This window comes from Oreochromis niloticus, linkage group LG11, assembly GCF_001858045.2.
Source record: "Oreochromis niloticus isolate F11D_XX linkage group LG11, O_niloticus_UMD_NMBU, whole genome shotgun sequence".
NCBI classification, from domain to species: Eukaryota; Metazoa; Chordata; class Actinopteri; order Cichliformes; family Cichlidae; genus Oreochromis; species Oreochromis niloticus.
This window is the reverse complement of record NC_031976.2, coordinates 32009809-32081897: the sequence shown is the minus strand read 5'-3', so window position 1 is coordinate 32081897 and position 72089 is coordinate 32009809. Positions and strand designations below refer to the sequence as shown.

At 38.0% G+C, this 72089-nt stretch overlaps 4 protein-coding genes and 1 long non-coding RNA gene across 8 annotated transcripts in view; 3 read left to right on the top strand and 2 right to left on the bottom strand.

Annotated features, from left to right (window-relative positions):
• Positions 1-5697, bottom strand: part of LOC112848273 (C-type lection lectoxin-Enh3-like) — a 17589-nt gene extending 11892 nt beyond the window's left edge. Inside the window, exon 1 of the mRNA XM_025911844.1 lies at positions 5243-5697. Coding sequence (XP_025767629.1) covers positions 5243-5615 — 373 coding nt within the window. The 5' untranslated portion in view covers positions 5616-5697. The remainder of the gene's footprint in view (positions 1-5242) is intronic.
• Positions 5698-29573: 23876 nt separating this feature from the next.
• pkdc (protein kinase-like domain containing) lies at positions 29574-33015 on the top strand. The gene is made up of 3 exons (XM_005455130.4): positions 29574-29760; positions 29839-30223; positions 31743-33015. The coding sequence occupies exons 2-3, from the start codon at positions 29853-29855 to the stop codon at positions 32332-32334; spliced, it is 963 nt and encodes a 320-aa protein (XP_005455187.1). The 5' UTR covers positions 29574-29760; positions 29839-29852; the 3' UTR covers positions 32335-33015.
• Positions 33016-34190: 1175 nt separating this feature from the next.
• herpud2 (HERPUD family member 2) lies at positions 34191-45558 on the top strand. 2 transcript variants are annotated; one of them, XM_005455131.4, is made up of 9 exons: positions 34191-34325; positions 35348-35719; positions 37795-37872; positions 39680-39781; positions 40098-40261; positions 40934-41059; positions 41233-41562; positions 41848-41953; positions 44708-45558. In XM_005455131.4, exons 2-9 carry the CDS (start codon positions 35573-35575, stop codon positions 44897-44899), a joined length of 1245 nt encoding a protein of 414 aa, XP_005455188.1. In that variant the 5' UTR covers positions 34191-34325; positions 35348-35572; the 3' UTR covers positions 44900-45558. The 2 variants fall into 2 exon arrangements, with proteins under 2 accessions (XP_005455188.1, XP_019220565.1); XM_019365020.2 differs by lacking the exon at positions 40934-41059.
• Positions 45559-50485: 4927 nt separating this feature from the next.
• On the top strand, positions 50486-54508 carry LOC102076706 (uncharacterized). The gene is made up of 3 exons (XR_266580.3): positions 50486-50524; positions 51381-51478; positions 54003-54508. It is a non-coding gene; the product is annotated as an uncharacterized LOC102076706 (long non-coding RNA).
• On the bottom strand, positions 54335-69281 carry tbx20 (T-box transcription factor 20). Of its 3 annotated transcripts, XM_025911585.1 has the most exons (9): positions 69002-69281; positions 68747-68908; positions 67558-67795; positions 66463-66627; positions 65287-65395; positions 63179-63337; positions 62082-62158; positions 59908-60023; positions 54335-59031 (listed from the first exon to the last, which is right to left on the bottom strand). In XM_025911585.1, exons 2-9 carry the CDS (start codon positions 68874-68876, stop codon positions 58703-58705), a joined length of 1323 nt encoding a protein of 440 aa, XP_025767370.1. In that variant the 5' UTR covers positions 68877-68908; positions 69002-69281; the 3' UTR covers positions 54335-58702. The 3 variants fall into 3 exon arrangements, with proteins under 3 accessions (XP_025767370.1, XP_005455189.1, XP_003450305.1); XM_005455132.4 differs by having other exon boundaries at positions 68747-69281; XM_003450257.5 differs by having other exon boundaries at positions 59908-60020; positions 68747-69280.
• Between the last annotated feature and the right edge of the window lie 2808 nt (positions 69282-72089).

Here is a 72089-nt window from a genome sequence, read left to right as displayed (position 1 = left end):
GTAACAATTATCTGAAAAACAAAGAGAAACAAGTTACATTTAGTTTTACAAATTCAATTGACTGTAATATTCTTCTCTTTGTTTTTTTTACTGTGTTTTATTGTAGCTCTTATGCTCCTTAAGTGTAATTCCATCAAACATATATGGTTACTGTAAATTTCTGGCTTCATGTACCTTCATATACTTTTCGAAATACTGTATATATTTTTAAAAAAATAGTATGTTGGCCCAGTTTCAGAATCTTTTTTCACACATCTCACAAATACTAAAGATAAATGCCTGAATTTTGGGAGGATAACAGACAGTAGAGAAGCCACAACATGGCCTGGGAGGAAAAAAAACTGCTAATAGAATAATAATGTATACTTTATTGATCCCTGTGGAGAAATGACTTCTTCTGTATTTGACCCATTCACTCAGTGAAGCAGTGGGCATCCACTAAACAGGCGCCCAGCACCTGGGCCTTACTCAGTTTCTGTCTAATTTCTCAGAGTTTTTGTCTGATTTAGGGCTCAGCTCAGAAAAAAATAATTATTGTGGATAATTTTAACACCCACATGGATACTAAAAATTACAGTATCAACATGGCATTTAATCTATTATTAGACTCAATTGGCTGTCTCAGAATACACCACCTTTATCACACTATATGGCATAGAAACTGAAGATTTAACGGAAAACCCTCTCCTAATTACATTTAAATTTACAATAATGGATTACACAGAAGTGGGGAATAGATTTCAACGCAGGAGATGTCTTTCTGAAGGTGCTGTATTTACGTTTAAGGATATAATTTTTATGCCTTGTGCCAACACAGAGCCACAAAGGTTGATTATCTTGTTAATAATTTTCTTCTTCACTATGTAAAACTCTAGATACTGTAGCTCGTATGAAAAAGAAAGCCTCAAATAAGATGTACTTGACTCTTTGGTATCATTTTCAAACGTGCACTTTAAAACTGAAACACGTAAGCTGGAGAGGAAATGGTGTCTTACTAATTCAGAAGAACATCATTTAGCCTGAAAAAATAATTTGCTGCTTCATAAGAAAGCCCTCCGTAAAGCTAGAACATCTTACTATTCATCACTGAAGAAAATAAGAACAACCCTAGGTTTCTCTTCAGCATTGTAGCCAGGCTGACAAAAAGTCAGAGCTCCATTGAGCCAAACATTTCTTTAATGTTAACCACTAATGACTTCATGTATTTCTTCACAAATCACAATAAATATCAATGCTACTTTCAGTACCATTGATATTTATTTAGAGTCTTTTTCTCCCATTGATCTTTCTGAGTTAACTTCAGTAATTACTTCCTCCAAACCAGCAATCTGTCTTTTAGACCCCATTTCTACAAGACTGCTCAAAGAAGTCTTATATTTAATTAATGCTTCGATCTTAAATATGATCAACCTATCTCTATTAATCAGCTATGTACCACAGGCCTTCAAGCTGGCAGTAGTTAAAAAATTACAGCCATCTCTTGACCCAGCTGTCTTAGCTAATTATAGGCCAGTCTCTACCCTTCCTTTTATTTAAGAAAATTCTTGAAACAGTAGTTGCAAAACAGCTAACTAACCTGCAGAGGAATGGCTGATTTCAAGAGTTTCAGTCAGGATTCAGAGCCCATCACAGCACAGAAACACAGTTTTATTGAAGGTTACAAATGATCTTATAATGGCCTCTGACAGTGGACTCATCTCTGTGCTTGTCCTGCTAGACCTCAGTGCAGCGTTCGATACTGTCGACCATAATATTTTATTACAGCCATTATAGAATGCTGTAGGTATTAAAGGTCCTGCCCTGTCATGGTTTGTATCATATCAATCTAATAGACTCCAATTAGTTCATGTAAATGGAGAGTGCTCTTGACACACTAAGGTTCAATTATGGAGTTCCACAGGGTTCAGTGCTAGGACCAATTCTGTTTACATTATACATCCTTCCCCTAGGCAGTATCATCAGAAGACATAGCATACATTTTCACTGCTATTCAGATGACACCCAGCTCTATCTATCAGTGAAGCCAGATAACACACACCAGTGAGTTAAAAATAAAAATGAGGTTATTGTACTTGGTCCCAAAAGTCTTAGAAATATGGTATCTAACCAGATACTTACTCTGGATATCATGACCTTACCTCCAGGAACACAGTGAGGAATCTTGGAGTTATTTTTGAGCAGGATATGTCCCTCAATATATATATATATGTATATATATACATATATATATATATATATATATATATATATATAGGTCAGCTTTCTTCCATTTGCACAACATGTCCAAAATTAGAAATATCCTGTATCAGAGTGACGCTGAAAAACTAGAAGCCTGCAGTCCGAGAGTGAAAGGTTCTAATGGGGTAACACAGTACTATAAGATCAGCCTGATTATTCAAGACCTTCTATGTGAGGAGCAGGATTTCAAATTCGAATCTCGAAGAGAAGCCAATATAGGAGAAATATGCTCTTTCTTTCTGGTCCCTTTGTTTAATACATGCATTGAAGGACATATCCTAGTCAAAAATGAATCCAAAATTCCTCACGGTGTTAACCCTAGAACACTATCGCCGGGTGATTTACACCCGGGAAAATACATTTACATGATTTCTCTCTCCTGCAGCTGTTTGCGTGTCGAGGAGCCTGTGCCTTCACCAGGGAAGTCTCAAATTTCCCAGGAATGGGTGGACCAAAGACCAGCTTTCCAGAGTCATTATTTTGTTTTAGGAGGGTTTTTTTTCATTTTGTTAGACATGGCACAGTTGAAAGTAAAAGAAGACCACTCTAATTTGTCATGTGTTGTCATATTTTGATATATTTGATTACTTTTTATTGGTTATATTATATCGGGTAAAAATCACCCGGCATTAGTGATTGTGTTACTATTTATAGCGATAGTGTTCTAGGGTTAATGGAGGCCAGGGTGATGTCATCTAGAGTAAGCATCTAGCTAGAGACTGCATTTCTAAGATTTTTAGGGCCGAGTACAATATCCTCAGTTTTATCTGAATGTAGAAGGTTTTAGGTCATCCAGCTCTATATGTGGTTAAGACATTATTGAAGAACAGAAATGGCTTAGTGTTTTTGGCTGGCTTCATGGATAGATAAAATTGTTTGTCATCTGCATAGCAGTGAAAATGTATGCTATGCCTTCTAATGATACTACCTAAGGGAAGCATGTGCAATGTAAACACAGTTGGTCTTATGGAACCCTGTGGAACTCCATAATTAACCTTAGTGTGTAAAGAGTACTCTTCATTTACATGAACTGATTTGAGTCTATTAGATTGATATTATTCAAACCCCTGTAGCGCTGTACCTATAATACCTACAGCAAGCTCTAATCACTGTAACAAAATGTTATGTTCAATAGTATTGACCAGTACCTGCACTAACAGGACAAGAACAGTGATTAGTCCTCTGTCAGAGGCCATAAGAAGATCATTTATAACCTTCACTAAAGCTGTATTTGTGATGTGATTAGCTCTGAAACCTGACTGAAACCATTCCTCTGCAGAGGACCTACCTAAGACAGCTGAGTCAAGTGATGGCTTTGTAAATAACGGTTTAAGTACTGCAAGCTTGAAGGCCTGTGGTACCTATCATTTAGCAAAGATAGGCTGATCATATTTTACTCACTGCCACGCCATCATCACACAGATCTAGCAATTCCTACCTGTTGTTAAGACGTAAGCTGTTGCAGTATTCTCCAAAACAATAGGTGTCACCACTAAGACAATATAGAAGAATATAATAGAATAGAATAGATTCTAATAGAATAGAATAGAATTCATCTTTATTGTCATTGCACACATCACAAGTATAAGTCAGCGAAATGCATGTCATACTCGCTGATACGAACAAGAAGAAGTCACAACCGGAAGCTTTTTTTTTTTTGCATTCTTTCTTTCCACAAACTCAAGTTTTCCAACAGTTGCGACATCTCACTCTTTTATTCTGTATGTCCCTGAATTTCTGTGATGGAGGTATAAACGGGCATGATCTGACACAAGTTAAAAAAAATCAAGAGGTGCATGACTGGGCAACACACAATAAAAACTGTGTCGCACAACACAGGATGTGATGTGATACATGAGACACCCATGACACAAGCGACGTGGCGAACATAAAAACAGCCTTAGGTGGAACCGGACTGAAAAACTGTTGAGCCGAGTCGTACTGCCTTGAATTGCAACGATCTAATCCAAGCAAGTGCTAGATGTTGTTTTCTCAAAAACACTGCAAAACACTCATACATGCACACATAAGGACAGAAAAAAGATACACAAATATATATATATATATATATGTATGGAGAGAGAGAGAGAGAGTGTATAACTTTTCATTATCATAGTGTACTTTTTCTAACACATAGTTTCTCACAAAAAAGGCAAAAAACTAAACAAAAGAAGAAATCACCAGATGCAAGCCACACAATATACCCCTGAGTAAGAGTTAAGTAGTTAAACAATTTTAATTCGAAACCACACAGGGTCGTTGGCAAATGTCTGTAATCTCGCTTTGCTGTTACACGCCAACCTTTGGGATGTTTACAGTTATTGGAAAACTCAGGATTCAAATACAGGATTCAGGAAAACTTACTACTGTTTATTAAATGGATTAATAAAGAAAATGGAAAATATTCTAATTTTATAAAACTGTGTCTATACTATATTCACACTGCTCTATGCTAGTCTGTTAAAGTACAGTGATCATCCATATTAATCAGTTCCCCTGATTTTTCTCTCTTCATTCACTTCTTCAAGGCTCCTTGGTAAAAACTCTTCCATCAGCTTGTTTTCTCCATGTTAGACGAAAAACAGCAGTCCTGTTATTACTCCTTAGCTTCTGGCTCATCTGTTACACAGAAAATACTCATGTTTCCATTTACCATAGCAAAGCCATGAAGGTCCTAATGTCATACACTACTTATTTCATGTCACAATCTAAATAAAAATATATATGATATACTCAAAGATCTGTATCAGTTACTTGCTCCAAGATGTCTGCTTGCACCGAAGGATTATTCAGATCCAACATTGAGTCCTGTGGGCTGATCCTCAGCTTAATGAAACTCAGCTTGTTCCCTAATATAAACACATGTAAACAGAGTTAGTCTGGATCATATTTGCAAGATTTTCCATCATTTTAAACATTTCTGTCACTTAGAAAGACACAGATAATGTTTGCTATTTGAAATATCAATGATATACTAGATGATTTAGTAAAGAGTTTCACTCACTGCAGTCACAGACGAATGGATGTGTTTCTGTACATGCCCTGTCTCCCCATTTACCAGAGTTCTCCTTCAACATAGCAACACAGTTTTGGGTGCCACTAGTCCAGACAGTCTCGGCTGGGTTCCAGAATCTAAATGAGGAGTCAGTCTGGTCTGACCACTCCCAGGGGTCTCTGAAGAGGCCAACATACACTTCACTGCCACTGGCTACTTCCTGGACTATCTGGTACTCGGCATCATTCCTCAGACTGGTCAGGTCTGTGTAGTTTGTTCTGCAGTAATCCCGAGCAGCAGTCCAAACCATGCTTTGTGTGTTAAGGATGTACTGATCTGCACCTTGTTTTGTCGCTACAAAGTAAAGTAAAATTAGCTTCATTGACTTTTCATTTCCACAAAAAAGTTAAAACATTTGCTATGTAGCATTGGTCCTCAGGTTTCAGCCAAGAGTGTGCAGTGTGTCCTGTAGTATTCCCGAGAATCAAAGCAAGACAGTTTTTATGTATTGACAAGCTCGTGATCTACACCGTTTGTTCTTAAAATAAAGAAACAATTTTTTAAAACTACATTTTAAACCTATCTACAGAGATTGCAGTACAAACCAAAGAATGATAATTAAAGTTTGAAAATAAAATGTGCCATTACATGTAATGAATACCAGTTTGAGTGTTTAGAATGAGCTGCTTTTCATTTTATTATTACTTATTGTTAAACACTGATTCTTTTGTCTATTTGATTGACTACTACCAAATGTCATAGACACATTCTAACAGATAACCATGAATTCAGGTTTCGCTGGGTGGCAGGCAAGGTAAGGACACAAGTGCAGGACTCAGAGATGAGGCTGAACTTAAACAGCAGCTTTATTGCTGAAACTCAGTGACCAGGAAACACCAGGCAACACTAAGACTCTAGAAGACAGCAAACACAGCCAGGGAAACAACAACAATGGGAAATGTGGGCTTGACACTGGGACTGGGGGGAAAAAAGACATGGATACACACAGCCTGGGGAGACAAAACAAAGAAATCACACAAACAACATGAGATGCTGAAGACAGAAAACAGACGGGACACATGAAAGCAGGCAACAACCAAAAACCTAGAAATAGTAAACTCAAATGCACTAGGAAATACAAAACTACAGACGAACTAACCTCTTAAATTCAAAAGAATGAGTCACAAAACCATCACAGACTCAAAAACTGTGCCAAAGACCCAGACCCATGAGATCATTACTTTCCTTAATGATGAACTCCTTTTTGAATGAATTATGCCATATCATTTGATTGAAATATTCCTGTTTTTTCGTGACTATAATTCTGTTAATAATAATAATTCTGTTTTTATTGATATAAACTTTTATGATTTATTTATTCATATATTTTATTATGTATTGATCAGTGGCAATATTTACACTGAATTGGAAAATGGCTGTAATTGCAGTATTGTAAGATGGTGTTCTTACTCCCCCTCCTCAGTTCAGTGACTGTTTGTTTTTCACATAAAGACTGAAGTCACTTGGATGAGTGATGAAATGTTTCACCCACTGTAAGCACTACACTCAGATGAACAGAACCAACTTTCTGAATGAATGAATGCCTCACCACATAACACATCCAACGTGTCTAATGACTGTTTTTGTGCTTGTATCATATCAGTATGTAAAAGAAAGACTCACCATCAAAGCAAACTGAATATTTTAGATAGTCACAGCCATACATATTTAGGTTCCCGTTGCTGGAAACTGCACAGTTGTTACCAGTTACTGAGCTCCACAACAAATAATTTCTTTCTCCTTCTTTGTAGAACTCGTCATCTGCCAGAGACCAGTGCCACCTGAGGGTCGTGCCTTTTGAAAGCCCAATCCACACAGCATCATCATATTTATCTTTGACAGCTTCGAGGACAATTTCCATCTCTCTCATGTCATTAATAGTGGCCAAGTCGAAACATTGCTCCCTGCAGATGCTCTGTGCTTCAGTCCAGGTTTTTGGTGTTTGAAAGAAGACAAACTGGGGCTGGAGGCTATGTGAAAATTGCAAAGACAGGCCTGTGGAACAAAAATACACTAAATACTTAATGACAAGACATCGTAAAACCCACTGCTGTCAGCAGTTAGATCTATAAAAATCACAAAAAAATGATACATGTGCAAACTTTGTTTACTCAGAATGTAATTAAAAATGTTCACTTTGTCAAAATTTTAGCAACATGTATACCACTGAAAACTCAATCTAAGACAAGAATAAACTGGATTTATTTTTACAGAACTTTTGAGCACTACAGATCTGCTTAACAGACAGTTTATGTCAGGAGACCTGGGTCGTCAACTCAGAGTTTTGTGTTTATTGGGTCTTTGAGTTTGTGTGCTTCATTATGTACTCTGTGTGTCTAGTTTTGTAGTCTAGTTTGCTTATACTTGTAGTTTATTTATCGAGTACTGTTGTTTAGTTCTCAGTTTGGCTACAGTTCCCTCCTGTATTCTTGTCTGTCGTCTGTCCGGGTCTGGTCTCCGTGAGTGTGTTTCTGTCATTTCCTGTTTTACTTTGGTAGTTTTCCTGTCTGTGTGCATCATGTTCTGTTTTGCTTTTTCCCCATTCTCATCTGATTATGGCCAGCTGTGTTTCCCTCCTAATCCTAATTCCCTCGTTTACCTTTCATATTTAGTGTCTGTGTGTTAATTTGCTCGGCATCGAGATCTACCCTCATCCCACACTGTGTGTTCCGTTTGCCAGCCTGCCTGTTTACTTCATTGGTATTTTCAGTTTAGTTATTTTATGTTCAGCAATAAAGCTGTTTTGACTGCACTATTTTGTCTCCGTGAGTCTACACTTTGGGTCCTATCTATCCTATCTATGACAGTTTAACTTAGATGGTTCAAGCAATATGTTAAACATAAAACAAGAAAAATGTAATTATCAGAACATTTCAGATATTGGCAATATATTTACATGATTAGATATTATGTTATTATCCAAGTAATATCATTACTGACAGTCACCTCTTTCCAGCAGTGTCTTGTGTTAAAGGAGACAATTTAAAGTGACGCACACTATGTTTTCCACAACTGTAAGGAAAACATATTACAATTGCCCTAATTATTTTAATTTCATCTAAATCCATATTAAACCAAAAATAAATTGTGTGCTTCTTGTTTTTTTTCACTGCCGTGGAAGTGGAGTAAATGGGGGAACTACTGACTGAAAGACCTTTAAAGAGCTGGCTACCAGTAGGTGGCATAAAAGTAAGGTTGTCTTAAAGTAAGCTGAAAATATTATTTTAAATATAAATAGAGAACTAGATGTCGTTAGTTATACTTTCAGTTAATACTGATATAATTTGGCTAATGTTAAAGTATTCACCCAAAAATTTAAACACTCCAGTTTCAACAGTTTAGGTGAGGGGGTTGGAGGTGGACTCAGAATATACCTATCCACCCCAAGTGAATTTGTAGCTGTTTATTTCTAATGATAGATATTAAATATTCCACTGTGTTCCAATATGTTATTTTTGGATAGAAAAAGTGGGATGTCCTTGTCCTTGCAATTTTTTAATCGGTTCAAACATTTAAGTCATGCATGAGTTGGAAGCAAGACAATAAAAAAAAAAAGTCCTTAGTTGAGCTGTACACCTAAAAATATGGATGCAGTGATTTGTCAGGTTGAGGGATGCATTCTGCAAAGATGATATTTGCCAAATAACTTTAACTACTAACTACAATCACTATAATTACCGGATTCTTTAAGTCTCTCCCTTTCTTTTTCTAGATGCCCAGGTTTTTTAGCTTTCACAAGGCAAGATTTTCACAGAGCTTAATGTCAGATGTTGGAATTTATTGGAATGGTCTCAGATGTTGTGATTTGCAGCCTGAGTCAGTTTGGTATATAATAAAATCACATAAAAATTAGCGCTGTCAGCGTTAATCTCGTTAAAATGACGTTAACGCCATAACCACATTACAGCAATCTCCGTTAGCGAGTTAGCGCGGATCGCCCTGTGCGTGGGACTGCACGGCGCTAACTCCTCAACGAGCTAACGCACCGGGCGATCTGCGCTAACTCGCTAATGGAGATTTGTCGGTTAATGCTGTTATGGCGTTAACTTCATTTGAACGAGACTAACGCTGACAGCACTAATAAAAATACTTTAATGCATTTTTTTAAAATGTGCTTTAATATGAGAGAATATTGAGACCCACAAGTTGAAGACTGAATTTCCAAAAAGGAGACATTTTAACGTTCTACATCAATTTAAGGCATTTTTTTAAAGGCCAAATTTATTTGAGTATCTCACTTTTAGAGTTACATTTTAAGTTTAAAGTGCTGTCCTGCTATTAGAATGTTTTTACAGGTTAAAGTCACAATTTTACAGTATTTAATGAACATACTGTAAATGAATATACAACAAAAGCACTTGAAGAAAGACTACAAGAAGTGCCATAAACAATAACAGTAGAAGTACCACAAAGGATGTTACAGTAATAGTGTAAATGGATAATACAGGAAAAGTGCTGCACAAGCCATTACAGTAAAAATACAGTGAATGAGATCACAGTAGAAGTATTGTGAAAGATATTACAATAATGCTGTAAATGGAAAAACACTAAAGATACTGTAAAGGAAAGTAAAACAATATTGTAAATAAAAATACAGTAAGATCACTGAATTTTTTATTTACATAAATTTACTGGAATCCAGCTGCTAACTAGTTGCTGTTTATTTTACATCAACCTCTGTACAGTGTAACCACCATGGTATTTCTTGGATATTAACAGGTTATTATGTGGTACATGGTTACATGGTACGTAGGTTTGTTCGTACATTCTTGTTTCTGCCTTGTTATCCTACTATTACCACTTTATTATTGAGCTTTAATAGAAAATGCTAAAAACAAAAGAAAGAAAGAAAGAAAGAAAGAAAGAAAAAAAGCTGTTTTTACTGAAATGCACTCTACACTAAGCTAAAGATGTTTGAAAGGCTGACAAAACTTTTAACATTATTTTACAACACTGACCTGACAGCAGCAGAAGATGTATGATCCCCGCCATAGCTGCTATTCTTCTGACAAGAGTTCTGCTGAAGGTTTCTGTTATATGTATATATGTTTGCACTAGACACTACACTGTTGGTGTTGTTTTGTATTTCTGATTCTGATCATGTAAATGTTTCTCATCTAGAATGCAAAACAACCCCGTTCTTTGGTTAATTTAATGTCAAGGTAATTACAGCATTGTACAGGGTGGAGTCTTTGCTGATGGCAATGCTCCTCAACACGTTCTCACTCCCTAAGCGTAATATTTTATGCTATGTGACAAATCGTCAACATTTTACGCTTTTGGGTACCCAATACGCTCTGTGCTCCTAGTTCACCAAAAATATATTTTTCTTTCTCTCACTGAAGGGTTTTTTAAATACCATACACTACTATACTAATACTATACTACATGCTAACATGTTATGCAGTAAATTTTCAATTTTCCAAACAACTATGATTCCCAGATGGTGTTCATGCAGCAGGATTTATAATACAAAGGTTCATACTATAAAATCAGAATCAGGATAATTTATTAATCCCTAAGGAAATTATGTGGTTATAGTTACTCAGTAGAATAGACTAACAGAAACAGTAACAGACTGAACTAAATTAAATAATGCAATATATTACAAAGTTTACAAAATATAATAAATTGCTCTAATATATACAAATAGCTCAATTATAAATACCCAGAATATTACATATACATTAGATATATGTGATGCATTTTACTCTAAACTGTAAACTATGAAACTTTGTTATTTGCACTGTAGAGCATGTGCAAAAGGGTGTAACTATTGCACTGTGTACATTAGATGGAGGAGTTGTACGGGGAGACAGCCACAGGTAGGAATGATTTCCTGTGTTGTTGAATTTGATTGTTGATATCTTAATTGCCATATGGTATTGGTATTGATATAGATATAGTGTACATGAATGGCAAATGTGAATTTGAAATGTCTAGCTATCTGCACTACTAACACTGCCAATAATCATTTTGAAAAGCTATTTTGACATTTATTATTGGCAGTCTATACATTTTACAGATAGCTAGACATTACAATTCCTGCCATAGTTGCCATTATCCTGAAAAGTGTTCTGCTGAGGTTTCTGTCATTTTCTCTGCACTAGATACTTTTTGGGGCAATCGTGGCTCAAGAGTTGGGAGTTCGCCTTGTAATCGGAAGGTTGCCGGTTCGAGCCCCGGCTTGGACAGTCTCGGTCGTTGTGTCCTTGGGCAACACACTTACTGAGGGCCCGGTGGCGCAAGTGTCCGGCAGCCTCGCCTCTGTCAGTGCGCCCCAGGCTGTGGCTACAATGTAGCTTGCCATCACCAGTGGATGACTGGTTGTGTAAAGCGCTTTGGGGTCCTTAGGGACTAGAAAAGCGCTATACAAATACAGGCCGTTTACCATTTATTAGTTATGCACTTTTGCTTTTCAGGTCCTGATCATGTAAATGTTACTCATACAGAAAGTAAAACAACCTTGTTCTTTGTTTAATGTAATGTCAAGGTAATTGCAGTGTCCCCATCAGTGACTAAGAGTGGAGCTTTTTTTCACTGATGGGTGTTCACAAAGAGATCACAAAAATTAGTGTTCACTAATTTTCTTCCCTCACTGGAGAATTTTATGAAGACTATATATTACTATACTATATAATAATACTAATAACATTCTATGTGGAAATATGTTAATTTAGTAAATAATTTTACATTGTCAGTACAAAAGTGTGATTCCTAGATGGTGTTTTTTTAGCAGAATGGCATACTATAAAATCAGGTGCATAGTATTTCTGAATGCAAAATGACATCAATTAATAACTTTAATTATTTGAAAAGTTTCAGTATTTTCAGACTGCAGATCACTTGGAGCAGAAATAGGACCCAAATGCAAATGAGGCAGGAGGACAGGAATTAGTTAACATAAGCAAGCCGAGGCTGATACAAAACAAGAAAAACCAAAATGCAACAGAAAACCTAAATTGGAAAATACAAAAAACAAAAAACAAAACATGAAACCTGACAGACATTCCAACAAGGGACAAGGGCAGAGTGAGACAATATATACACAAGCAGGTGACTGGAGGACAGCTGGGAAACACAGCAGGATCAAATTGGATATAACGTAATACACGAGAAACTGGACTATACAAATAAAACTGGAAACATGACAGACACACCCATATGGAAAAGATATATATAAATCTTATAAAGTTTGTATCTTTCTTGTGTGAAACTTGTGTGAAAAGCATACAAGAGTGAAAAAAGATATAAGATCCTTTGAAAAATTGTATAAATGAAACTTGTATGTTTTGGATACTTACTAAAACATTATATGAAAGTAATGAGAAAGTGGCCACTTTCATGAGTAAATCATATAAGCCTTATATGATTCACTATATGAAGTAGGCCACATCTTATGCAAGTCTTTATAAGTTTTTACTATTTCTTTTCCATATGGGCAGAAATCAAAACTCAAAGCAATTAATAATTTACAAAAATCAACACTTTAAACACAAAACCATGGGTGCAAGACCTAGACCATGACAAAAAAAACTATTAATTTTATGTGTTCAATTCCTAATAACCATCAATATTATTTGAACCTACAAAGTAACAAATAGTACCTGGATGTGTCCAGTGTCCCTTGTCCTTTTCTCCTTGTTTCTTCTTTCTGTATCTTCTTCTTTTTACCCCTTCTACTGTACCTGTTCCTGTTGCATTCAGGAGTGAGGGTCATAGGAAGTAACCTTAGTAAGAGTGCTGAAGAATCCTATGGCAGGTTGCAAATTTGTGCATGTCCACATCAATTAATGTCATGTTTTTCTTAAAAGTGACCCAAAAAACAACCAATTCAAATGAATAATACAGCCGAAATAACTTTATGTACAGTGCAATTTGAAGACAAAGCAGAAAAAATATAGGCTATAGAATTATATAGGCTGACGGTGTATGATGGATCTCAGGGGAGAGGGAAAACACTAGTTAGAGAATGATTAAGAATGAACCCTTCAGTTTGTCAATTTAACGAACGGAGATATTGTGTGAATATATTACAGTAGTGTCTGTGAAGGTTCTCAGTCATCCAGGTCATCGTAGTCTAAGGAGCTTGGAAAGAAAAGTGTCTCGACTTCTTAGGTTGCTTGAAGCCGTTTCACCTCTCATCCGAGAAGCTTCTTAAGCTTCCAAGCTCCTTAGTATTACATTAGTCCAGTCTAGATTTAATAAATGCATGAACTAGTTTTTCAGCATCACCATGAGACAGCATCCTTCTAATTTTAGAGATATTGTGCACTGGTACTTCTCAAGCTTCTCATGGTCCTTCTTCCTGATATTGCTATCACTTGGTATAGCCACATCTATCACTATGGCCCTCTTCCTCTGCTTGTCCACCACTACTATGTTCGGTTGACTAGCCATTACCAGTTTGTCTGTCTATATCTGGAAGTCCCACGACAAGCAAAGAGATGAGTCCACTGTCACAGGCCATAATTAATCCATTATTATAATAAGCCATTATTTGTAACCTACACTAAAGCAATTTCTGTACTGTGATGAGTGTGGTGGTAAAGCATCAGAGGGTTAAAGAAGTTTGTTGAGAGGCGAAAACAGGATCCTGTTGTTAACCTCATAAGAACTGAAAATATCTGAGTAAAAATTTGTTTGGCCTGATTGGTGGGATCTTTATACTGTAGAACATGACATTTATAGATTTCTGCATTTATTTCTACGCTCTAGTTGTCAAGCTTTTGCCTTCAGTGCTGGGAGATCAGAGGTACACCATGTAGCAGAACGAGCAAAGGAAACAGTGGGTTTATGTCATGGTCCCTGTGCCTCTCCAGCTTGCTCATGTTGGCCACAAGTTTGTTTTGTTTTCTCTCCTGCTTGCCTGGGTGGAGCTCATTGTGGGCTCTCACCCTTGGCCCATGCGCCGGCGGTGATTACTACAGCTGTTGTTGATCAGGCAGCGTCCCCCTGGCCTATTTAACGCTGCGGCATGGAGTAGTCGGCGCTGGAACGTTGAACCTCCCATGTTCGTGCTCTCAGCTCTCTTTCTGAAAGAAACTCTCTCGTTGCTGTGTGGCATATTAATCTAACAGGCTGTCAAACATGCCCTACCTCCATCCTGATTGGAGGATAACTGCACTGCCAATACTCATGGACATTACACCTTATTTATAAATCGTATTTCTGTTTATACTTCAATGCAACCAACACCTATACCTCTTTAAACTGTATTTATTATAACCTTATTTAGTATAGTTCCAACAGCACCTCCCCCCCCATGTGCAATATCACTGATCACACTGCACCTCTCAATGCACCTGCTAGTTAGATGGCATGTATGTGTATGTATATAGATGTAAGCGTGTATGTGGAAATATGTGTGTGTATGTATGTACGGATGCATATATGTATATATACATATGTGTATGCATGTGCATGTATGTTTGCAGGTGTATGTATAACTTGTACATATCTTTCTTGTGTAAATGTAAATTTGTCTGTTATTGTGTAAATACTTGCGCTATTGTGTACTCCACACACATGGAGAGATGCCAAACTGCCTTTCACTGTTCTTGTAACAGTGACAATAAAAAGCTATTCTATTCTAATCGGACTCTTTGTGTTTAGATCTCCCCGGAACTGGTGGCAGACCCAGACCTGTGATCGCTGTGTGTGTGTTGGAGTGAGAGTGGCCTTGGAGAAGCGAGTGAGCGTGAGAAGAGGAGTGGCGAAGTTTGGGCTGAGTGGAGAGCGAGTGTGGATTCCTTCCCCTGGAGCCCTGAACCCCTGCCCCATTCACTGTATATACACATCACTGTGGTTTCCCTTCTTTGTTAATAAATTGTCAACCTTTTGTTTGCCAGAACGCAGTCTGCTCTTGGATCCATCTGTTAGCCTTGACAGTTTATACAGGAGCCAGAGAATCTAGGAAATAAAGTAAACAAATATTATAATATAACACCAAATCATCAGGAGTAGAATAGAAGTCTGTAATCTGAATATTATCCAATCTGGTGGTGAGAATGCCCATATCAATGTTTTTGATGTTGCGGAACGAGATGAGATGGGTTGGCTTGGTTGAAGAGCAGCAGAGAGTGAGGTTAAATGAAAGGAGGATTGAGAGAGTTTTGGTTCTCCTTGTTGTTGCGGAACTGTTACTTTCAATGAGGAATGGGACCGTGGCACAGAAGCTACACACCATACATGTTGTCGTCTCCAGAGATCACCTGATCGGCGTGATGTTGGCCGGCTTGTCGACCAGTCCTGCGGATGTATCGGCTGAAATCTAGAGAAAAACACAATGTGGATGCAGAGAGGATGTAAATCAAATAATTCAAAGCCAGAAAAGGCCTGAGATATTTATTTTATGTATAATGAATACAAAATAGCAAATTAAACAAGTATAATCAAATTAGCATAAATAATTAAAACAGTAAAAAAAAAAAAAGGAACAGAGAAACACATCTTCAAATATTAAATTATTTTCTTCTTAGGTGAGATATGGGGTGATGCCCCACCCCCAACCACTTCAGCTCTTCAACAAGAAGGAATTAGTACTGTGACAGATTTACCTAATGTGTTTTGAAAATGATCTCTCAAGGATCATTACTTTTCTAATGGCTCTCGCTTGCTCTCCTTTTCATATCTCATTATCTTGATTCAAATCTTTCAGGAGCTAAAGACATTTGTTTAATTCTTTGGCCAAATGCAAATCAGTGTCATGCTCAGGACATAATTCTCAAGGATATATTCAGAACATTTTTTGCCAAATGTGACTTGTGGGACTCCCCCAGTTGCTCATTTTCAGCTCTCAATCACTGTGGCTCTGAAAACCAATCCAGCTCACAGTATTTTCAAACTTTCTTTTTGCCAAAGACCAGTTACATAACAAGTCAGCTAGCTAAGGAAAACCACTGAGGGCTGCAACACTAATTTAATTTCAAACTCAATTTTGACAAATTTGGCTTCCCACAGTTAAATGAACCTGACTGTGCGCTATTGTTTGCATTGCAGACATGGAAACCGACAGCTGGAGACTTAAGAGCGGAGTAGTCATTCCTGTAATGTAAATATTTTGCAGACAAATTGGAAAAGTCACAAAAATCATGTACAGTACATTAAAACATACATATACAATGAAAATCAAATGTTTGGTACAGCAGAAGACAAGTCAATAAAGATCATCCCAGGAAGTGTATCATCATCCATGCTTTGGAAGTTCTTTGTCTTTAGCCAAGATTGCTGGAAAGTTGTGTCCGTGCCTCACAGCAACACAACTAACTTATTAAACTGCCTGAAAACACACAAAGACAATATAAACAGTACAATGGTTTGCTAATGTGAAACTTCCATCATCAATTTAATGATCATAAATGTGAGCATCTATAATGCATTTTCACATCCATCCAGATGAAAAGATGTACTTAAATCATCTTTGCGAACGCATTCCATCAGGCCTAGGACAATTGTCAGTAAAGACAACAAGAATTAAGGCTTTTGGAAAATGGACAGCTTGCAGTACAAAACATATGTTGTCTTCTTGCACAGTTACAAACTGTGCAAACTGATAATACCTACGCTGTGTGGTGAAAAGCTGGTCTGATTTTGTGATAAATTTTGGTACAGTTTTATAAAATAGTTTTTTTATTTTGATGCACAGGTTTGTACAAATGTGAAGATGTGGAAGCAGAATATGACAGCTCCCTCCTTGTGTTTCATTCCTTCTCTCCCCTGTCTGTCATTTGCATCTGTGTCTGTTTTTATTCTCACTTCAGTGTAGAGCTGTGGATCTCAGTCTGCATCACAGTGGGTTTCCTGTTTTATTTTGACAGCCTCGCATCCTGTATTCAGTGTGTTCAGTTTTGCTTCCTCCTGTCTCGTCATGCCTAATTTGTTTCTGCTGTGTTGCCCATGTGTTTCCATTTCCCTCGTCACCCATCTTTGTATATATTATGTGAGTTTTGCTTTGTTTGTTGTCGGGTCCAGATATTAATTTTCAAGTCTTCCATTTGTAGGTTTCATGCTCCCCAGTGTTTAGTTTTACCTTTCTCAGTTTAGTCCTAGTTTTGCCTCAGTGTCCTCCTGCCTTTTGTTTTGTATTGCTCACCAGTCTTTAAGAAACGACTCAGTTTTAGTTAAGTCAAGTTTTGTATACACATGTCTGCTTCTGGGTCCACACTACGACCTCCACACAGTCGGTGACAGATATACCAGAACCTTATGACAACTTTAATTATTCTCAAAGACAGAAAGAACAAACACACAAATGTTTTTAAGATGTTTGGACAGTTGTTTCATTCCTCAGATTGTTCAGGTCTGTGTGGTTGGTTCTGCAGTAGATCTGAGCTTCTTGTTGTTGTTGAAAATGGAATTCATCCCTGTTGCTGGTGTGTAGCTGCAATGCTGTCTTTTACCAGTAGTAGCTTCATTTTATTTTCATAGCTAATAATATTATGGTGTAAGTTATCGTGATTTTGATTGGAAATACTGGGGATTGATGAAAAATATAAATTATCATGGCTGAAAAAAATTGTGCAAAATTTAAAAGAATAGCAAAAAAGCAACAAAACTGACTGAGAACCTGAAATTGTTATGAAAATCACAACACCTTTGTGTTTTTAAATGACTCTGACTGACTGATCAGTTTGACTGATTCTTCCTCAAGCAAAAAAATAACGTCTACTGGAAGATGTGTATCATATGCCTTTTTTTTGCCTCCTCTGGAAGGGGGAATTTTAAATTCTAAATATGCCACACTCTTACTAGTCAAAACAAGCTGTTTGTCTGGCATAATGACAGGGAATTGTATAACATTTCTTGTCTTCCAGAGACCAGTGCCACCCATTGGCTGTCTCTTTTGAAAGGCCTAACCACACAGCATCATTATATTTGCCATTAACAACATCAAGAATGATTTTCATCTCTTTCATGTAGTTAGTTGTAGCCAGGTCAAAGTAGCTCTATGCCTCGTACCGGGTTTTTGGAGTTATGGCTTAAAGTTATTAGTCCTGGGCAATACATGAAGACAGAAAACACACTAGTGTGAAAGAAAAGAATTAGTATAGTGTTATAACAATATTGCTATTTTTAAATTGTTGAAATGTTATACATAAATTAATTAAATTGGATGTGGTAAAACCTATACCTCAGTGGTTTAGTGTACATGGTAAAACTGTGCTGCAAGAAGCACAGCACTTGTATATGAATGGATAATTAACTCAAAAATAGGGATTTTCTGCACATTCACAAATGCAAAACAAATTTCTTAAAAAGTCTATAGTATGTATTTTAATTATTTATATTTTTTTACTAAAAGGATTATTTTGTAAAAACTAAATGTAACATAAATAGAATTAAATATTACTATAGATATCTTAAATGTAACTGTGGATGGTACACATAGTTTAAATTATGGATATCTGCAATACATATCCACTCTAGCTTTGAAATATTAAAATGGTGTGCAGAAAATACACACTGAAAAATCTATTTTTTCAGCTGTTTTTGTGTAAATATATTTTAATTGAAAGTAAAGTTCAAATTCTGTCACAAACACAATTCAGACGTTTACACACAAATGCATGTTTAGAAAATACATGCTTGATGGTTCAACTAATGATCCTGTTACAGTTGAGACTTTTAGCTGTTTTTTTTTTTTAAACTCTAAACTGTGTACAGGTATGAGTTAATTATTAGTACATTTTTTGAACCAATGAACTGATTACAGTATACAAAGGAAAAAAATAAAGACACTTACCAAATGTTTGTTGGGTCTTGATTTGACAATGTATTTTTACTTTTGCTGTTTTTCCGCTTTAGTGCTTCTAATATCCCAATCATGCAAATGCGGTTGCCACAGAATGCAAAACAACAATGTTGTCTGTACATCCCCTGCAGTGGTAAGCCCCAGTATGATTACAAAAAATATAGGCTTAGACAGTATTTAGTTATAAAACATGCTGCTGGTGTCTGTAGTTTTGTGTTTGTATTTTAAACGTTTTTCAAAATATTGCTGTAGAGATCCATCACCTGCTACCTGCGGGGTAGAGGCTTTGTCACTGAAGTCACTTTGCCTTTGCTAGTGTACAGTGCTGCCAAAAGGTGTTTGTGCTTTCCTGATTTCTTCGTTTTGGTTATTTGTCACACTTACAGCTTTCAGATCATCAAGCAAAGTTTAATATTAGACAAATACAACCCGAGTAAATACAAAAGTAAGTTTCTACATGATGATTTAATTTATTAAGGGAACTAAAGCAAAACCAAACCTACCTGGCCCAATATGAAAAAGTAACTGCCCCCTAAATCCTGAAACTGGTTGTGTCACCCTTGGCAACAAGAACTGTCATAAAGGATTTGTGATATCTGACAAGTCTTTCACATTGCTGTGGAGAACTTTTAGCCAACTCATCTTTACAAAATTGTTTTTAATTCAACCACATTGAAGGGATTTCAAGCATGTACAGCCTGCTTAAAGTTCATGCCAAAGCAACCAATCAGTCTTATTTTGACTAGACCACTCTAAAAACAACACATTCTCACTCAGGAGTTTCTGGTAGAGTGTTAAATTCATGGTTCCATCAATTATGGCAAGTTATTTTGTCCCACAAAAGAGGGACAAAAGGACCCCCTGATGATGGACAGAGAAGACAGATGGTTTGAAAGAGGAGTGAAAGAAGCCATTTATGTCCACTGTGAGCGACCATCTTTGAACAGAGGCGGTGGCTTACGACAACAACTGTCTGCCATCTATAATCCAGTTTTGAGATCCCTTCCCAGACGCCTCAACGCCTACTCATACCCTGGGCCATCTGACCTCAGGAAATCACATGATAGGGTGGGGCCAGGTTTCACAATGAGCTCACCCGAAACTTTGGCTAATTGTGACCCACACCCGTTTTCACACCTTGGCTCATGTGATTAGAGGATCATCAGGGGGTCCTTTTGTCCCTCTTTGGGAGGATACTCCCACGGGGTTTAAATCTGGGACTCTCCACCATTTGACCCTAAAACTGAAGAAGCTTCTCGGATGAGAGGTGAAACGTCTTCAAGCAACTTAAAGAAGTCCAGACGCTTTTCTTTCCAAGCTCCTTAGACTATGGCAAGTTATCGAGGTCCTGAAACAGCAAACTGCTGGTTTGATGTTCTTTTTATGAACATCGCTTTAGTTAAATTCTATTCAAATCAATTTTATTTAGAATGTAAGCAACAGTTGGCTCAAGGCCTGTTGTTTTGACAGAAAGGATGTTAACAGCTTCTGATTTTTATGAACTACTGTGCCACACTCAAAAAAAGAACTATTTAAATGAACAGAAAAAAAGGATCAAACGGATTTCCACCTGATTAAATTGCTTTATTTTAGCATTATGGAATTCTGTTATTCCAACTTAATGTACTTGCACTAACTTAATTAATTAATGATGAATCAACCTATTTACTGCAACTTGATTTAATTGAGTTGATCCAACCCATGCAAATTACATTAGTCCAACAATTCAGCACTGATAGTGGATTTGAACTCAGGCCTTCTTGCTGGTGAGGCAAAAGTACTAAACACCATGCTACCGAGCTTTCACTCTAATCTTTTTAAAAAAAGGTATGAAAGCTATTATTACAAGGCTGAATGCAGAATTTTCTTTAGATTATTGTCCTTGACAGGTTAAACCACAATAAATAGCAATAGCATACACATGTGTATGCTTTTCTGCCTCTTAAAACCTCGGCAACTAACCACTCTTGCTAGATTGTATCATGTCCATTCAATAAGAATAAAATAATTTGCTGAATTTCATGCAGATCCTACATGATTTAATTACATTCACCATAGAAACATGAAATTATTTTTTTAGAATTACAGGTTACATGTTACAACCACCCAATTTCATTATTTTGAGTGCATAATCATCAAAATTAAAACCAGAAAAGGCCTGAGATATTTATTTTATGCATAATAAATACAAAATAGCAAGTTAAACAAATATAATCAAATTAGCATAAATAATTAAAACAGTAAAAAAAATTAAAAGAGAAAACATATTTTAAGCTTAAGTGAGATATGGGGTGATGCCCCACCCCCAACCATTTCAGCTCTTCAACAAGAAGGAATTAGTACTGTGACAGATTTACCTAATGTGTTTCGAAAATGATCTCTCAAGGATCATTACTTTTCTAATGGCTCTCGCTTGCTCTCCTTTTCATATCTCATTATCTTAAATCAAATCTTTCAGGAACTTAAGACATTTGTTTAATTCTTTGGCCAAATGCAAATCAGTGTCATGCTCAGGACATAATTTTCAAGGACATATTCAGGACATTTTTTACCAAATGTGACTAATGCAACTTTTCCCCCTTTTACCTTTTCTTTTCAATAACATTAAACATTTTATTAGTAACAATATGAAACAATATGTAAGAAATATTTAAATAGAATAATTCTAACAATACAGTTTGCTAACCAAGTGGATTTATTGTTTCACATTGTTAAGGGGATTTATTTAATCCCCTTAACAATGTGAAACTTAAACTAGCCTAGATAAAGACTGGTTAAAGCAACTTTAGCTTGAAAGCCTTATGATAAACTCTTGATAACTCGTGACACCAGTTCTATTTTTAAAACAGCCATTTATATGTACAGCATGGCTTTGACTAACAGTTAGACATCAGAAAACAAAAATATTTCATTTGTATTTATCTAATCATAAACAGATACAATTCACCTTTATTTTTATTTTTTGAAGTTTTATTGAAGTTTTATTTTTTATTTTTACACCCCTCCACTGTAATATCCAAACAGTCAACCGGCCAGGCATATTACAACAAATTTGAAACAGAAAATGCAAGTGTGTGACTCAAATCAGGCAAATCAATTGAAAAGTGAATTCTACTGGTGACATTTAAGTTTAACTGGCATCTGCCTATATATAATGAAGCTTATGTGCCAATAAGAAAGATCAGTATTCACTCATCTATCTCCTTTCCCATGGATAATTTGGAGAAAACCTGGAACAGTGTGGAACTTTCACAGGAGTGGGGGTGATTCAACGATCAGAAAGAAACTGGGCAAAAATGGCCATGGCAAGTAGAAAGCCACTGCTGAGTTAAAGGAACATAAAGGCTTGTCTCACTTTTGCCAGAAAATATCTTGATGATCCCCAAGTCTTTTTGGAAAATACTCTGTGGATTAGGGATGAGAATCGAGGACTCCTCGGAATTGTTAGTCTGCTTGCCTATCGATCCCGCTTCTTGCACTTGCGCTTCAATCAGCTAATATCTTTTTTTTTTTTTATTGCACAAAAACAAGAGTGCAATGGTAAAGTGCAAACTGCATTTACGACAGAAAGAGCTGCATTATGCTGCTAACACAATTTCAGTTCTTTGCATCACCTGCTCCATTATCCAAGAACCCAGAGTGACATTAAAGCTGAATGAATGCAGATCCCAGCCCAGAACTGCAGTCAAATTAGGCCATCACTTGTGAGCTGCAGTGAAGCCAGCTGCCACTGGACTTCATCAGGTAACAAGCGGCTGAGCAGTCAGGCTGCAGCCCCGTTTCTACCTGTTTTTTCTGTAAAATTATTTATATTTTTATATAGCACCAAATCACAACAACAGCTGCCTCAAAGTGCTTTATATGGTAAGGTAAAGACCCTTCATGTACAATAATACAACCCTGTTAATGTTTATAAAGTGGAATCACCGGGGAGATAACTTTGAAAACTCTTTGAGCTGGTTTTCATTTTTGCTTTGTGCTTTGTCTTAATTCCAACATACAAAAAAAAAAAAATTATATATGTGTCTTCATTACGATAGGGATTTGTGTTGGTGTGTGGGACTGTAGCTTCAGGTTCATATTGTTAAATGGTAATTATGGGACAAGTCAGGACAAGTTTTTCCTGACTTGTCTTTTGCTCTGTCAAACATTTGAATGTTGTTATATATGTGTCTTTTAATGTACTGTACATGATTTTTGTGACTGTGCCAACTTGTCTGCATAAAAAAATTACATTACAGTGCACGAATGTGCGACAGGTACCAGACTGGAAAAAAAGTATAACAGGAAATATTACTCAGCTCTTAAGTCTCCAGTTGTCAGTGTCCATGTCTGCAATACAAACACGTGATCAGAAGCACTAGATTTGCTTTGTGTTCTACTGGTAGTGCATTCATCTTTAATACTCCCCGGTGAGGATGATTTTCCATTTGTGTGGTGATAACTTAATAAAGTCAAAGATTTTCATTTTTTTCACAGATGTTTCAGCCTGATCTGATCAGTGGCATTTGTGAACCTTAGTAAAGTTTTTATAGTCAAACTAATTGTCGGCCTGCCTGTTCTGTTATTGACCTTCTGTGAATACACAACAGTGTATCCATAATGAACACCATGTTCAAAGATAAGAATGTCCATAACTGCAGGTCGCAGGGTCCGATATTTAACTCCCACCTCCAGTAGAACTTCGACAGCATTCCGAGACAGGCTGAAGATGTTGAATCCAAATGGACCATGTTCTGCACCTCCATTGTTTTGTATATAAATATGCAAATAGACTGTATTTGCGTTTTTATATGTATTCAATTCAATTCAATTCAATTTTATTTATATAGCGCCAAATCACAACAGAAGTCACCTCAAGGCGCTTTATATTGTACAGTAGATCGCACAATAATACATACAGAGAAAAACCCAACAATCCTATGACCCCCTATGAGCAAGCACTTTGGCGACAGTGGGAAGGAAAAACTCCCTTTTAACAGGAAGAAACCTCCGGCAGAACCAGGCTCAGGGAAGGGCGGGGCCATCTGCTGCGACCGGTTGGGGTGAGAGAAGGAAAACAGGATAAAGACATGCTGTGGAAGAGAGACAGAGATTAATAACAGATATGATTTGATGCAGAGAGGTCTATTAACACATAGTGAGTGAGAAAGGTGACTGGAAAGGAAAAACTCAGTGCATCATGGGAATCCCCGGCAGCCTACGTCTATTGCAGCATAACTAAGGGAGGATTCAGGGTCACCTGGTCCAGCCCTAACTATATGCTTTAGCAAAAAGGAAAGTTTTAAGCCTAATCTTAAAAGTAGAGATAGTGTCTGTCCCGAATCCAAACTGGAAGCTGGTTCCACAGAAGAGGGGCCTGAAAACTGAAGGCTCTGCCTCCCATTCTACTTTTAAATACTCTAGGAACAACAAGTAAGCCTGCAGAGCGAGAGCGAAGTGCTCTAATAGGGTGATATGGTACTACAAGGTCATTAAGATAAGATGGGGCCTGATTATTTAAGACCTTGTATGTGAGGAGCAGGATTTTGAATTCAATTCTGGATTTAACAGGAAGCCAATGAAGGGAAGCCAAAACAGGAGAAATATGCTCTCTCTTTCTAGTCCCTGTCAGTACTCTTGCTGCAGCATTTTGGATCAGCTGAAGACTTTTCAGCGAGTTTTTAGGACATCCTGATAATAATGAATTACAGTAGTCCAGCCTGGAAGTAATAAATGCATGAACTAGTTTTTCAGCATCACTCTGAGACAGGATATTTCTAATTTTAGAGATGTTGCGCAAATGGAAGAAAGAAGTCTTACATATTTGTTTAATATGTGCGCTGAAGGACATGTCCTGGTCAAAAATGACTCCAAGGTTTCTCACAGTGTTACTGGAGGCCAAGGTAATGCCATCCAGAGTAAGAATCTGGTTAGATACCATATTTCTAAGATTTTCAGGGCCGAGTACAATAACCTCAGTTTGATCTGAATTAAGAAGCAGAAAGTTAGCGGCCATCCAGGTCTTTATGTCTTTAAGACATTCCTGCAGTTTAACTAATTGGTGTGTGTTACCTGGCTTCATGGATAGATAGAGCTGCGTGTCATCTGCATAGCAGTGAAAATTTATGCTATGTCTTCTAATGATGCTGCCTAAGGGAAGCATGTATAATGTAAACAGAATTGGTCCTAGCACTGAATCCTGTGGAACTCCATAATTGACGTTAGTGTGTGAAGAGGACTCTCCATTTACATGCACAAATTGGAGTCTATTAGATAGATATGATACAAACCACTGCAGTGCAGTACCTGTAATACCTACAGCATGTTCTAATTGCTCTAATAGGATATTATGGTCAACAGTATCGAACGCAGCACTGAGGTCTAGCAGGACAAGCACAGAGATGAGTCCACTGTCAGAGGCCATAAGAAGATCATTTGTAACCTTCACTAAAGCTGTTTCTGTGCTGTGCTGAGCTCTGAAACCTGACTGAAACTCTTCAAATAAGCCATTCCTCTGCAGATGATCTGTTAGCTGTTTGACAACTACTCTTTCAAGGATGTTTGATATGAAAGGAAGGTTGGAGACTGGCCTATAATTAGCTAAGACTGCTGGGTCTAGAGATGGCTTTTTAAGTAAAGGTTTAACTACAGCCACCTTGAAGGCCTGTGGTACATAGCCGATTATTAGAGATAGGTTGATCATATTTAAGATTGAAGAATTAATTAATGGCAGGACTTCTTTGAGCAGTTTTGTAGGAATGGGGTCTAAAAGACACGTTGATGGTTTGGAGGAATTAATTATTGAAGTTAACTCAGAAAGATCAACTGGAGAAAAAGAGTTTAACTCTTTGTATGTATCTGTGTATTTATTTTTTTATTTTAGATGTATTTATATGTATGTATTAAGTAATTTTATAATGCATTATAACATTTGATATATGAAGTGAAGTGTTACAGTGTATTGTATGATGTTATAGAAAGTAACCCAGAATCTTTTGTTTTGTTTGTTGCACTTATTTACAGTAAGAGGGTTACACAGTGAGGAGGTTTTGTGGTTAATTTTCTTTGTGTAGACTCAGTGTTCATGCGAATACATTTTGTACATTGTATGCAAAACACACGCAGACAAGGATTACAAATGCAAACCCTGGGAAGCTCTTCCACTGTAAAATTTCACCCTTAAGCCTCCACTTCATATTGCAAGTGAGCTATGCCTGTATACAAATAGCACTTTGGACAAACTACTGGAAATATAAACTAAAGAAGTTCTGAATTTGAATCTGCTGCCCAGCTGTGGCTTTTCTATGTGGCGTTCACTTAGAAAGGCCACAGACTGTGCTTCTGTGGATTTCCTCTCAAAGACATTTATGTTTGGTTAATTTGTGATTCTCAGTTATCCACAGCTGGAAAATGAGAATGTGTGTTGTTATTTCTCTGGGTTAGTTTCTCTGTGTTCACCCTGTCATAGTCCGGTGACCTCATAATGTCAGCAGGTGTGGTCTTCACGTATCTAGTTAGGATAATTGGTTAGTATAACCACTTAACCAATGCCCATTTTCACACATCATAGTCAATTTCCATACGTACCCTCAGTCTTAATACTGTTATAATTGTTCTCTGCCTCTGCAGGGACCTTTTTGTGTTCATTTTAACCAAAAGAAATTCTTTCAGAATACTAACCGACTGACAGAATGATTGTATTCTAAAAATAAGACAATTGTTTAGTTCGTAAAGCTGTTACAATTTATTTTTTTTATCTTTAAGGCTCATATACTCATACTTATGTACCCCCATTATTTGATATTATACAATAACCTCAACATTTGTATTTGGATGTGTATTGCAGAATAGTTTTAGATTTAGACTGTTACACTCAAACACTAACAGATATGAACAGGGCAAAGCCCCTTCACTGAGGAATTTGATGAGGATGGTCTGCCTGGACTAGTGGTGGCACCAGAAGGTACAAAACTTAAAGGCTGACTCTGCAAGACCAAAACATGTCTATAAATTCTGGTGTTTGGAAGTTTTCTCTCTCCCCAACTCCTTCCCTTTCTCTAACTCTACAGGGCAGACACCAACCTTGGATGGTTGCCATGGTGATGTGAGAAGTGTCATCTCTTTATTATGGAGATGTCCAAAAGGTGCAGGAGATGAAACGTGAGCCGGATATTGGACCTAAAGATTTCATCCAACTTCTGACCAATCATGTTAACATTCTGTTTTTACCACACACAATAAAAGTGTTTACTGCCTCGGTGTGGGAGCCTTTGTCTCTTTTAGCCATGTGTAGAGGTGGAAGTCCATGACGCCATGTAAAACTGTTTGATAATAAATTTTAAAAACTGAGAATTTGAGCATATTTGTCTTCTCTCTCATAAAATGAACCCGACAAAGCCAAAAATGAAGCTGTCATGCATCTTTGGCTATGTGCACATGGGCTAAAGACAAAATTCTTCTTTGGTTGCAGGTCTTATTGATTCATTTTTAAAAATAGTTCCTGCTGTTAAAAACTGGCTGCAAAGCAACAACATCTCCAGTTTGTGATGAAAATATCTAGAGAAATAATTCCCCCTGCACGGATCTCAGCATGCATGCTTTTTGGCCATTTATCTAGCACCACAGATCATTTACATACAGTAAAATGGTAATAAATTATGAATCTAAATTACTTTGAAACATTACAGGCCAATATGTTTGGAAAATGTTTACCAGTCTCCAAAACTAGGTCATTGTTTAAGTTACGTGCCCTGTTTAGGAAGAACAGTTATTTTGCTCTGGCCTACTGAAACTATCCAAATGCCCAGCCATTGTTCCTGAAAACAATTCTGCTCTTTTTATGCATCTTTTCTTCTTATTTTGTCTGAGTACTCTATTTCACCAATTCAAAGTGGGTGTGATTTGTATTTGCAGCGGGTAAATATGTATTGAACATGTCATAAATTTCTAAGTTAATTTTAAATACATTTATTTCTAAATGTGCTTTTGACATGAAATCCTCACCAGATGTTGGTAACAATCTATGCAATGCTTAAAGGCAAAGAAACCATATAATAGATGTCCACAAATTCTGTTATGTGTAATAATGAGAAATAAAACAGGGGAAAAAGTGTTGAATACGTGAAGAAAGGGAGGTGCAAAAAGGCAGGGAAAGTCATGACATCAGCTGAAATCTGAAATCAGCTGGTTCAGTTGCAGCTGATGCCCTATAAAAAGGTGTCTCATTACCAAGGTGTCACACTAAAGACATTATGGGTAAAACCAATGAGTGCTCACAAGACCTGTGCAACCATATTGTTGCAAAAAATACTATTGACATTGGTTACAGAAGAATGTCTGCTCTCAACCGCCATGGCCCTTCTGCATGATCACCACACAAGACTCCATTGCTGAAAAAAAGCATGTTGAAGCATGTTTAAAGGTTCCTGGACAACATTTAGACAAGCCTGTGAAATACTGGGAGAATATACCCTGATCAGATGAGACCGGAACTGAACTCTTTGGATCCCATAATATACACCATGTTTGGTGGTCGAGAGGCACTCACCCCAGAAACACCAGTGAAGTTTGGAGGTAGTAGTAGTGAGACATTCTTGACTTTAAAAAAATAAAAATAAAAATCTGCCGCCATCTAAAGATTATGGAGATAAAATAAGGGTAATCGACAATGATCCCGGACACACAGACAAGGAAACTCTCAATTGTGTTCAGAGAAAAAAATCAAGCTGCTAGCAAGGCCCAGACAATCACCTGCCCTGAATCCAATTAAAAATCTATGGAAAGAACTAAAGCTAAGAGTTCATGTAAGGGGCCCACTGAACCTTCAGGATTTAAATACTGTTTGTGTGGAAGAATGGGACAAAATCATGATTGGGCAAGGCATGCGACTAGTTTCGTCAAACAGGAGGCATCTTTAAGCTGTTATCATCAACAATGGCTTCTGTACAAAATATTAAATAAATTTCACAGTTGTTGTAAAATTTCAGTGTCTTCAATACTTTTTCCATGTGTCATTTCACATTATTACACATAATTTAATTTATAGACATCTGTGGTTTGATTTCTTTGCATGTGTGGATCAGTTGTAACTGACATCTGGTGAGAATTTCATGTCAAAAACACCTTTACAAATGTATTTACTTAGAAAGTTACTAATGTCTTCAATACGTTTTTTTTTACCAGCTGTATATAGCAAGCATTTAATATTATTTAAATTAAATTGTATTGATTAATGTGTTGCTAATCTCAGTCTTTATTAAATTTTATTAAGACTACACTCACACATTGCTGAGAGAAAAGAGATGACATTATGCTGTTATAAAGTTTATTTATCTTATTTATATAATCAGAAATTTAATATTTGATGTTACATTAGAGTACTTGAAATCTGGACTGCTCACAAACCTAAAATAAGAACTACTTTATGCAATCAGAGACGTATGGCTTCTCTGGGTTGCTAAGATTGCATCCAATTTCATTGTCCATGCGCAATGACATCATTTTTTATTAAACTCTGTTTGTACACTCCAGTCCAGTAGGTGGCAGTGTTGCACACTTTTCGCGCCGGTTTCCTTAAATGCCGAATACTTCCTGAACCGTAGGACGATTTAAACCGTGTCGGTGTCCTGACACATTTGAGAGAAAATCGATATTAAACTTATTCAGTGTTCAGTGAATCGTGTGGGTGTAACGAAGCCTTTGGTGTCCTGCTGCAAAAACCTTTAAGAATCAGGTGAGTGCGACACTTCAACACAGACCTGCACATACAAGGACGCTTTTCAAGTGTTGCTAACGCTCCTCTTTCATTCAGCCGTAGCTGTGGAAATGAAACAGGAGTACCAGGACCTCATCCTGCAGGCATGTGATGCTTCATCTCTGCGAGTCGGTGCTAAGATCCAGACCCTGTGGAGTGGTTATGGGGAGATAGTCCGGCTGCACCTGGAGGGCTGTGACCGGCCCTCCGTGGTTGTAAAACACGTCAAGTTTCCAGAGGAAGCCGAGCATCCCGGGGGTTGGAACACAGATCGATCCCACACACGTAAAGTGAAATCCTACCAGGTGGAGACACATTGGTACCAAAACTATTCCACCAATCAGAGCTGTCGCATCCCTGCCTGCCTAGCTGCCTGTTCCTATGGCGATGAGATGCTGATCGTGCTGGAGGATCTGGACGTGGCCGGTTACGATCAGAGGAGGTATAAGCTTAGAAACTCTGAGAAAAGCTTCAAAAAGCCTGTGACATAAAATCCATAAAAGTCCATATAAGTCATCTCCATGGCTTGTGTATATTTGTGTATGTTTATATAGTATATATGTATTCCTAAGCAGTCATGGCTGATTTCCCACCCATAGACAGTTTAAAGCTGGTATAAACGTGGAATTTGATGAGTGAATCAGCTTAAATTGGCGCTGATGTCTGATTCCACTGACCATGAAAACCACAGCTACCCTGCAACAATGCAATATATTACTGTAGACTAAACCACAGTACTGCAAACCTAACCAGACAAGCAAACCTTTCCCAATCAGCACGAAACTGTCTAGTATTTTTATGCAAACTTTGACAAATACAGAGTTGGTAAATATTATTTTTAGGTTGTTTCACAAAACTAGAATTCACCAACCAATGTATCACTCTAATATCTATCCAAAAACCTCTAAGAACGGAGGAGGACATTACATGTAAGCATTTCTGTTTATCATCTTCCTTTGTTTCATCTTTCTCCATCTCTGAGTGAAGTTATCTCAAATTCTTTTCTCTTCCTTTAGAAATACACCAGCTGTACCTTTAGCTAGCAGACACACTGTGTAACAGTTTATGTTTTAACTGCTGTTGGTTTAGCTGAAACTTTGCAATTGAAATTACCTGAAAATGAGCACTGGTGATGGCTTCACCAACAGGATTGTATTTTATGTGTTATTATTTCTTTCGTTTCTACAATCGGTTGCTGTTGCAAAGGTAAACAGTGACAATGAGTCCCTACAGATGTCTTAAACCTAAAGTAATGAACCTGTTTTGAAAGTGTAAGGAGCAAAAAAGGACATATTTCAGTGCTGAAATGTAGAGAGTAAAGGTTAAACATCATTAGAAAAATAAATACTCAAGTGAAGTACAGATACCTGAAAATTCCACTTCAGAGCAGTAATAAAGTATTTGTACTTGCATGCCTCCTTATTGCCCAGCTTTTATTTCATTTGAAGTTAAAAAGCGCTGTGTTATGTTTTTCCATTTTTCTGCCACCGCTCTGAGAGCGTGCAGTAAAACAGGAGGCCTGCATATAAACTATGGCTTGGCATTAATGCAGTAAACACTCCATTCTCTTGTAGATATCAAAAATGTTCATAAATTGTGTTTTAGGTGAGGGAGGAGATAATTTAACTTTCTAAGGGCATCCTATTGTAATATTCATTTGTAATTTTAGTTCTGAAAGTGCTTTTTTTGTTGTTTAGTTATTTTTTATTTTATTTCTGTTTAATGTAACTTAAACACTGTTCAGTTTCAGGTCCCTCATTTCCAAATTCACTGCTGAAAGAGGCAGAAGCTCTTCCAGGGGTCGTTTGATGTGTGTCTGAGCACTTTCAAAGTAGTTCTGAAAGGGAGCAGTTCAGATTAGAGCCTTTATTAGCCTGGATAGGTATATCCTTAAAGACGTGCCACATAATGAAGCAAACATAATTTATGGTGGTTAAAAATATATATTTTATTCTTTTTAGGACGAGCGTTAAAGACAGGGAGATAAAGGCTTGCCTGAGCTGGCTTGCTCACTTCCACGCTCTCTTCCTGGGTGTGGCACCGGAGGGTCTGTGGCCTGTCGGTACCTACTGGCACCTGGAAACCCGGCCAGACGAGTTGGAAGCCATGGATGACGCTGAGCTCAAAGCAGCAGCAGGCGACATTGACAGGATACTCAATGAGTGCCGTTTCAAGACCATCGTTCATGGAGATGCCAAATTAGCTAATTTCTGTTTTTCCCAGAGTGGGAAGGATGTGGCAGCTGTGGACTTTCAGTATGTGGGCGGGGGCTGCGGGATGAAAGATGTTGTATATTTTCTAGGAAGTTGTATGGACGAGAGGGAGTGTGAAAAGAGGGTACCCGGACTGCTGGACTACTATTTTTCAGAACTAAAGCTATCGTTAAAAAAAGACATAGACTTTCATGCCCTTGAGAAAGAGTGGAGGGAGATGTTTGCATTTGCTTGGACAGACTTTCATCGTTTTCTGCTGGGATGGAGGCCGGGACACTGGAAGATCAACCGATACAGTAAACAGCTGACAAAGGAGGTTCTGCGCAAGCTGAAACAGTAATCAGTAGTTTCCATGCAGCAAGTCTTCCTGGGATAAACACACAAAGCACCCAGGAAATTTGTACATACCCATAACTATTCCTGTGTAATTTAATGAAGCATGCTTATCACATTATTTGTTAGAAAATAAGAGTTGTTGAACTGCTAAGGCATTTTTACTTTTCTATATGGCCTACTGCAAATTGGGTGCACAGATGTAAATTTATGTCAGCACTTTAAAAGCAATATCACACATTGTAAAAAGCAGGAAATATGGCTGAAAACATTTCTGGATTTTATTCTAGTACATGCAAAGATTTATTCAGTGGAAATTATTCCGGGTGTGCAGTAATTATGAAACACAGATAAAAATAAAGGCAACTAATAGCATTATTATTGTAGAATGTGGGATATAAAAAATACTAAAGCAATAATTTCTACAATCTCTGCGAATAGTTTGAGAAAGAAAAACTCATCAGTTTTGCGGCACTTGAGGAGGAAAATACTTCAGCGCTGAGACTTAGTCTGGCTGTGTGGTTGGACAAAAGCATAACATTTTCTCCAAATGTAGTTTGCCTGTTAGGCAACTTACACTGCCCTCTAGTGGTGGAGTGCCATTCCAACTATCAGTCCTTTGTTTAAGAGGTTCATTTGAAGTAGGCGTGGAAAAACTGAAAATCTTACAAATAAAACAAATACACTTTTCTTAAAGATTAATTGTATTACATGTTTTTCCACTTTTAGTAACCAAATGGTAAAGCAATACAAAACTATACTGTGTTAGAACATCATGTCACAGAGGAACTACATTTGGTTAAAATTTACCAGACTGAGTACTAAATGTGGTGAATAAATTAAGATATTGCATCACATCATCAGTGATGTGCAGCACCAGTGTTGTGAATTGTATGCACACTCAAGTATGCTGCCATCTAGATTTTCTATAGATATAAATAATTTCAACTAGGCTCCTTCTAGAGTTTATTGCACTCCACTTTGAAATAACATGGCTACATATAAAGCCAAAAGCTGCTGACTGGGGGAATGAAGTCATAATTCATATTTATGTTTGGGGAATTAAAAGACATTGCTGAAGAAAAAAAATAAAGCTCCAACCCTGATTGACTCATTCTTTGCTGGATGATTATGTAGTATTTTTACTGATTACAGAGTTCCAGAGCAGGGACACTCATCAGACCAAACAATGTATGTCCAGTCTCTACATGTCCAATTTTGGTGATTGGTGCAGATTTTATCCTCAGTGTCCAGTTCTAAGTTGACAAGAGTGGCATCTGGTGCGCTCTGGCATCAACAGGGCTTTTTTTTTTTTTTTTTTTTTTCACCCAGGGAACTGCTGCTCACTGGCTATTTTCTCTTTTGTGGTTGTGTGGAAAATCCAGATCAGCACCAACAACCATGCAATCATCAAAGTCAGTTAAATCAACTTGCTTTTCCATTTTGACGTTAGGTTTGAACTTGAGTTCGTCTTGACCACATCTATGTGCCTAAATGTATTGAATCATTGTCATTAGATACTTGCATTAATGACTTATTGAAAAGGCATGCCTAATAAAATGACTGGGAACATATAAAGAAATATTGGTTGTTATATTTATTGAGTCTGCGATGTTACTGTTGTCTGCTTTGAAATTACAATGTTTGTATATATATGGTCAACTTCTAAAACACCTTTATATCATAAGACTATAAACTAATAGATTAAAACCACTATACTAAACTAGAACTATAGCTTTGCAATTCTAAATTTCAAAGTGAAATCAAAAATACGAAACTATAATAACTTTAATGCTTATTTATTACTGCGGTGCAAGGTTTTGGTTTTGGTTTTGTTCTTTGTTTTTTTGATCAGCTGTTGCAAAGAGAATGACGTGTTTCCGCTCTCACACCCGACATTACAACAACAAGGCAGGCGAGCCGAGCTGGGACGGGCAGTCGACGCTGACTGACTGACTGACTGGAGTGTAAACGGGTACGAACAGAAAGCCCTCTGAGGTAACGTGTTCTCATTTATTATCGTTAGACCTTTAAATGTGCTGTCAATGTGGGAGAGGCTAGCTAGTCCCACCGAATTATTAGCAAACCACAGCGACGCTAGCATTAGCCAAGAAGCTAATTGCGTTACCCTGGCTTCACAACCAAGGGTCAAAATAAAAGCCGAGTTGCCCGGTGTTCTGACAAAACGGCCCAGTGAGGCTAGTTTGCTATGTGTGTTAGTGTGTTCGGCTGAGGATTGTACAGATAAGCAGCGTTAATAGCTCACTTAACTCTAAACCGTTAGGTTTAACCCGACTCGGTGTGATTTATAGTTAAAGTTGCGTTAATTGTTCACTGTGAAGATGAGCCAGCATGGCAGGTATCAGGAAGTTTAACCGAAACTCACGACCCCTCCGCCCTACCTGCGGTTATTTTCGCTTTGCATACGTGCGCTACATTTTGTAGATGCATTGCATTGCACTGTGAGCCAGCTGTGAATTGTCGTTGCAGTGCGCCGGTGCATTTCTTATTACAGTATGCAAAAGTGAGCTTTTTGTTGATCAGTTTCCTCAGTTGCAGTAAGTTTGGGGCAGAGTGTCAGACAGATAGGGCAAATGAACAATTATAGACTGGTGACCTGCCAAGGGTCTACACCCCTTGACACTTTTGGATAAGCTCCAGCCTAGTAACCCTGAATGGCTAAGCTGGAGTTTATCTTTATTAATCATTTATAGCTTGTAAGTTAGTTTATTGATCCTGTATTTTAAGGGGGGGGGGGGGGGTTTCGCACACTTGGGGAGGGATTTAACTCTGGACAGACATGGACAGGGACAGCTGCAGTAGTTATCCCAGTAATACTTCTTTGAGGTTTACCTGAAGGGTGACCACACAGATTTCCATGTTGCATGTGTGCTTAAAATTTACATTTCAAAAAATGAAATATTTATTAGAAAAGTTCTTTGTATAAATAAAAACAAAATGTTTTAGGATAATGTATAATCTAAAAATGCTTCTCTCTCTGTGTTTTTTTTTTTTAACAGAAGTCCACGAACCTGCTACCAGAAGAATTCCCACTCATAAAATATCTAGAAATGAAGCAGATATTGTAAAAGGGGACCCACCAGCCCCTTACCTGTAGCAGTGACTGTTTTTGGTGTTATACAAGTACCAGAATGGAGAGAATTTGAGGTAGCTTACTCCTCAGGACAGTCCTGAGTTGTGTCAGTGAAGGTTCCTCAGGGCCCACGTTTCTAGTAATATGAGCCATGGACTCTGGGCCAGTTGATAGTCCTGTAACCTTGGTCATTAAGGCCCCCAACCAGAAGTATGAAGACCAGACCATTAACTGTTTCCTTAACTGGACTGTGGAGAAGCTAAAAAGTCACATCTCGAGTGTGTACCCCAGCAAGCCGGTGAGTAGCTTTTTGTCCAAGTGGGGTTACTTGATAAACATCATAGGGGATAAAAGTAGCTGTGAAATCTTTATGGTTTCACTCTACAGGGAGCACAGTGGCTGTCATGAACTTGAAACAAAGTCAGCTGTAGAGTAGTTCTAATGTAATTAATTAACAAAGAAAAAAATTTACTCAAAAGTTCTTTCAAAAACTTTCCAAACCACTTCTGGGACTTATTCCAGCTCCCTGTCCTCCAAACATACGTTTAGTGTGTTCTGAACAATCTTGCAACTTATTGCAGTATCTCAGTCTTATGAACCTGATAATACTGTTAGTAGCTGGGTGATTTCAGCATGTTACATCTCCGGTTCACATTAGGGGTGATTGATTATGAAAGAAACCAGAATCATGATTATTTTTATTAATAATCATAATATATATAATTTGAAACAGTAATTCGTTTTGGGTTTTTTGTAGGCTGCTTGACATTTATTAAAGGCATTTATCATCAGTTTACAGATTTAAAAAAAAAACCAAGTAAAAAAAAATTGTAAATGATGTGATGTACACCATGTTGTCCAACAGGAAGAAAGGCCTGGGCTGCTGGTGCCTAGCAGCTTGCAAAATGCATAATAGAATCTTTCCACAGGTCCAGTGGTTCAAATCTTGGTACAACTTTAACTTCCTCTAGATAGACCTTGGTGACCAAAGATTGTTTCTGTTCTGTTGTTTAAAGCTGAACTACAGCACCAGTGATTTTCACTTTTAGGCAGAAACAAAAATGCAACTCTGTAAAGGAAAGGGATGTGCATGATATATAAACACAACAAAAATAAGAGATTTATAGAAAAAGTTAGTACAAAGAGCAAAACTTTTGTTTTTGAGATCATCTTACTTAATTTATTAATTGTTGACAGATAAATTCTTCATTAAATCCAAGTGATTGCTGAGCCCAACCTCATATGTTTGATACAGAATAATCAGATTTTCTGTGGGGGGTTTTGTGTGTGTGTGTGTGTGTGTGTGTGTGTGTGTGTGTGTGTGTGTGTGTGTGTGTGTGTGTGTGTGTAGGGGGGTGGGTGTTGGTAGTTCATTGGGTGACTAAACACTGTCAGTTTTTTCATCTAAAATTTCAGTCCTTTGGATCAGAATAAGTAAATTACTGTCCAGTTTATTAAAAGACTACATAGATTAAAAAAAATAAAATTACTGTAAATTAAAGACGGGCATGAAGTTTTCTTGGAGGTATTCATATTTCAGCAGGCTAAAGAGCACAGCAGCAAGCACTGTGCTAAAATGGGGTTATATTTGTAGACTCGTGTTTCACCCAGAGGTGTGCCCCACTTTAAGACTGGAGTACTTTTCTAGTATTACAGATGATCCTAATGCACCAATATGTAATACTACTCCCATGCAGACATTTTCATTTGACCACTGATGTGATTGTCCTGCAAAAGTGAAAACACAGTGATTCAAAGACAACTTTGCTTTGATTCTTCAGTGAAAATGAGGCAATGGCCTTTGAATTGTCTTTATTCCATCATGGTCAAGTTTCTCTCATAAAATGGATAAGGAGCAGCGAAAGTCTTTTGAAGAACTGAATATTTGATTGTACACATCACAGGCTTTCAGTAGGCTTTGAAATCTAATCCAGCCCAGCACTCTCATTTAACCCCAAGGCACCTAATCACTTTACAAACATGACAGGTTTAATGTCTCATACTTTGAGCTATCAGCCACCAAAAGCCTTTCTCAACTGGAAACAAAAACATGTTGATGTTGCTGCACCGAGTTAGCTCTGAAGGTTAAAGGGAGCTGGTTGTGACAGAGCAGTAGCTGGCAGTGTTTCCATAAAAACATGTTTGTGGATGTTTGGGTTTAAGTTTAGCTGTGAGGGCTGTGTTTGCTCAGACGCTCAGTTTAAGCTCTGCTTGGTGTCTCAAGAAGAAGCCCAGCAGTTTTATCATCCTGCAAAGACACCCGCATCAGGTTACACTATATAGAGGAGACTGGTGTGATTGTGTCAGACAGTGACCTGAATGCCTATTATATATCTCACTTCTTTGTCTCACCGTGTGATGTTTGTGTTTCAGCTGTCCAAAGACCAACGGCTGGTGTATTCAGGAATGCTCCTTCAAGACCACCTGCAGCTCAGAGATGTGCTTAGAAAGGTGAGAGCCACATATCGATGAGTTTTTTGGGAGGGGATGTTAAATTCCTGGGAATTTTTTGGTGGGCAAATATTCGATCTGGATTCATCCTATAAAGGATCATATAGATTTCTTTAAATTTCAAGCCAGGTAGCACACAGCACACTTATGCTCAGTCGAACTATTTTAGCCTTGTTTTACAGTTTTACAGTTATAAATGCATAAAGATCAACAAAACAAAGCATAAAATAAAGTTCACTGCATTGCCTTTAATGAAATAACTTACCTTTCTTGTCTGACCTCGTGTGTGTTCAGAGTTTGAATTTAAATTTTCAAAAGTTGTTCCAAAGTTCGTAATCGTGATGTGTCTTTACTCTCGTTGAGTGCACTGGCTTGTAATTAGTGCCACAGCTGTCAGTTACTTTAGTAATTGACTATTCTATTAATCCATTGAGTAACCAGGTAAGAAATACGTTTGTCTTATTAATGAGCAATAAAAATATTCAATTACCTACAACATACATAAAATATCTGCCTAAAAAACCAAAACATTTTCTTAAATTCAAAGATAACTAATCTCAAGTACAGTAATGTCAAGTGAAAGAAGTTATGCATGCAACGGAGCCAGTTCATAAAATAAAATAGGCTTTTTTATTTTATGAAACCGTAAGCAAAAAGCAAAGAGGTAGATTTGGTTTGTGCTTGTTTTTGTGCTAGTGAGTAGGTGTGTGTGTCTTTAAGCCTTTAAAGGAGTATGTGGTGTCAGCAATGAAGAAAAACGAGCATATCAACATTCTCAGCTCAGGCTTGACCTGTGCTTCAAAGAAATGTTTCCTGCTGCAGAAAACAATGTCCTGATAGTGTAGATGTTAATAATTAATGTTTATTATAATTCAGTGTCCAACATAGCAGACGCAGGTCAGTGGCCTGTGAGTGAGCTTTACTGGCCTGCAAAGAAGAAGGAAGAAAAAAAAACTTTTATATTTTTAAATATTAACACAATTTAACTGATACAGTTTTATTTATATTTTATATCAATCTAAATCTTCAAAATAATGTTACTTAAGCATTGAAATGAATGTGGTCTAGTATCGTTGCAGTCCCACTTGTAGCCTTTGTTTGAACCAAATGTGAAACAAAAGATGAAGACTGAGATAAACAGATCTTTGTTTTCCTTCTTCAGAGACATTTAAGAAGCGCTTAACAATGCTCTCAAAGATTCTTGAATTTAAATGTGTTGAAACAAAGGTGGTTTAGATAATTCTTTGATATAATTGCCAAATACATCCCCTGAGGTGTTTCGAGATGTCTGCCTTGCTTCTAGAAGTACTTTGCTTCAGAAAACAAAACACTGAAACTAATTTATTAGTGCTGTTTGTGAGTGAGCTGTCTCACACAGTTACAATAGAGTAGTTGTAGCGCATTAAGTCAGAATCAGCATACTTTATTAATCCCTAGGGAAATTATGTGTAAGCAATTTTTTAACTGTTGGTATTTAAGTAGCTACAAATTGTGTGAGGGACTGATGGCTGTGCAGGAGGCATGTGTAGTCAGTTGTTCACATCCTCAGTAGTAGCTTAGCTGTTGCTCGTGGACATGTCCATCTGTGGGGGAAGTGAAACAGGCAGCGTGGGAAACAATAGCCTATGTGATGTGTGTCACTAACAAAGGATGAGCATTGTCTGAAAATGTCTGGCCATTTCCACTCTAATGCTTTCTTTCTCTCTCTTTCTTGCTTTGTCTCTGTGATCTGCTGGCGCCTTCTCCACCACCTTCTTTTTCTTCCTCCCACACATCTGGATCGCTCCCTGGCCTTGTCGACCCACAGCAGGATGAATACCACATGATGCATCTCGTATGTACCTCTCACAGTCCCCCCGGCTCGCCTATGCCTCGGAGTCCCTCCAGCACGACTGCTTCTGATTCCAGCGTGAGTAGATCAACACTTACTAACACAATTTATTTGTGTTTTTAATGAATTTTTCCAGTTTTAAAAACTCTGGTAAGCAAATGTTTTAAAAAACATTTTATTAAACTGACCTGTCATAATTAAAACAGTTAGACTTATTCTGATTAAGTTGCAATCATCTTTAACTGGATGTGTTTCTGTGATTTCCTGTAATAACTATGAAAGCTGTTTGATTAGGCTGCAGCCTCCGTGCTGCTCTCATCTTCTCTCAGGGCGAACGTGATCTTTTCTGTGTGTGTTTGATTTAATTATTGGTTTGTTATTGGTGTTCACACAGAGTTCAGAGAGTGCTGGCTCCATCTCTCCTGCCACCACACCAAATCAGGAAAGTCAGTCAGCCTCTTCATCCTCCTCCTCTTCTGATCCAGCGAGTTTTGATGGGCTGAGATACCGCGGAGGCTTCACCCAATATCCTCAGAGCACCGCTGGTGTCCCTCAGTGGTAAGCAAACAACACCAAGACACGAGACTGGGCTTTTTTAGCTCTAAATGAGCATTTGTGGGTGATTATGGTATCACTATACCGGAGGGGGGCAATTTTACAAGCACTTTTTAAATGCCATGTATCAGGGTAGCACAAAGCATTCACAAGGTACTGCTGTCTGAACACACACAGAAGAGAGAAAATTCAAATGGTTCCTGAAAGACGATAATTATTTTTTGATTTTAGTAAAGAAGTCCAAAAGGTGTCCAGGCGGCCGGCATGATACCTGGGTAATAAAGGCTTAAGCCAAACTGTCTGTGTTACCTGTTAGCTGACATAAGTCTTTGAATTTTCTTTTTTTTTTGATATTTAATAAACAATAAAAAGACAGGTTAGCAGGTTTACAGAGCAAAGAACTATGAAGTCTGCTATCTGTTATTAATGGGGAAAAGTTCAACCCATTGTTAAGCTATAGTACACTGAGAGAGTCACATCTGAGCATTTACCCCGTTACCGAATCTATGTCTCTTTAAATTATAGAAAATATTAATTTGTGCTAAAATATAAAATAATCAGGTTGAAAGCAGGTCTGTGGATCTGAGAAGCTAATGGAAGTAACCTGAAGATGGAGCATCGGTTTATGGATGTGTGTCAGTTGTCCAGCTTTGTGACGCCCTCCTCCCTCCACAGGCCTGATGCTGCTCAGGTTCCCCTTCATGGGGGCCTACCTGCCAACATGCCCCCCCACCCCATGTACATGCCAATGCAGATGCTGTGGTGGCAACAGATGTACGCTCGTCACTACTACATGCAGTAGTAAGTGCAAAAACTGTCCTGCAATCATAATGCCAGTGACAGTTTGCCCAGTGACATATTTGTTAGACTACATTGAATTTATTTACTATGATTACTTTGCGTGCTGATTTGTTTGTCTATTTTGTTTCCATTCTCTCTCCCTGTTCTCCTTCTTTGTATCTCCATTTTCATAGTCAAGCAGCAGTAGCTGCCTCGCAGCCTCCCAGCACCTCCCCTCCCTCCTCCCCCACCCCCTCACCCCATCAGCCTGCCCAACCCAACGCTGTGCAGCCACCACTGGGACCTAACGCGGCCCCCAACGCCTTGCCAGAGAACCAGCCGCCCAACCCCATCCAGATGAACGCTCAGGGCGGGGCCGTCCTAAACGACGACGAGATGAACCGCGATTGGCTGGACTGGCTTTACACATTGTCTCGCGTGGCCGTCCTGCTCAGCATCGTCTACTTCTACTCTTCTTTTAGCCGCTTCGTCATGGTGGTTGGAGCCATGTTGCTTGTCTACTTGTGAGTTAATTCTGCAGAAGTTGTAAAAGCAAAAAACGTATAATTTGTACTTCTGATTTTGACATTTTCACATCTGTGTTCATGACAGTGTACTGAATGTGTTTTTACTGCAACTTTATTTTAACCAATCATTTCAGTCAGTCATTTAAAAATGTGTTGACTTCCCACTTCTCTTCTCTGGCAGATTTTTAAAAAGACTCGGATGGTGCTTTGTGAGTTCAGAAAGCACTTCTGGATATATCTGTTAAAAACTGCTTTAAATTAAAGTGTGTGTTTATGTTTCAGGCACCAGGCTGGCTGGTTTCCCTTCAGGCCAGAGCAGCAGAACCTCAGAGGAGGAGGAAGAGTTCCACAGGAGGAAGCAGAGAGACACCAGGACATACAGGAAATGGTGAGCTGGGCACTGTCTGTCGCTGTTTTTCTGCCTTACTTTTCTGGCTTGTTGTTTTCAAAGACAAACATCAACTAAAATTTCTCAGACTGACAGATGACCTGATGAAGTTTGGCTGCATCACACCAAGTAAACTCTGGACCATGTCCCATCTTTGGAAGTCAATGATGATGTGCCAAAAATCAGCACTTGCCCTACTTGCAATATGATTTTTCTAGAGACTATGCAGAATGCTTTGCACTGTAGTTTGAGTTTCTTGTCTTGGCCTACTGATCTCTGTGCATTTCTTTGCTACCTTGATGTCTGAAGTGGATACATACAATGTGAAAATCATCATTTTTGGTATTAAGTTATAGAAATAAGCTTTTACAGCTGATCAACAGCAATCCTAGGATGATCCTTTACCTGCAAATCCTTCCAGATCCTTCACCAGCAAACAGAAAAATCCTTTGTTAAAAAAATTGAAAAGAATTTCAGACTGCTGATAATGTGACAACTCAAAACAAGACTGTAGATGTCACTAGATACTATAAATACAGGGAGTGCAGAATTATTAGGCAAATGATTATTTTGTCCACATCATCCTCTTCATGCATGTTGTCTTACTCCAAGCTGTATAGGCTCGAAAGCCCACTACCAATTAAGCATATTAGGTGATGTGCATCTCTGTAATGAGAAGGGGTGTGGTCTAATGACATCAACACCCTATATCAGGTGTGCATAATTATTAGGCAACTTCCTTTCCTTTGGCAAAATGGGTCAAAAGAAGGACTTGACAGGCTCAGAAAAGTCAAAAATAGTGAGATATCTTGCAGAGGGATGCAGCAGTCTTAAAATTGCAAAGCTTCTGAAGCGTGATCATCGAACAATCAAGCGTTTCATTCAAAATAGTCAACAGGGTCGCAAGAAGCGTGTGGAAAAACCAAGGCGCAAAATAACTGCCCATGAACTGAGAAAAGTCAAGCATGCAGCTGCCAAGATGCCACTTGCCACCAGTTTGGCCATATTTCAGAGCTGCAACATCACTGGAGTGCCCAAAAGCACAAGGTGTGCAATACTCAGAGACATGGCCAAGGTAAGAAAGGCTGAAAGACGACCACCACTGAACAAGACACACAAGCTGAAACGTCAAGACTGGGCCAAGAAATATCTCAAGACTGATTTTTCTAAGGTTTTATGGACTGATGAAATGAGAGTGAGTCTTGATGGGCCAGATGGATGGGCCCGTGGCTGGATTGGTAAAGGGCAGAGAGCTCCAGTCCCACTCAGACGCCAGCAAGGTGGAGGTGGAGTACTGGTTTGGGCTGGTATCATCAAAGATGAGCTTGTGGGGCCTTTTCGGGTTGAGGATGGAGTCAAGCTCAACTCCCAGTCCTACTGCCAGTTTCTGGAAGACACCTTCTTCAAGCAGTGGTACAGGAAGAAGTCTGCATCCTTCAAGAAAAACATGATTTTCATGCAGGACAATGCTCCATCACACGCGTCCAAGTACTCCACAGCGTGGCTGGCAAGAAAGGGTATAAAAGAAGAAAAACTAATGACATGGCCTCCTTGTTCACCTGATCTGAACCCCATTGAGAACCTGTGGTCCGTCATCAAATGTGAGATTTACAAGGAGGGAAAACAGTACACCTCTCTGAACAGTGTCTGGGAGGCTGTGGTTGCTGCTGCACGCAATGTTGATGGTGAACAGATCAAAACACTGACAGAATCCATGGATGGCAGGCTTTTGAGTGTCCTTGCACAGAAAGGTGGCTATATTGGTCGCTGATTTGTTTTTGTTTTGTTTTTGAATGTCAGAAATGTATATTTGTGAATGTGGAGATGTTATATTGGTTTCACTGGTAAAAATAAATAATTGAAATGGGTATATATTTGTTTTTTGTTAAGTTGCCTAATAATTATGCACAGTAATAGTCACCTGCACACACAGATATCCCCCTAAAATAGCTAAAACTAAAAACAAACTAAAAACTACTTCCAAAAACATTCAGCTTTGATATTAATGAGTTTTTTGGGTTCAATGAGAACATGGTTGTTGTTCAATAATAAAATTATTCCTCAAAAATACAACTTGCCTAATAATTCTGCACTCCCTGTATCTTGGTGTCTGGCCAAATGAATGTCTTTTGTTTAAGCATGTAGCAGTTTAGTCTCTAACATAAAACCGAGAGTTCAGATGTATTTTAACAAGGCCTTTTTTTGTTGGAAGAAATAAAGACAATTGTTTTTTAATGGGCAACTTTTCAGATTATTTCAGTTCTTTGAGTCTTAACCTGAGAGTACAGCAGAGAGATGTGCTGATAAAAACAGAAATGAAAGCTGGAAGGTTTTCTGCTGTAGGGTTGTTTGCAAAGGGAAAATGATTTAAGGAACTTGGCATTTTAGACTGCTTTTATTCTCTGTTTCTTAACACTGACTTCATCTATAAGCTTTACTCCTTTGTGTTTGTCCAAAAGTTGATTCTGTTCATCTGGACGTAGCGTTTTCAGTGGGAGAAACGTTTCGTCACTCCTCCAAGTGACTAGTTTGTATTTGGTTTTTAGTGTTTCATTTGTGTACATGATGATGTGTCAAGTAAACATAAACTTGCAGCGCTTTATGCAACAAATGTCCTCCCACCTCACAGGAAGAGCTTTCAAAATATAAACGCTCTTATTGTCATTTTAAGGTGGAGTTTAAAGCAGTCAGTCCAGAATATGTCCAAAAGAGAACGTCTTTAATCTTTCTTGTCTCTGTTTGTTTGTGGCTAAGGAACGACTGATGGACGAAGGAATGGAGGACGATGACAGTGGCGAGGATGGAGGTGGAAGAGCAGAGGATCAGGGCCGGGCGGCGGCTGCTGCTGGCCTTCGAGAGCCGAGCTTCATTACAGTCGCGTGGTCCTTCATCAGCACCTTCTTCACCTCACTGATCCCCGAGGGACGACCCCACCCAGACAACTAGGTAGACCCCCTTGCTTCTAAAAATAACTCCTCTTCCTGCTACAGGAACCCCCCCCACCCCATAAATAACCCAAACGCATCTTCACCCAATCCCATATGGTCAAATACTCCTTGACCGAAGAGCCCGCCTGGCCTCCTACCCTCAGCCAATGAATGAAGTGTAAGAGCAGTTGCAGTGTGTTGCTGCAGTAATGGAACCTTTGGTAAAGTCATGTCAGTGCTGTGTTAATGGAGTAAAAGCTTCAGCAGTGAAAGTTTTTGTTTTAGTTTCATCGCTTGTGAATTCATTAAGCCTTGGCGATGGCAAGGGACGCTAAAGGGAGTTGTCTTCCATTTTGAGCTGTGATATGGTTATGCTTGTGAATATTTTATTTCATTATTTTTTTTTTAATAATGGATGTGACCTAGAAATAAAAAGGAAAAACAAAGAAAGGAATTTCCCTAAAATAATAGGGAAACGTGTCCTTAAGAAACCATGGAAAACACATCCTCAAAGACATTTTCATGTATGCACACAGTGTGCATATAGACATTGCAGCTACTGAAGCACATTGTTTTCCCACTTTGTGTATTTTAAATATCTATTTACACATGTAAGTATATGCATCTTTAATTCCTGAATATATGCTTTTTTTGAATAAAAATCTTACTGCAGTTTAATTTGCCTGCTGTGGTGTACTTTCTCTAGTGTGTAGTTGATGTAGTTCCACTGATGTCCAGCAGGGGGCGGCATTCACACACAGATATTGTATACCCCTCTTCTCGTTGCCCAGATTATGCTTTTGCAGTTCCTTTCTTCCTTTCCTTCTTTCCTCACTCTTATTCCATCCATCAGAGATATGGGAGCAGGAGGAGGTGAGGAAGAGACACAAGGAGGCAGCAAAATGAGACGCCCTTGTGCTTTGAAGCTGTCATTTTAAAGTGATTTCAGTAAAATATCAGTATACCAATGTATTATATGACCTCAGATGTCAGAGATGCTTATATATTTAAATCTATTTTTAATTAAATTTACAGTGTAGCATAATATAACAGAATATACAGATAAGAAAAGTTGAAGGGTAGAGAGTTTCACTGAACATTTCAATCATAAATGAGTAAAAAAAAATTAACAATATAAAGGTTTTGTCTCTGAAAGCCTTTTCTGGCCAGGTTTTGTGCTGGCCTTTTACAGCTGTGTGTCTCGTCTCTTTTCCACACTTCCACAGAGGATGCATCCTTGATTATAGCTCTTCTCATCACTGTGTTCTCCAGATGCATTTTAAGATTTGAGATGTCCTTCAACGATGTCCTAAGCTCGATGTCTGCAGGAAGTCAGTTCTGATTGTTCTTCTATTTGCATATTTATGTCCCACCTTATACTTTGCAATTTCGTTCCCACACTTAATCAGTGTGTGATTTCTGTTTTTGAACGGGTGTGAAAAATTCTTCACAGCAAAAAGCAAATGGTCAAAACTAGAAAAGGGGGTCAGATTAAAACATGAGGTAAAGACAGTACAAGACAGAGAGGAATGAGCAACAATCAAAACTCAGGGTAAGGTGCTTGGCCATTACAAACCTCTCCAACTTAAAAGGTCAGTAGATATCTCAAAGCTAACACTGATTCTGCTGAAAATAAAATCTATTGGGCTCCCTATCTCTGCTTGAAGTGGGAAATGTAATCATTATAGAGCAACTGCAAACAAGTACAAACACTTGAATCTTTTTCACACATACTTGCCTGAACTTTCCTAAATGTTATCCCAACAGGGGTGCATGTGAGAATGAAAATATTAGGGGGTCTTTAACCAGCTACCTTTCTAATGCAAAGCCTTTGTGATGATGAATGTGACAGTAGATCAGCTGATATACTGTTGCATTCACAGTCTGGGTCCACGGTGGTGGTCTCTGCCTTTGAGAACGCTCTCTTTTCATACAGATGCTGATGGTCATTAATGGCGGCACCAATAATCTTACACAGTTTGGCAATCCAATCCTGATTCAGCAACTTAATCATAATGATACATTTACAGAGTACATTTGTCCTGTTAACACTGCTTCCTGTTTGCTTCCAGTGAATCTGAAATTGTAATGTTTCATACAGGGGAATGCTCCATCTGGTCACATTTTACAGCATGTTTTTTTCTGACCCAGAATCCTTTGCACAAACTGCAAGAGACTCAGAGTTAAAGTGTGTGATCTTAAGATTACACTATGATGGAAGGAGTGTGATGCATGGAACTAGGGCTTGTTATGTTAAATTCTCAGTAATGATGAAACAAATAGCAATAATATGAAATTATCAGTCAAACTCATTTATAATTGTGTTCATGAATGCATTCCGTCCTTTCTGGCAAATTAATTAGATACAAAATACAAGTTCATTGAATGGCAAAAGTAACCATAACTGTACAGAAACAAGCAATAAATAAAATAAAACCCAGTATGTAAAGGCAACTTCAGAAGACTAGATACTAAAAGTAAAAAGAAAAATGGAAGATTTGAATACAGGGTTAGCTTGCGCTACAAAACGAGCCTTCAGCACAGAGCGCGGCTTTTCCCCCAACTTTACCTGCTGAGAACTGCAGGTTTTCTGCATCTACAAATTTTAATGACTATCAGCAAATGTTTCAATTGCCGAGCTGTGTAATAAGCTGGTCCTTACAACAAACAGCCTAACAATGTATTAGGGGCTTGAAAGTTTAAAATTTACCTGGCTGAACATGTGCAGGCTGACACAATCCTCACTGATAGAGAGGTGAGCTGGGAAGCAGCTCAGACAGCGATGCACTTCAGAGAGTCCTCCAAAACCCCCTAATCGAATGACCATGGATTTTTGTGTAGTTGGGAGTAGAAGGTCCAATTAATTATGCATGACAGCGGCTTGACGGCCATTTGATTTTGTAACGTGCGCCCCCTCTGAGCCGCCGATCCAATCAGGTTAGGACGCGCCACCACACACACACACTTTCTCCTCTTCCTCCACAGAGCTCCGGGGTGAGGCTGAAACTCCCCTTATCAGTGGGAGAGATTTCTTTAAGAGGGTGTTTGGGGCCTTGTAGGACATTTCATCATCATAATAAGTCCTTCTTATGCAGCCGGCTCACTCCTGTTTCCCTGCTATCAGGCCTCGTTGTCTTCGGAGAGGCATCAGTTGGGCTGGACACCTGCCACAGCGGGGAGAGAAGAGATAGACTGAGTTCATTAGGTGAACAGGGAGGAGATGGAGAGGAGAGATGGAGTGTGACACCTGTGAGGATGATATGGGGATGCAGTGCTTTCAGTAAAAGTGCCTTGACTGAGCACATGCTGTAAACGTGGTACTGCGTGTTTAGGCCAGGTGTTACTTTGGATGTATCCATATATGTCACCCAGTGAAAAACACCTACGTTTGCTTTGCTGCTCCAGTAAATAACATGTGGATTAACAATATATAAAAAACAGGTTGTGCAAGTTGATTTAAAAAAATGGACAAGACGTAGATATGACAAAACTGATCTAGTTATGTCATATTTATAGTTTTAACTTCATATAGTGTTTCTGTCACTTTCACAGCAAACCTAGCCCAACAACAGTAGGATTTTTTGGCTTTACTTCATAAACTAAATATTTTAAGCTAGTTTTAAAGAGGAACTGTGGGTTCAGTATTCTATCGCATCGGAAAGACGCTGCCTGGTCTGAGTCATGCCATTTGGATAGTAGGTTCAGAATTTGAAATAAGCAACATGAAAGCATGGATCCAACCTACGTAATGATGGTGTCATGGTGTGGGGGGTATTTTGGGTTTCTCAGAACCAACATTGCACCACAGCATCTGAGTTTTGTTGCTGATGACGTTCATCCTTTTCGACAGTGTTCCTCTATACTTCTGGTGGATGCTTCTAACAGGATAATGTGCCATGTCACAAGGCTCAGATCATCATGAACATGACAGTAAGGTCACTCTACTCAAATGGCCTCCATAATCTCCAGATCTCAGTCCAATAGAGCACCTTTGGGATGCGGTGGAAAGAGAGATTCACATCATGGAAGTGTGATGTTATCATGTCAATATGTATCAAAAAATCTCTCAGGAATTTTTCAAGCACCCTGTTGAATCTTGCCGCAAAGACATTAAGGCAACTCTGAAGGAAAAAGGGGTTCCAACCCTGTAACAGCAATCGTACCTAATAAAGCATCTGGTGAGTATATATTACATTTGAAACTTCAGACTTTATACACACACATATATATATATATATATATATATCTACATGAACGTTTTGCTAGTTTATGGTCAGACACTTCTTCATGCCGCCCTGCCTTTAGCTAATGTTGCGTGCTGTGCTTGTAAGACCACTAAAATAGTTTTTTTTCTACATTTCATATAAAGCATATCTGTCGATACTAATATACAGTATATGTGTGGTAGGCTAGAATATATGGGTTTCATTGTAATTATATTACATGTTAAGTGAATTTCTTTGGGTGTGTCCATTAATGCAAGTAAAACTTCTGTTTGTGTCTTCTGGCTAGTGTAATTGTGCTGCTGTCGACTGTCAGAAGCACTGTGCATACAGGATATGTTGTGATTTACGTGATTATCTTGTGATTCAATTGGTGCCTAACATAAGTGCATCTACATCAGGAAAAAAAATCCCTTTGTTTTTGCATATGCTTAGAGCTCAAATTTGATATTTACTCTGAGTTTCACTGTACTGATCAAGGAGTGTCCCATACTGAGTATAATTCAATTTTCCTTTAATTTAACCAAATAGAAGTCTGCCTGAGATTAAAACCTTTTTCAAGACAGAACCAACCAAGAGCACAGGACAAAAGTCATTATTACAACTTTACAATAGATTGACCATATACAACAGAAACTTTTTTATATTTTTCTGTTGCAGGGGTTGATGTTCAAAGTAAACATGATCATGTTAAGTAATGAGTTTAGTGGAGTAATAAGTAAAGTTTTTTTTTCTACTATTGGTTCTGTAAAGGAGACCAGAGATCTCTTATATGGTCATCTTGGGTACACAGGTCTGAATGTGAGAACAGAAGCCCCGCCCACCTGCTGTTCAGAACTTCCGTTCAGGAGGAGCAGGCAATGAGAAGTTCCCCAAGGAATAAGGAAGCAAGATGACTTATTAGCTTAATATCTATCCCTTATTTTGAGACTTTGAGATGTTTTGTCTCCCATTTTGTCTTTACTTCTGCCTGATTTTACATTCCTTGGTTTAATGCTGAATTCCACATATCTGTTTTCTTAACTGAGTTTTGGGGTGATGGAGCCTATCCCAGATCACACAGGGCTAAAGTCAGGGTACACCCTGGAGATGTACACAGAGCCAGGCAACCACATCTTCTCACATTCACACCTACAGTCAGCAGTCAGTTTAGAGCCATCAGTCTCTTCTCATGGATTTATTTGCACAAAGTTAACATTTTTTGTGAAAATGTGAGACAGAGGTGGGTGGATTGAACGCTGATATTGCTTTTGGATGGTACTAGCATACGGTGGCCCTGAGAGGCCAAACGGACTGCAACGAAAATAGGGAAAAACAAAACAGAAATAGGAAGAACGACAACAGAAATAGGAAAAAACACAAGGGAAGTGTTTCTGGGGAGACAATAACCCGACGGACCAGTTGCAGGAACCGAAAAAATGGTAGGTGTGTTTTATCATGATTCATATAATGCTGATGACAGATTTTTAGGCTAATAGTTAGGCTAACACACCTACTTCTCATCTTTTCTTTCCTGACAAAACCGATAGATCCTCTACTTCTTTTAAGTGTCTCCCTGCGCAATTCTTAGCATATTTTGGTTCCTGCAGCTGGTCCATCGGTATTGTCTCCCCAGAAACACTTACCTTGTGCTTTTGGAAATCTGTTTTTTACTATTTCTGTTTTCTTTTTTCCCATTTCTGCTGTTGTTTTTCCTATTTCTGTTTTCTTTTTTCCCATTTCCGTTGTGTTTTTTGTGCTTTTGCAGCGTTTTTCTTATTGCTGGTGTTTCCTTAAGTTGCAGTCCGTTTGGCCTCTCAGGGCCACCGTAATAATAGGATCAAAACTTTGTATTTCTATCCTCTAAGTTCAGTATATAGCCCACTGAATTTTTTGGATTAATTATTAGCTTTGTTTAGAAATGATAAAAGTACCTCAAACATGTTCCAAATGTGCAAATTGACGAGAATTCATCTCAAAAGGCAAAACAGACTGCTCTCTTCATAAGCTCCCTTTATAAGTGAGAAGTACCGGCAATACTGCCCCTGTATTTACTTGGTATCAGATCAACACCGAAGTTTGCAGTATTGCACAACACCAATGAAGAGTTTCAATATATACATTTTTTTCCAATGCAATTTATCTGTACTTGTTTGTGTTTTTTTTTTTTCCAAGTTCACCCAATTTCAGGCTATTGTGTATCATTTTGAGTTGTGTGGTGGGGTGTGTTTTGTGGCTGAGCTGCAGGCGAAGGTGGAGCTCACCTTCATTAGTTCCATCATGTCTCTCCTATTTTAGTAGCAAGCTGGGGCCCGAGGAAGAGAAGGAGTAGCAGCAACAGCTGCAGGCAAGCCGAGCTGGCGGTGAGGAGCTGAAAAGCTGCCCACATAAGCACCGTAAGTAAAGCACACTGTAAATAAAGTGCACTGCCATCACACTGCCCAGTGTTGGGTCAGGTTAAAACTGTTAAAAGGGAGTTTTAAGCTGACTGTCATTTTAAGAGCTGCATTTTTGATACAGAAGTTGGTTTGGGTTAGTAAGCTACGTATTTCACGAATGCCAAATCTACACAACAGGGGGCGCTGTATTAGCAAAAGATGAAATGGCTGCTTGTGACATTAATTAGTTGCATGTAGTAATAAGCAGTGCTAGTCAAGTTACTTCAAAATAGTTATTTTGCTAATTACTTATTTCTAAAAGTAATTAGCTACTTTATTACTTAGTTTCTTTTTAAAAACACGATACACAACCTAAAAATGTAATAAAGCAATTGACCTTTCAGCCCAATTCTATTTTTTATACATAATCCATCATGTAAAATTGAATCAAATGAAAAAGTCTCTTTTAAAACTTCTTTTATTAGTTTTAATCTTTTAACTTAAATTAAATGCAACAGTCTTTGACTGTTGAACGCTTAAACCTATTTTCTGCATTTTCCAACATATAAAATAAAATAATGTTTTGTGTTTGCACTTGCTCTTTCTAATAGATGCAAGTAAAACACAGCAAAAAACAAATAAAATCAAAGATTTGGCGGCACTAAGGCCTGTCGCTCTTAAATCTATTGTTACCTGTTTAGCAGGAGTGGGCCCGGTGGAGGTTTGCCTGGTGCTGCAGCGACATGTCAGTGGGGGGATCCGGGGGTTTCTCTGTAAATTTTACATTCCCGTGGCTGCGTGCTAGATTTAAAGTTAAATTTTTCGCTGTAGAAAGAAGTTTTCTTCCTATGCAGAGTGTACAGCGGATGCTAATGTTTTTGTCACTTTTTACGGAATCAAACTCAAGTGATGTCAGTCCTTTCAAGCTTTAAACGCTGCATGGTCGTACTCTCTCCCGCACTCCATATTATCCATTGTTGATCTACACACGTCTGTTGCTGCCATAGACGTTATACGCTCACACGTCATTGTCATGAGACACTCTCACAAACAAAATCACGGTTTAATAACGCAGTAATGCAGCGTGCTTACGGGAAAGTAACAGTAATCTAGTTTGGTTTTTTTTGCAATAGTAATCCCTTACTTTACTCGTTACCTGAAAAAAGTAATTGGATTACAGTAATGTGTTACTATTAACTTGTTACTGCCCATCTCTGGTAACAAGTGGGAATTATCACTGCTCTGCTCTTTACTGTTGATGCTTTTGGTTTTCTCAGTTCGTGTTCTAAAATAATTTGAATCTGCTTTCAGGGAAAGCTCCTCCTTTGCTGAAAAGAAGCTGGTGGAGACCAAAACAGAGCTAAAATCGGGGCAATTATGACTTATGCGCATAAAAGTTAATAATTCTCTACTAATGGATGTCTAAATGATAACTAAAATCATTTTTTGATAGTTTTATTTACTTTCTAGCAAAGAACAATAAAACGACCTATTTATAAGAAGTAGGTCTTTTTATTGTTCTTTATATAGTCAAATCATATTCAAAGCAATGCTACGCTTCACAATCAGCCCTGTAAACATAGCTGTCGGGGGAATGTAATGGTATAAAATCCGTCTGAAATGTGGTGAAGCATACGGAAGAAGTCAGGTACTGTACTTACTTTTCTCATCTCGTAATGGCATTACTAAAACTAATATATCAGACGAAATCTGGAAACCACTGCAGCAGCGTCAATGTCAGACTACATTTGGGAAACCTTTTGGCAAAATCATCTGCTCTTGAGCAGAAATCCAACCGTTTGTGGGCAGGAAGTGAAATTAGACTGTACTTTGTCAGGAACTCCTGTCGTATCTGTCTGTCCTCGGACAACTTTGCTTTCAAGGTGTATTTCCTCTAAAACAATTTTCCATTGTTTGCCAACAGGTTTCACATTTCACCACAAACTCTCCCGTGTGTTTGTGTCCTTTGTCCTGCCTGAAGCACTTTGCGGCCTGTTTGTTAAAAGCACTTTATCGCTAAATTTGACTTGGCACGTCTTGGCAGGAGAGATTGCAGCTGATGAGGCTCCTGACCTGCAGATAAAGCATCCATTAAGTGTCTTGTCTGGAGCAATTCAGTACTCTTAACCTATTAGCATATTGTTAGCCATTTGTGAGATGGTGCAGCCGTGGATACGCACTGCTGTGCTGCAGCCAGTCACCACACCATAAAGAACCACCTCTCACTCTGCTGCTAAATGTCGTCTCCGACATTGTAATGCTCGCCGACTGTCCTCCGCCAGATGATTCAAATGACCGCTAAAAGCCCGAGGGAGGCAAAAAAAAAGGGTCCAAAATGCAAAATTGATGGAAATGACATTAGATTCAGCTCATGCTCCTCACTGTGTAAATTATGCCCCAAAATGGACTCTCTGGCCCGACTGTTAGCTCCAATTTGTTGGGCCATACCTCATGGTGGCTTGTCTTGCCCTTCCCTTCTCCCTTTAATCCAATCAAAGCCACGCTGGATGTTATTTATTTGTTTATTTATTTATTTTCAAAGGATGTAACCGATTCTTATCAAGGCAGAAGTGGGGCCTTCTTCCTGGTGAAACGGTGACTAACGTCCAGCCATCGATCCGTCAGTTCGTCCGCGGTGGCGGGTGATGCGTCTGGTGATAGAAGACTTTCTCTGCTTGTGTTTTTATGTGCGAGTGTGCAACAGAGTCATCAGTGCACACATTGTGTTCTGTTTTTTTACGTTCTAGATTGCATTAAAAGATGTCGATTTTGAGATTATTTCATTTCTTTCTTGTTTATTTTAATGTATTCTAGAAATGATTTGACTTTTTTTTTTTACACATTCAGGCATTTAGCTCAAGCACTGGGATAAAGTTTGTCTGCTTAAAAAAATAAATGCATGAAGTTGCAATTCTTTAATTTAAACTGACCTTCAAAGTACCTTTTCAAGTAACTTGACCAAAACTGGTGCTGATCATAGTTTGTATCATCTTAATTGTGCTTCATGTTTTTTCTTACACTCTGCACCCAGATAAAGTTTTTATGTACTGCTGCGTCCTGGTTTTTATCAGGGTTTCATTGCCATGCTTATGAAAAGCAGGAAATACAGTAGTTTTTAAATATAAGTGAGATATATATATATATAAACACCCAGACTGTTCATGCAGTGACCACTTTCATTTGTTTCCTAGTAATCAATATATATATAAATAGATAAACATGCAGAATTATTCAAAATAAATTACACTTTTCTTTTTTAAAGAGATGATATAGTGTGATTTTTTTAGCTCCTGCTTAGATCATTTATATCACACATTTTTTCTATAGCCAGCAGTCGGAGCAGGGCAGCAGCGGCCTGATGTTACACCACTGAATTAAAAAATCCCGCCCCCGATGCAAATATTGACTTCCCCTCCACTGCAATTTTGTGGAGGTCAGGTGGAGAAGCACAGATGTAAAGACTTAAATAAATGGCAGCTGAGTTTCATGTAGCTGCTTCAAATTCACTCCAGTTAACCTGCGGCATCAGTTACTGCTATCACCTGTGATCTTGTCCATATTGCTCCAACCTGTAACATGGTTTTATTTTATAATGAATACAGTTTATAAACCTAAAATCAATCTAATGGCTTATAATTTGGTATTAGTTTGCCCGATGTCACAGTAAAATAAAGAGTTCTGTATTGAACTAAAATAGATTACTTTTCCGAGTATTTAAAGATAAACCACAACACTAACGGAATGCAGTTAAATGCTGTGTTATAGCTCACAGCCTTAGTTAGTTTGAAAATGTTAAAATTCTCATCATTTGCATAACCACAACCACAAAAGCTCTTTGGTATTATCTGAACTTGTGGTGTTTCTGATTAGTGTAGCTGTCAAAGTGCATGAAGCTTCAAAGTTTCAGAGAGCAAAAAACATACCATCAGCATTAAGTGAGGCTTGGATGCAGACTGACCACTAGGTGGTGATGCAGGATGGGCTGAAGCAGCTTAAATCCTGATGAAGATTCATTTGTTTTGTTTTTTTATACTGAATACTTGTTTTTGCTTTTATATTTACTCTATTTCAGCATTACACAAACCTTTCTAAATACCTGATTGTAACCTATTTTTTTTAAAGAAAAGACAAAAAAGAAATATTTCATTCCATTTCTGAGTATCTGTGATTTTGATCAATCAGATGTAAATGAAAAATATGTCAATAAACGGCGCTCAGTGTCTGGGTGGTGATATATATATATTTCTCATGGTTTACAAATAACTTTTTTTTTTCGTTTTTTAAATGCGTCATAGTACATTACACATTATTTCCATACAGCAGAATAAAATAAATATATTGCACTTAAAAATCATCAAAACACAATCTCACTGGGTATTGTATTTGCATTATGGCATTAAAAACAAAACAATTTTAAAAACAAATAATTTTCAGTGGTGAATTGCGACTCAGAGGTGTTAAACATTTACATTAACATGGAAATCACCATTCAGTCAAAGCTGTACAACAGAAAAGGACTTTGATTTCCACAACACGTACATTTCCCCGTCCTGCTCACTACACAGCTGAGATAAAATCAAGTACTGCCAACTCTTACACCCATGTTCTGCTGTGTTAGGCTATGTGTGATGGAAATATATGGCATGAGTCAAAACTGGGACATTTACAGTGTTTGTTTAACCAACTCATGTTGCTCTTTCAGCATAATTTCAATCTTTTCTCTGTGCTGATCACTGTGCAACTGCAGAGTAGTGTTAAAGTGACACCTTTAATCAAAATACACCCCCCCCCCCAAAAAAAAAAAACCTCCATCCATACCACACATTTTATCAGTAGTGATGGGATTATTAATTTTCTTTGGAGTTCATCTTTAAAATGAAAGTCTGAAAGTCTGTACCACAGCACAGGTTGAACTAATTGAACTGTTAAGGTAAATCTTTACACATTTTGAGTACAAACTAATTAGATTTTTCTGGCATAAAGGTTCAGATTACATTGATGTCAGTCTGCATATTGGCCTGGATGGTTTATCATCAACTCCAGTTTATAGGATTCAGTTATAGACCACAGATACTGACTAAAATGACCTTTTAAAATAAATTACTGTAACTGAGTGTGTGAGCCAACTTCCTCATTTCTGCATGCTTTAAATGAGACCCAAGAGCCAATATTTCCAGGTGTGTCTTGTCACCACATACACACATTCGGCCATGTATCAGCTCTGTAACACCCAATGAAGACAGACCACCAAAAGGCTGAAAGCAAGGAGGAGTCGGGGTTTATATGTCTACTGTACATTTCACACTGTTTTATGTGCCTTTTGATATAAAACAGACTACAGTGAATGAGTCTTAATTCAGCCCATTAGAGGCCAGTCAGAGCAGATTTACAAGGGCCACTTAACCAAAGCAAGCAAAATTAATATACAGCTATTTAAAGAAAGGTGTAATTGAAGTGATTTTAGGTAGAGTCCGGTCACTATACAAAGATAGTGAAATTCATCAGTCTGTGTGAAATCATTCTTGAACCGAACGACTTTTGTCAAACCAAGCGTACTTTCTCAACTCCACAGAGATGAGCAAACACAGCATGTTGGATCGTTAGTTTCAAATGTCAAGGACAAGTCACTGAGCTACACTGTATGCTAAAGTAAAGATCAGGTAATTAAAAAAATGAAATGCTGAAGAACTCGACTTTATGTCACTTCTATCCCAGATAAACGTGGTGATTACGAGGCCATGATAGCTTTGGGTTATCTCTGCCTCTGTCTAGAAAGTTTGCTGTTGGTCCCTGGTGGGACTTGTTTGTGTTAAATTCAAAGATGAATCTTAGATTAAAGGTCTGCATGTGTTTACCATGGATGTATTATAAGAACTGGAATAAATTGAAATGCCAAAAACTGCAGTTCCCCAAATGGCCACTTGAGGCTTGTTGCTAAAGTGAGTCAGTGCTGACCCAGGTTAAAATGCCCAACTTTACAGGAGAATTACAGATTTACAGCCTGTGACAAAAACTGTTTATGGCCTCTGTAGCTAATTTCCCCTTTCATGACAACTGTGGTGCAAGTGAACTGTTATGTAACTCAACAGTTTAGACTGTACTTTGTCTTGAAGTTACACATAATTAAAAGTGTGATACCTCTGAATGACACTTGAGCGCCATTTTTTTACCAATACTAAAATATGAGGAAAATTGCCTAAAAATGCTAAAAAGCTCTTCTTGCTTGGATCTTTTTCAAATCACCTCTAAATCACCGATTAAACATTATTTAAACAAACAGCAATCATATTAACCTTCAGTTTCAGATGTCTATAGAGATTTAAATGGGCACTAAGAAAAAAAAATCAGCAGTAGTAGCATGGTATCCAGCTCTTTCAGTACATCTGTGGTTTGAGCAACTTCGCTGCTTCCATTAACTGGTCCTTTAAACAAAGCAAAAACCACCTTTTCATTAGTTTTTTGGCTCATATTTTTCCATATAAAGTGTGTATGTCTACTGCGGTCAGCATGCGTCCTATTATTTGTTTATCTCCACAGTGAGAATTTTCCTATGAGTAAATGTAGCACGTTTGCCTTTGTACAATGCATTTTAACATATTTTTTGACATTATTTTCGAAACAGTGTAAAGTTCTAACTTTGAACTGTACATATGGCTGGTTTTCTCCAAAACAGAGGAAACCTGAGATGGCTGCTCCGCCTTGCTGACATGCTGAAATGTTCACAGACTGAGCCTCATTGTCCATCCGGTGGAGTTGTGAGTCATTTTGAAGGACCACAGAGTTGCCTGCCATCTTTAGACCCGGTCGAGCCCCTGTTGCCATTAGTGCGTTTAAGGGAAGACAGGGTTTCCTACTTGTTTCTTTAAATAAGTCAAGGATCCACTTTCTGTTCAAGAAGGGCCAAGATCAAACATGCTCCTGTTATCACCTTGCATTAGGTTTTATAGTTTGTATTGAGGTCACAAGTGTTTGTACAGTGTCTTTTAAGCGTTCATAGAAACCACAGGATCTGGTGGTGTTTTCGCAGGTCCAAAGGATGGCGCCACAGTCCTTTTTTGATTGGCTGTCAGTACACCTCATCCTCTTTATGTCATGACCGTCACCTCACTCACTGTAGGTGAGCTATTTACAAAGACCGAAGGGAAAGATACAAACTGGATGAGGAGTGAGGAAAGAGCTTGATGCTCCGAAACAGGGGTGCGTGTCAGAGCGAGGTTCATCCATCTCCTCCCCAGGATGGAGTCATACAAATGGTGTCATCACAGTGGAGGAATGGCGGAGTCCCTGGATGGCAGCATAGGGGCCCTGCTGGAAGTAGTGGTGGTAGCGTGGCATGTGGAAGGAGGGGAAAGAGGGACCGCTGCCCTGCATGGTTCCAGCCAGAGCGGTGGGCGTCAGCGGCATGCCCAGTCGGCTGTAAGGGGGCAGGGAGCCCTGGATGGGGTGGGGCAGGGAAGCAGTGCCGGTGCCCATGGCCGATAGGGACTGTGGGTGCTGAAAACCTGAGAAACCTGAGGTCGTGGTCACCCAGGAACTCAGGGAGAGGTTATCTGAGGCGGTGAACGCTGAACCTACAAGAAAGAGATGAATGTCAGTTCAGTTGGGATACAAATAGATTTCAGAAAGAGGCTAACATAAATGTAATAAAACGATTTAAACCAACTTTAAATTCCTGTCATGGTCTCTGGGTTTTTGGACTACATCTGCTGTATTTGTTTGTTTTGCCATCTTTCTAGTTTCCCTGATCTACTTTATTCTCCTGCATCTTTCATTATGTAAAGTGTTTGTCTTCATCTCTCAGTATTAGTTATTTATACTGTGATACTTCCTGTTATGTTTTAAAGGTGAGTTTCTTGTTCTAGTTTTACTTTCTGCCCTTTTTGTCACTTAGCTGCTTGTTTTTTAGACATTGCAGACTTGGTTATTTTTGGATGTCGCATCAGCTAAAATGAAGTCCTCTCTCCTGACTCAATGACGTTATAAAGCTCCAAACACCCCCCAAAACAAACACTTTTAAATTTAGTAGAAGAACCACAGATACTTCTCTTCATATCAATACTATATAAAAATATTATATTTGTCATATACTGTGTATATGACATATAGCCTCTATATTATTTTTATTATGCATTTTGTAGTTCTTACTAATATACTTTCCAAGTATTTGTTCATCAGTAGCTGTTAAAGTGTTTTCTTCCCACATACACTCACTAGGTCCTGTTCGGTCATCAGTGGCACTGTAATTATCCCTCAAATATTAGTACACCTGTATTTTTTAAATGATAAACTTCCTTAACTTAAATTGTAACTGCAGAAAATGATGAAGAGAATGATGAGTTTCTATTTTATATGGAAGATGAAAAAAAAGGAAAAAACTACTGAGTACTAGCTTCACCAAATATAATGCTTTCACAAGATGTGTGGTGTGTGCGTTTGTGAGTGTTTACCTCTGGTGTGTGAGGCGTGTCCGTCCTCGCTCAGGTTCTCCTCGTCACCCGCGTAGGTTCGGATCGGCGACCGGGCGTATGAGTGCTTGTGGATCAGATTCTCAACACTTTCCCTACAGCAAAAGCCGAAGAGAGAGCCCCAAAATAAATCTCTTTTTGTCATTTTAAATGATGCAGACTTAAAAAAAGGAAAATCTATGTCACTTTTTTATAAAACACAATTTCTAGAATATTTGAATATTAGGAGCTTAATAAAATAGTTGCAAAATAGTTTTGTTGAATAGTTTTGATAAAAACTTCGATTATCCATTAATGTCTGACAACATAAAACAAATACAACATCAAGATCAGAATCAAACAAATAAAAATGAGTTGGGTTTTTCACCTATAATCTAATGTATAATGTCCAGGGGTTAGTGACACTGAAACTGACGGGTCACAGATTTATCACCAGTGCAATTTCCTAGTATCTGCCTTATGGTCGATTCTTTGTTTCTGTGCAGTAACAGGATTTTTCCTCTTTACGTGATGTTTTTTGGCAGCATGTCTATATGTGAATTTCCCTTTTGTGTATTTTAATGTTTGTGTTGACTGTGCATGTAGATTTTGGTTTGTGTGTGCGTCTTCTGTGTGTGTTTACTATCCCACAAAGTGCATTAGCTCATTTGAGTCTTGTCAGACAGCACTTCTCAAACACAGTGACACAAATTGTTGAGGGGGGGCGTAGTGTGTGTTCACGAGTGCGTGTGCATGGCTGGGTGGACAGGCAAGTGGTCTGCATCATGAGAGCCATGCGTTCACATTAGCAGCCCCCCTCCTTGCAGCCCCCGTGCCTCCAATTAGGTTAGGAAAGTGCAATATCTGTCAGCAGAGGAGTACAAATGTGTGTGTTTTTATCAGCGTCGGGCCCCTCCGGCAGAGAGGCCACCGTGAACTCCCACAATACACAGCATCAGGCGGGAGGCAAACAAGGAGGGGAAGAGGCGGGGCATGCTGGTTTCAATCAGTCACTGCAGCCAATTGAATTACAGTGTGTTTTAGTGCAGTGGCCGACTCCAGACTAATGTGATTTCTGCAGCTCCCTAAGATCAATTGATCGGGTCTAATTCACAGCCCTCAAAAAAGAGAAAGACAGAGGAGAAGAAGGAGGGAGGAGGAGTGTTTGTCTGGCTGTTTTTCGACAGTCTCTGTTTGGGATATTTGATTGAAGGAAATGGGCAGATGGTCTGATTTTGTCAGCTGATTTTGGCCGTAGTGCCGGAATCGGGAATTACGAGAAGTGTGTGTTTTGGCAGCGTCCATAAGAAAAAAAATCCTTTGGAGGGGTGATTTATAACTCGTATGTATGTGTGTGTGTGTGTGTGTGTGTGTGTGTGCATAAAAGACAGACAAACTCTTCTTGTTCATGCAGAATATAAAGAAATGAAAATAGAACATATAACAAAAGGAAAACCAAGATAAAAGGACTAAAGGAGGGAAAAAAGCACAAGTGATGGGGGAAAGAAACAAGGATGATAGCTGGGAGTTTCAGTGTTTAAAATGTGTTTAAGATAAGACAGACAGAAATGAAGAACAAAGAAGGTAAAGAGGGAAGACAGAAAGGAAAGACCGAAAGAAAAAAGAAATACAAGGAAAGGATGATCAAGGCAAGCAAAGAGAATGTGAACTAATAAATAAAAAAGAGAAGATGTAGAAATAGAGACGAGGAAGAAGAAGGATACAACTAATACACAGACTAATATGACATAGAGAGGACAGACCAAAAAAAAGGAAAATAAAGAGAAAAATGAAAATTTTAAAGAAAAGGAGACAGTAAAGAAGAATTGAGGGGAATCAAAAATGGGAAAATAAATAATATATAAACTATAAAAAGAAGGTGAATAAAATTAAAGCAAAGACAGGGAAATAAAAAGTACAAGGGTTGTATGAAGACACAAGAAAACAAGAATAAAAGATTTGAAAGCAAGAACAGAAAGAAGGACAGAGTACAGTATGTGGAGCATGGATTATCTGTTCTCCACTGACACAAACAGAGGGAAATAAACACTCCAGCTTCTCTATTTACTAATGAGCAGCAACCCCGGCTATCTAACACTCCCCCCTAATCGTGTATCTTATCGGCAGCGGTGGGGAGAGAGGTAAACAAACAGTGCAGGACCCAGAATCCCATGTACCTCTCCATGTCCGTCAGCCGCGAGGAGTCCCGGAAACCTTTGGCAAACGGGTTGCTGTCAATCTTCAGTTTGGTTATCTGGGAAAACACAGGAGCAGGAGAGTGAAACGAGTCAGTCGGGTCAGGTTTGACACCTCATTTTATTGTTTTTTTTTTTTTTTGAGTCAACATGTCTATTCACGCTGGTTCTCTGCAGCTACCACAGCCACAGAAGCCCAAAGCATAGGTTTTAAAGCTATTTATATTTTTCTATTCATATTTTTTAATACCTCTAAGCTCTTTGTGCTACAAAAGAAGCAGTAAATAAAGGGACACACTGGAAAAGCTCTTATTACATTGAGACTTTTACAATTAAATTAATTAATCTCTAAATGACCAGATTTATTTATTTATTTCCACCAGCACAACACCAAAAGGTTTGCTGGTCACAAAATTTAAATCAATTATTTTAGTTTTATTGTTGAAAACTGTGAGAATTTCACAAATAATTAAAAATCACAAGAAACGTGATTTTCTTATAGAAATTCTGTTCTGGATCATCTTCACCTACTTACAAGGTGCACAAAGAAGGGGATAAAGACATCAGACAAGCTATTCAGCATTTTTATTATGCAGAGCAACTTTGTTATTTGATTTACACATTTCAGTTTGACTTCAGAACGTTTATTACAAATGACATTTTAAACTGGATATACATCCACCAATGAGCCACCAACAAAGATGAGCTTTAAATACGGTATATGGTGTCGATCAAATAATAATTGTTGTACACATTGTACTGTATATATTATATATACTATACTGTCTTAAAGGCAGAAGTGGATGCATGCTTGAGCTTTTACATAGTATCTCTCGATCTTCGTTAGGTCTAAAGTGCACTTTTAATCTCAACCTTTACCCTTTCCAAGGATGAGAAGTCCTTAAAGTGCTCAGACAGCACAACTCGCTGTGCTGATAAGGCCCATGTGATACAATCAAAGGCTCCAGACTGATTCTTAAATGGAGCTTGTGGCAATTTTATAATTTAAAAATTTCATGGGAACCAGCAGCAGATTTTTGGCAGAGTCTTTAAGCCTGCAGGAGTCAACAATCACTCACCAGCTGGTTCTGGTAGGCTGTGACAGCTGTGAAGACAGTCTCAATGAAGACGAAGGTGCGGAACTCCTCAGATTTGAGATTGAGCAGCGAGGCAGTGTGGTCCTTCTTCTTTATGATGTGGACCCGCGGCTGGTATTTGTGCATGGAGTTGAGGATGATCTGCAGAGGACAAGAAGAGCAAGAATTAGTTTACAGTGAAATGTAGATGATGATGATGATGATGATGTGAAAGCTCACTGGAGTTAACAGAGTGCATCAAGATCAAGTTCAGATATATTCTATTTGATTATATATTCTATCTCTGCACCACAAAGCACTATTATTGTCCATTAAAAACATACCAGGGAGACATACTGTCGCAGTGACTATTCATTGTGTGAACACACAACTTCAGTTTACTTTTACCCAATCCCATTCACACCCCTTTGCCACTGGATATACTCGGCAATCCACAAGCATTCTATTAATGTGCAGCAGAAAATAGTTCCCAAACATTTCCCCAAAGTTACAAATATAAAAACAAAATTACACTGACATTTGTGACTCATTTTATAAGATTTCCACAAAGATGATCCACAAAATAAGGAAAATGGAGAAATGATGAATGTATTTGAGAAAAGATTAATTTTGCATGGAGCATAATTTTGCCGTTAAAATCATTGAAAAATTCATTTTAGGCATTTAGTATAAATGTGAAAGGCTTTGAACACCAGGTGTGTAAAGCTAAATAAACTGAATTTGTATACAAATGCCGAGTCTTTCTAATCTAGCCCCTCCCTGTCATACTGTGGTTTATGTTTTATGTATATAATTTCTTATATGTATATTACATTTGGTTATGATATTTTTTCTTTTTTCTTGCTTCATTATTTATCTCCTTACTATGAATTGCAGTTTTGGAAATTAAAATAAATGAAGTATAAAAAATATATTGAAATATGAAAATACTGCTTCACACTCACTGGCTCAACTATTCATTCTTGGAAAAAAGGTTCAAGTTAAGAAGCTCAGAGATGAAAAATGGATTTATACCTGAAACTGATGTCTTCAAATTAGAAAACGGAATTTTCTGCTACTGGAAATCAAAATTTCATTCCTAATATATTTTATTTTATAAAATATGATGTGCATAACTTCAGTCTTCAAGAGTAGAACTTATATTTCCGCACCACTTTTTGTTGTTGTTGTGTGTGTGTGTGTGTGTGTGTGTGTGTGTGTGTGTGTGTGTGTGTGTGTAGGTGGGCAATTATTCTGTTTATAAAGTAAAAAAAAAAAGAAGTTTAAATCGCTTTCTACATTCCAAATATAATGCCATTATATTTTTGTGATATTTTAGTAAATTTCATATCTTTATCGTTGCTGCTGACCTTTCAGATGATCAGACTTAAGATGCAGTGTTACAGAAACAATGGCAGATGAGTAAATGATTTGTGTGTATTTAGTTTGTATGATAGCATGAGAGGATTTATTGGGGGTAAGACGCTATATTACTGTTATTTTTATTTTATTTAAAATAGTTTTACAATGTATTCTTTTGTATATATTATATATGTTAAATGCATAATATGTATTTATATGTATACACTGCATTATTTTTACTGCTACACTCCACTGTTATTCTGCAGAAATAAAAGAAAGAATCTGGCTAAGCTAAAATAAACAAAAGGAGTGTAGAGCATTTTTAATTTTATGTGCTGATCACGTCGTGTATTTGTTTTGGAGACATGCACCTCAATAGATTCTATTGAGGTGCTATTTTTGGACTGAGAAAGTGCACACACCCTTTAAACTAATAATTGCCGCGTTTCCCAGACTGTGCCCTTCTGTTGACTTATTAATAGATGACAGTTATTATTATTATTTTTTCTGCACTGTTCTGGTCTCTGCTTGTGCTTGCCATGATGATGTCAGTGAAGGGGGGATTAAAAGAACAATTTGCTTTAAGTCGTATATTTCGCCTGAAATGAAGCTAGCTTAACTCATTTTCGCGGGGTTTCGAAACACTAAAGCCTCCATAATGCTGGATAAATACTTGACGTGTTGTTTTTATTTTCTCGAGGCAAAAAGATGTGAAGAAAGAAAAGAAAGAAGAAAAATCAGGTGCTCACATGTCCGTGTTGGTCCAGTTCGTTGTTCGTCAGCTTCACTTTCTCAAAGGAAACCATTTGCTTCATCAGCTGCTCGCCGGTGAATGGAGAGTCTGGGTGGACGTACAACCTGCGGGGGAAAAGAACAGCACTTCTGATTGGCTGAAAGGCGTTCGTTTCCTACCCAATCAACGTTCAGCGAACTGGCAAATTAAGTGTCGCTTAGCGACTAACCAATCAATTGAAATTACAGTAAATACTGTGATGTAAAAATAAATAAATAAATAATAATAATTAAAAATGAATAATTTTAAGAATTTGTTTTTATAATTATGAGGTTAAGTAGGCCTACTTTAACACGCCCTGTTTATAAATTCACAACAGCCGCTTGGTGTGAGATCGAATTAGCTACACTACATGTAAAACTACCACAAAAAGTCATTAAATGCTAAACAGCATTACACCTTTGTCAGAATGTTTTTTTTACACAGTATTATTATATGCTGTGTTTTTTTTATTTTGTAAGATTTAATAATTCCTAATCTTCGCTTACTCGAAGTGTGGTTTTTGATCATTTTCAAAAGTTTTAACAGACTAACTATAGCAAAGTCGTTAATAATGTTAATATCAATGCATTTTTTAATTGAACAGCATTTAAGTGAAGACTGCAATCTACACATGTTGCTCTAAAATTCAGGTTCTTGAAATAAATGGCTAGCTATGTAAACAAATAAATAAGAATAAATAGTTATTGAAAAGAGGCCTCCAGATGATCTGTTTCTTGAATCAAATCAATTTAAGTCTGCTCTCCACTTTTTTATAAGTTGATTATATTTAGTTAAAGGTAAGACAAAATGTAACTCTGTCAGGTTACATAAACAATAGCCTACCAGGAGAGTCAGTGTCCATATTTTCATAAAGAATAAAGTTTGGTATTGCAACTGAAATAAATCAGGTACAAAACATTCATAAGTGCCAGAAAAAATTATTAGTTAATTATTCTCAGGTTTTTCGAATATCCACCCATTCTTCCAACGTAATTACGGTCATTTCATCTAACTTGGAAAGTCGTTCAAAATACTGAAAATGTCTTTCGAGCATTTTAATATTCAAATTCAAGTCTACACAAGGGATTTAAAAAAGGGTATACATATTTTTAAAAAGAGAGAGAGTGATGGGGAGTTTAGGTCTGCCTACCTGGCGGGGAGAGGGGGGTCGGCCTTGCCGGCTACCAGCCAGGAGGAGCGGTGGTAAGCGTATCGGTAGCGCTTGTTGTCCACTGGGACAATGTCCATCAGCACGATGTACTTGGAGTCCTGGTCCACCCCGGAGAAAGAGACTCGGATGGTTGGAAACATCCTCCTAATGGTGTTTTATTAGAGCAGAATGAAATAATTGCTGAGTTAGAACATTGGTCTTTTTAAATTTAGCGCTTGCTAAAAAAAAATAAAATAAAAATAAATAAAGTAAATGCACAAACTTTTTTCTTATTCGGATATTCACAAACAGTTTGTGTTTTAAAGCGATACTCGGTGCAGGAGTACAGCTCTGAATAATGAATTATTAATTTGCATTTGCTGGGTTTGAAGCTAGTAACGCCTCACCAATGTCCGTAAATGTGTTAAATGCAGTTCTAGTTTCACGAATTCGTTCACAGTTCCTTAAAATTGCGTCATGTTTTCCTTAAAACTGTGTATAAATATAATGTTATATATATATATATATATATATATATATATATATATATATATATATATATATATACATATATATATATATATATATTAATAAATATATTATTTATTTGGTGAATAATGTCAGTTAGATATTTGCGTTTCGTAATTTATTTTAGGTTTACATCGACCAGCTGCAGTGTCTGCCTTTATGTCACAGTAACCTGCGGTGTGTTTTTCAGGTGGCTCTTGGGTCAGTGAAACTTTAGATCACGGTGTAACTGTTCTTTCACAGCACCTGCGGGAAGTCATCAGATGTCTGCAGCTTCCTGTTTAGATCGCTGCTCTATCTAAAGAAAAGTCAGACAGAGCTGCAGAGGAGCTTATCCTCATTTTATTTTTTCGACTTTCAAAAGGCTTAGCACGTCACAAAGAAATTCCAAACAAAAACGAACCATAATTAATTTATCTATTTTTATTTCTCGCAATATTGTCTTTTATTTTTCTCTCACCCATCTATTTTTCTGATTAATTATGTGGACGGATATATTTATAGCCTATTTATGGGACAATAAATAGGTTACATCAAAATATGAAAATATAATAGACGGTAGTTTACCTTCCAGACTTGGTGATGATCATCTCAGTACCGAGCTCGTGAAATTTGTCCCACAGCTCTTTGGTCTCAAGGCTGCAAGAGATCTTCGCCATCTCCTCGCTTGGGATGCCTGGGTTGGTGGGGATGAGCGGCTCCGTGCACACGGCGGGCGCGCTCCCGCTGAAGTCCCCATGCCCATCCAGAGAGGACAGGTCAGCCAGGGACTGTTGGTTGCAGGAGGACTTCTCCACGAATTGCTCTGTTTTATTTTATTTAATTAAGGTGGATGCGTGGAGAAACAGGGATGATTATTCTCATTTGATTTTGATATCATCAGGAACAACTGCAAGATTTTGTCTTAAACAGGGAAACGAAAGTATGTAACCACATTCTGCTAAAATATCCTGTTATGCTGTTGTGTTGCAGCATAATAAATGTAATAAATCTTTTTATTATATAATATCTTATTTCTACTAGAGCGGCCATATGCATAATTCTATCATGGATAAAGTCAAATAAAAATAAACACACATATCGTCTGTCGTTAATGAGAAGAAGCACAATTTACATTCTTACAGAAAATCTGAAAATTAAAGTGTAATACTTGTCTGACATGCCTGCTTTAAAAAATTAAACAGATATTTTGGAGAAGCAATTCGTCTTTAGTTGATTCGACTGGCAAAACAAAATATAAAGAAATAAAAAAGAAAATATAAGCTCTTTAAAATACAGGGAAATTAAATATTGGAACAATTAAGCCGCAAGGTGAATTTAGAGCCTTTTTATTTGCAATCATTTAAATATTAAAAACTCTTACATTGAACACATTGGTTACTTTTACTGATTAATGTCTATAATAAATTGCATGGATGTTTACTGTCACTCTATTTATCCTCATTCATTTTCTTTTACATTTTACAGACTAGAACCTCACCTCACTGCTATCACAGTTCATCTTTATTTAATTTGTGTCTTCAGCATTTTCCTTTTATTATAACGCCTCGTTATTTTCAAAATACTGACTGTTTTTTTACGCTTCCACATTTTCTTGCTTCGGGACTGAGGTTGCAAACGCCATTCACTGATAAACTCGCTTTTATTATGGGTTGTTTAACTGCAATTCGAAGCAATTCGAAAGCGTAACTCCAAAACTAAACTCACGCTGAGCCTGTTTAGGTTTTCTGATTTAATTCCTCAATTCTTCTCTTACCCAGAGGCTTGATGGTGTTCTCCTCCGCCTCCTTGTCCTTATTGGGCTTCCCGCTGGACATCAGGGCTGCTATGGAGAAAGCATTTGCCCGGGATGAGAGCTGCGGTTTCGGGGATGAAGTGTACTCCATGTCGGTGAAGAGAATGGAACAAAATATTCCCCCTTGAATAAGAAAAAAATTCCCCCAGAAAGGCTTAACTCCGCCTGCTTCCAACTGCCAGCGACGTAAAGAAAAATGTGCAGGGAAATACGCACAGTTTCTCCTCGATTTCGGCCTTTCTGCGCCAATGCTCAGCTCTTAAACTTGTCACTTCGGAAACGCTTGTCACTGCCGAGCTGGGAGTCTTGCTGGATGCATGGTGAGAGAAGGCGGAGGAGGGCTGACTCCACAGACTTGTGCGCGTCCTGCAATGTCAGATCTGAGGTCGGCTGCTCTTTGGGACGCTTCACTCCGGCTCACCCTCCCCTTATAATTCCAGTCTTCCCTCCAATCGCTGCCTCTGTCTCCACGTCACACTCCCACTGTCCCACAGCCACCCTGCTACCAGGCAGCCAATTAAATACCCTGACAGGGTTTCTTTTTCATGCCAAAGACCCCATATACAGAGCGAGTGTGGTTGGAGAGGGCTGATGTGAGATTTTTATGACTGTCTGTACTCGGGTGATGACAGAAGGAAACGACAAACATATGGTTCGGAAAATGTAATTCTTTGCTGTCATTGCACAACACAAAGGAAAGAAATAAACAGAGAAATGTACTTTATATTTGGAGCCCTCTCAAGGACCCCCACCAGACCACATGTTGGGAACCACAAACCCAGAATGTCAACAACAGAGATTTTCCAGGAGATGTTTGCCCAAGATGGAGTTATTTGATAATTAATAGCAGAAGTAAGATGATGAGGAAAGTTTAACATACACAATATCTGCTCCTGTCACAATTATGAATCGATATGAAAGAAACACTGAAGCATTTTAGTCACTTTTTTTTAAAGTGGTTAAAACCTTTTTGGGTCACTCTTTATTTTGGATACTAACCATCCTTTTGAGATGACTGGGTGTTCCATTTATTAACCCCTTCCTGCAGTGCTGGCTGGTATGTGAACACACTCACGCACAATTGATTTATAGATGAAACTACCTATTCATGCCAGAAGTTATATTTTTTAAGTGCTATAGTTGTTCTGTAATAATAATAAAAAATCTTCCAACATGCTTTAATTTTCTTAAAGCTGACTCCAACCTCACTTCAAGCTCAAAAATTGTGGCTCTGTGTTGTTTAAATGAGATAACAGCTTGCACATCCAGCAACACAAGACTGCTAAATATGTCCTCAAACTACAACTGGAGAAAGGGTTTAAATATATAAAAAACCAAAGGGTTAAATTATGTTTTTATTGCTGTTAAAGTTGAAACAATGAGATAGATGGTAAAAGGAATCAACGTGAACGAGAAATTTAATTTTAGGTGGAAATTAGCCCAAATTTAAAAATGTATTATTAAGTCTGATTTATTTTAAGTCTTTTTTATTTCATTGATTAGCAAATAATATCTTTGGCTGACAGCAGTGTAATGCCCTTTAATGTCTCCAAATCCAGACAAAGTCCTCTGAGTTGAACTCCAGTTTAACCAGGTGCACCAGTTCATGGATTTCTGCCATCATTTGGTGTTTCTGCTCTTCTGACACTTGCATAATGCCCAAGTCTTAATCCTAATTCTAACTTGAATCCTGAAATTAAGAAGGAACCCACCATCAGCCATCTGAGGGCGTTTTAGAAAGTGAGGAACAACCAAAATGTCCACACTTTTCAAAGGTCTAAAACTTACCACACTGGTCTGATAGCCTTAAGCACACACATACAGGGACCTTACTGAGTGCTGGAGCTAATCTGTTCTATGACACACACCAGTAATCACCTAATCTTGAACACACACAGTTTTCACGTGACAACAGGAAATTCACATTATTTTTAAGAGGCCCACCAGCAGGTCTACAAGTCCAGCCTGTAGTCTATACTGCAGGTCTGCCAGGCTCAGATCCCCTACTGTTATCATCTTATTACTGTCCTTAGTCACTCATTCAATTTTATATCAAAGAAGAAAGCTTTCAAGACAGATTAAATAAATCTTTTTTCTTTTATTTCCTTTGCTTTTAACTTGATAGGGACTGAATCCGGTCTAGACGTCACCTAATGCAGAGTGTTTATCAAGACAATTTCCTTTTTTTTCTTCCTGGATACACAACATCTGCACTGCTTGGTTCACAGCAACCAATCACAGAGACCACTGGCAGCCACAACTGAGCTTGGAAAATTGAGATTTCGAAGAGCACCTGAAAGCATCGATTCCTGAAGCGCTGACTACATATTTTTTTCTAAAGGTGTATCTCTTTCTCTCCTCTCTCAGCGTGTGTGAGAGTGTGTGTCCTCAATGTCACTCTCTCTTCTCTCTCAAAGATGGAGGCTTACATAAACACTGAGCCAGACCTCTGCCGGGCAGCTAAACCCATTAGGAGACTCCTGAATGCAAATCCGCTGCTGCAGATATTTAATAAGAGACCTGCGCTGGCAAATTAGATTACCTTGCAATTGCCAGTGGATAATGTGCTAAAAGCTTTCCCACTTAAGCATTACTCCTTACTGAATATTATTCACACTTTGAGGGGCCGGTGCAGCCTTAAAGAAGCAGACGGCCTGGAAGTGAGACACAGATGGTGGTTAGACTCTGTGCCTGAATAGAAGATGAGTCACAGAGAAAACAGAAAAATGTCTGTGTGCCTGATTCAAAGCCAAATGACCCAAAAACCTGCCTCAAAATCTTGGGCGAGATTGAAAAAGCATTGTTAAGATTTACTCTTTATAAAGTATGTGCATATAACCTACATCATTTTAAGATTAACACACACCCTCCAACTCTGTATTTAAATCTTTTCCGATCTTCACCAAACTTTACATTAAATATTCCCTTATTGCCTATAAACATACGAGAGCCACTTTCAGTGTCCTAAACTGAAGAAGACCATTATGGCATTAAGCTTAAGGAACAACCACACCTACACTGAGTCCATGTTAGTTCATATTTAGTTTTTCGGTAAACACACTTAAGCAGTTAATATGATGATTTAAGACAACTCGAGTTGTTGCCACTTTAACTGAAAGAGGCTATGTGCTCAAATAACACAAATACTTTTTGTTTATATTTTTGGTTTGTTTGTTTTCAAAGATTTATGGACACATTCATTTTTAAAACATTTTCAGATGTGGATCAACTTCCTGTGTTGCTCTAGATTTGATTCATATCCTATCTCAGTTCATTAAATTATTTATATATATCTGTATTCTTA

Excerpts from the sequence above, each read along its gene's own strand:
- pkdc (XM_005455130.4), top strand. The coding sequence starts at position 29,853 with ATGAAACAGGAGTACCAGGACCTCATCCTGCAGGCATGTGATGCTTCA. Across the intron at positions 30,224-31,742 it reads GCCGGTTACGATCAGAGGAG|GACGAGCGTTAAAGACAGGG; the intron begins GTATAAGCTTAG and ends TATTCTTTTTAG.
- herpud2 (XM_005455131.4), top strand. The coding sequence starts at position 35,573 with ATGGACTCTGGGCCAGTTGATAGTCCTGTAACCTTGGTCATTAAGGCC. Across the intron at positions 39,782-40,097 it reads CGACTGCTTCTGATTCCAGC|AGTTCAGAGAGTGCTGGCTC; the intron begins GTGAGTAGATCA and ends GTGTTCACACAG. Across the intron at positions 41,563-41,847 it reads GCCATGTTGCTTGTCTACTT|GCACCAGGCTGGCTGGTTTC; the intron begins GTGAGTTAATTC and ends TTTATGTTTCAG.
- tbx20 (XM_005455132.4), bottom strand. The coding sequence starts at position 68,876 with ATGGAGTACACTTCATCCCCGAAACCGCAGCTCTCATCCCGGGCAAAT. Across the intron at positions 62,159-63,178 it reads CAGCCTACCAGAACCAGCTG|ATAACCAAACTGAAGATTGA; the intron begins GTGAGTGATTGT and ends GTGTTTTCCCAG. Across the intron at positions 59,032-59,907 it reads ACACGCCTCACACACCAGAG|GTTCAGCGTTCACCGCCTCA; the intron begins GTAAACACTCAC and ends TCTTTCTTGTAG.